This window comes from Solanum lycopersicum, chromosome 8, assembly GCF_036512215.1.
Source record: "Solanum lycopersicum chromosome 8, SLM_r2.1".
Taxonomy (NCBI): Eukaryota; Viridiplantae; Streptophyta; class Magnoliopsida; order Solanales; family Solanaceae; genus Solanum; species Solanum lycopersicum.
In genome coordinates this window covers 44,524,250-44,596,338 of record NC_090807.1, presented here as the reverse complement: position 1 = coordinate 44,596,338, position 72,089 = coordinate 44,524,250, and the positions used below count along the sequence as shown (strand labels likewise).

The window sequence follows — 72,089 nt, the reverse complement described above, 5'->3', positions numbered from 1 at the left end:
AAATATCGAATATTATGATTAATTGTAACGACCTGTTAGTAGTTTTGATAGTGGAGTTTATTTCTGGTAATAACTGTCTGAGTCGACGGATCCCACGACGGACCGTCATGGGCACGACAGACCGTCGAGGGTGTCTCGTTCCAAAACACTTAGAATTCTGAAAAATTGGGTACTGAGATCGACTCTCAGAATATCACGACGAAATGGCAGGACGGACCGTTGAGGGCTCGACGGACCGTCACAAATCCTTCCGCAGAATTAACTCTCTGAACTTCGTGACAGAAGCAGCAGGACGAACCGTCGCAGGCACGACGGCCCGTCACAGACTGCATAACCCTGACTGCGTCGGATTTTTGTTAAATATTTTTAAAGGGCGTTTTGGACTATTCCTGCTTATAATTATAAAGTTAGGGGTTTAATGTTAATAATTCAATTAATTGGGGGTTAAAGGAGATAACCTTGGATTAATTAGTGGGTTACTTTTACCATCTTTTATACTTAATTATATGCTAATTAGGGTAAAATAAAAAGGGTTGGAATAAGAAAAATAGAAAGAACAGAGAGAGGGAGAAACGATCGATCAAGAGGAGAGAATGAAGAGGAAAGCAAAGCTTTGGGAAAGTAGATTGCTTGGTTGCAATTCTTCGGTGTAGGTAGGTTAAGGTTTATGTTGTTTCATAGTAAACTCTTAATAGCGAATGATATGTATTGGGTAGTATTGTAAGCCTTTCTATATGCTTAATTTTGTGCTTGCATGATGTGATTATATAATTGTGATAAAATAAGTATGATGAGGCTATTGAATCCTAAACTTTGAAACCTCTCTGTTAATGATGATGCCTTGGTATAAAAGAAGGCCTGATGAACTAAAATAATGAGGTTAATGGATTAGGTGTCACGAACTGACACGTAGTATTAATTGATCGGGTGTCACGAACCGACACGTAGTACTAATGGATCGGGTGTCACGAACCAACACGTAGTATTAGGGGATCGGGTGTCACGAACCTACACGCAGTATTAGGGGATCGGGTGTCACAAACCGACAGGTAGTATTAAGGGATCGGAGTGTCAAGTTCTGACACAAGAGGAATAAAGAGAATGAATCTTGAATTATCTTAATATACTCAAATTTAATGAACCTCTTTCCCAAATGAGTATGGTATGGAGGCTTGAGTCCTCATGGGTGTACTTGGCATTATTATCAATGATCCTTGTACTTGTTGTTGTTACCTATTGAGTAGTGTAGTTGATTTTACGACATCATCTGATATATATTGCGTTTTATTTTGAGTTGGCCGATGATATCTACTCAGTACTTGTGTTTTGTGCTAACCCCTACTTGTATGTTTTCTTTTTGATAATTGTGGAGTGCAACAAACGTACCGTCTTCTTCAACTCAACCGCAACTCTAGCCAGTCTTCATCACGTCAAATTTCAGGGTGAGCTATTGTTCCTAGCTTTGACTGGATCTTCTTCTTCACGTCTTGATGCCTTGAAGTTCTGGCATGGACTAGATGTTTAGTTGTTTTAGCTTCTTAGATACTCTTAGATTTAGTAAGTTGAGGATAGATGTTCTTGTGATGATGACTTCCAGATTTTGGGGATAATGATAAGTATTGAGTTTTCAGAAGTTATTTAATCGATTTTCATTAATGAGTTTAAGTCTTCCGCATTATATTATGTTATTTATGGTTAAAATGTTGGGGTTTAGATTGGTTGGTTCGCTCACATAGTAGGATAAGTGTAGGTGCCACTCGCGACCCATTTTGGGTCGTGACAAACTTGGTATCAGAGCATTAGGTTCGTTGGTCCATCATAAAAGAACGAGTCTAGTAGAGTCTTAAGGAATGGTAGGGGGACGCCTTTACTTTTCTTTGAGAGGCTATAAGACTTTAGGAAAATTCCATTCTTTCTTTCTTTCATGCTATTACTAGGGTCCAATTGGTATCTATGTGATACAAATTGGTATCTGACCATCTTCACTCTATTTCGCAGATGGTTAAAACTAGAGCAACAACCACGCCAACACCAGCACCGGCAAGACAAGAGGCGTCTGAGCCATCCTCTGAGACTGTAGCTCGAAGAGGAGCAGTGGCAAGAGGCCGTGGTAGAGGTCGCGGGAGGACGTCCTCTAGAGGAAGAGGACAAACACCTGGCCCATCTAGTACTAGGGCAGTGACTCCTCCACCGACTGAGGAAGTAGTAAGAGAGGGGGAGGAAGGGGAGAATGAGCAAGTGCAGAATGAGGAATTACCACCCAACCTACCCCAGAGATGATTAATCAGGTTCTTGCTTACCTTAGTGGGTTATCTGATCAGGGCCAGACACCTCCAGTGTTTTCTGCACCAGCGCCTTAGGTTCCGAGAGAACAACATGCAGCTGTTGTGGCTCCCCGCATGGTGCCTCATTGGAAATAGGCACGTTTCCTCGGTTGACTACAAGGCCTATAATGACAAGTGATCAGCATGAACTCTTCAGTAAATTCTTGAAATTGAAACCTCCAGTCTTCAAGGGTGCTGAATATGAGGATGCTTATGATTTTCTGGTTGATTGTCATGAGCTACTACATAATATGGGTATAGTAGAACGATTTGGCGTAGAGTTTGTGACCTATCAAATTCAAGGAAATGCCAAAATGTGGTGGCGGTCACATGTTGAGTGTCAACCCGCACAAGCACCACCCATGACTTGGGCGTCATTCTCAAGCTTATTTATGGAGAAGTTTATCCCCCGGACCTTGAGGGATAAGAGGAGAGATGAGTTCTTGAGCCTAGAGCAAGGCAAGATGTCGGTGACTACGTATGAGGCTAAGTTCCGTGCATTATCCAGGTATGCCACCCTGCTTTGCTTCAGTCCACAAGAGCGGATTCACCGTTTTGTGAAGGAGTTGAGGTCAGATTTTTGGATTTCAGCCTTACAGGTAGCGGCTACAGCGAAATCCTTTCAGGAAGTGGTAGACTCCGTGATAGAGGTGGAGGGAGTGAAGCTAGATGACTTCACCATGGAATCGACATCTAAAAGGTTTCGTAAGGGAGGTGAGTTTAATGGTTCTTACTCTAGAGGGCAGAGTTCAGGAGGGTATCCAGCCCGCCCTATTCATTCTTCACTACATACTGTAGCTGGGGGTCCACCGCAGACCGGTCAACACTTCTCTGAGTTTGGAGGTTATCCCCAGACTCCGTCGTTCTCACAGAGACCTATGCATGAATCTAGAGAATGTTATGGATGTGGAGAGACTGAACATATTAGGAGGAATTGTCCAAAACCGAGTTATAGACCCCCAACAATCAAAGGTAGAGGTGGTCATGGAAGAGGCCGCTACTCTGGAGGACGAGGTGGCCGAGGTAATGGTGGACACCAAAACGGCCGGGTGACGGGCAAACAGGAAATACTATAGCGCAAAATGGTAGGGGCAGCGGACAGACCGGTGATAGGGCCCATTGTTATGCTTTCCCTAGGAGATCTGAAGCGGAGACATCTGATGCTGTCATCACAGGTAATCTTTTGGTTTGTGATTGCATGGCTTTTGTATTATTTGATCTTGGATCCACATTTTCATATGTATCTTCCTCATTTTCCACTGGTCTTAATTTACATTGTGAATTGCTTGACATGCCTATTTGTGTTTCTACTCCGGTGGGTGAGTCTGTGATAGTTGAAAAGGTGTATAGGTCTTGTCCTGTGACTTTTATGGAGATCAATACTCATGTAGACTTGGTTATCTTAGAAATGGTTGATTTCGATGTAATTTTGGGTATGACTTGGCTTTCTCCAAACTTTGGAATCTTAGATTGTAATGCCAAAACTGTGACATTGGCCAAGCCTGGGATAGATCCGTTAATGTGGGAGGGTGACTACACTTCCACTCCAGTTCGTATCATCTCCTTTCTTCGTGCTATGAGAATGGTTAGAAAGGGTTGTTTAGCTTTCTTGGCACACCTCAGGGATGATACTACCTAAGTACCTTCGATTGAGTCGGTTTCAATAGTCCGTGAGTTTCTGGATGTGTTTCCTGCAGACCTTCCTAGTATGCCACCGGATAGGGATATCGACTTTTGTATTGATCTGGAGCCGGGTACTCGCCCCATTTCCATACCCCCTTATAGGATGGCTCCCGCTGAGTTAAGAGAGTTAAAGGCCCAACTTTAAGAGTTGCTAGGGAAAGGCTTTATTAGACCAAGTGCATCCCCTTGGGGTGCTCCTGTTTTGTTTGTTAAGAAGAAGGAAGGAAGTTTTCGAATGTGCATTGACTACAAACAAATGAATAAGGAAACTGTTAAGAACAAGTATCCTCTTCCTCGCATCGATGATTTTTTCGATCAGTTACAAGGTGCTTGTGCTTTCTCAAAAATCGATTTATGATCTGGTTATCATCAATTGAAAATACGAGCAACGGATGTGCCCAAGACTGCTTTTCGGACAAGGTATGGGCATTATGAGTTCTTAGTAATGTCTTTTGGGCTTACGAATGCCCCTGCTGCTTTCATGAGCTTGATGAATGGGATTTTCAAGCCATATCTGGATCTCTTTGTCATTGTATTCATTGATGAAATACTGGTATACTCGAAGAGCAAGAAAGAACATGAAGAGCACTTTAGAATGGTATTGGAAATGTTGAGGGAGAAAAAGCTTTATGAAAAATTCTCCAAGTGTGAGTTTTGGCTAGATTCAGTGTCCTTTTTGGGGCACGTGGTTTCTAAGGATGGAGTGATGGTGGATCCTTCTAAGATTGAAACGGTGAGAAATTGGGTTAGGCCTACTAATGTTACAGAGGTAAGGAGCTTCGTTGGTTTAGCTAGCTACTACCATCGATTTGTCAAGGAATTTTCTTCTATTGCTTCCCAACTGACAAATTTGACTAAGCAGAGTGTTCCATTTGTATGGTGGGATGAATGTGAAGAAAGTTTTCAGAAACTCAAGACTTTGTTGACTACTGCACCAATTTTCACGTTACCAGTAGAAGGAAAGAACTTCGTTGTTTATTGTGATGCATCCTATTCTGGTTTGGGTGCAGTGCTAATGCAAGAGAAGAATGTAATTGCTTATGCTTCGAGGCAATTAAAGGTGCATGAACGTAAATATCCGACCTATGATTTGGAATTGGCCGCAGTTGTGTTTGCATTGAAGCAATGGAGACATTATCTATATGGGGTCAAGTGTGAAGTCTATACGGATCATCGTAGCCTACAATATGTCTTTACTCAGAGGGATTTGAATTTGAGACAGAGGAGGTGGATGGAACTACTGAAGGATTATGATGTTACCATCTTGTATCACCCAGGAAAGGCTAATGTTGTGGCAGACGCCTTAAGTAGAAAAGTAGGGAGCATGGGTAGTTTAGCCCACTTACAAGTTTCTAGACTCCCATTGGCTAGAGTGGTTCAGACTCTGACTAACGACTTTATGAGGTTAGAAGTAAATGAGAAGGGAGGATTTTTGGCCAGTGTGGAGGCGAGATCTTCTTTTCTTGACAAGATCAAGGGAAAACAGTTTGATGATGAGAAACTAAGCCGAATTCGGGATATGGTGTTGCGAGGATAGGCTAAAGAAGCAATAATGGATAAGGAAGGTGTTTTGAGAATTAAGGGAAGGGTATGTGTGCCCCGTGTTGATGATTTGATCCACACTATTCTTACAGAGGCTCATAGCTCTGGATATTCTATACATCCTGGTGCATCCAAGATGTACCGTGACCTAAAGCAACACTTTTGGTGCAGTAGAATGAAGCGCGACATTGTTGATTTTGTTGCCAAATGTCCAAATTGTCAGCAAGAAAAGTATGAACACCAGAGTCCCGGAGGAACACTTCAGAGAATGCCCATTCCTGAATGGAAGTGGGAGAGAATTGCAATGGACTTCGTGGTTTGTCTTCCAAAGACATTGGGGAAATTTGACTCTATTTGGGTAATTGTGGACAGATTAACTAAGTCTGCTCACTTCATTCCGGTCAAGGTGACCTACAATGCAGAGAAGTTAGCCAGACTCTACATCTCAGAAATTGTTCGATTGCATGAAGTTCCACTTTCCATCATATCAGATAGAGGTACGCAATTTACTTCTAAGTTTTGGAGAACATTTCATGCTGAATTAGGTACTAGGTTGGACCTTAGTGCTGCATTTCACCCTCAGACCGATGGTTAGTCTGAGCGAACAGTTCAGGTGTTGGAAGATATGCTTCGTGCATGTGTGATAGAATTTGGAGGTCATTGGGATAACTTCTTACCCTTAGCGGAGTTTTCATACAATAACAGCTATCACTCAAGTATTGATATGGCTCCTTCCGAAGCATTGTATGGGAGGAGATGTAGGTCTCCCATTGGATGGTTTGATGCATTTGAGGTTAGACCTTGGGGTACTGATCTTCTGAGGGAATCGTTAGATAAAGTGAAATGCATTCAAGAAAATCTTTTAGCAGCTCAAAGTAGGCGGAAGGAATATGCAGATCGAAAGGTTAGAGACATGGAGTTTATGGAGGGCGAGCAAGTTTTGCTGAAGGTTTCACCCATGAAAGGGGTGACGCGATTTGGTAAGCAAGATAAGCTTAGTCCGAGGTACATAGGTCCATTTGTAGTTCTGAAGCGCGTGGGGGAGGTGGATTATAAATAAGCCTTGCCCCCAGCACTCTCACGAGTGCACCTGGTCTTTCATGTGTCTATGCTGAAAAGATACCATGGTGATGGAAACTACATCATTCGTTGAGATTCAGTTCTTCTTGATAAGAATTTGTCTTATGAGGAGGAGACTGTTGCTATCTTAGATAGGGAAGTCTGCAAGTTGAGGTCAAGGGAGATTGCATCTGTCAAAGTTCAATGGAAGAATCGGCCAGCCGAAGAGTCCACTTGGGAGAAGGAGGCCGATATGCAAGAAAGATATCCACACCTTTTTACAGACTCAGGTACTCCTTTTCGTCCTTGTTTTCTTATTGTGATCGTTCGGGGACGAACAATGGGTAAATTGGTATCTATTGTAACGACCTGTTAGTCATTTTGAGCAGTAGAGTTTATTTCTGGTAATAACTGTCTGAGTCGACGGATCCCACGACGGACCGTCATGGGCACGACGGACCATCGAGGGTGTCTCGTTCCAAAACACTTAGAATTCTGAAAAATTGGGTAATGAGATCGACTCTCTGAACTTCACGATGAAATGGCAGGACGGACCGTTGAGGGCTTGACGGACCGTCACAAATCCTTTCGCAGAATTAACTCTCTGAACTTCATGACAGAAGCAGCATGACGGACCGTCGTAGGCACGACGGCCCGTCACAGACTGCGTAACCCTGACTGGGTCGGATTTCTGTTAAATATTTTGAAGGGGCGTTTTGGACTATTCGTGCTTATAATTATAAAGTTAGGGGTTTAATGTTAATAATTCAATTACTTGGGGGTTAAAGGATATAACCTTAGATTAATTAGCGGGTTACTTTTACCATCTTTTATACTTAATTATATGCTAATTAGGGTAAAAGAAAAAGGGTTGGAATAAGAAAAATAGAAAGAACAGAGAGAGGGAGAAACGATCGATCAAGAGGAGAGAACGAAGAGGAAAGCAAAGCTTTGGGAAAGTAGATTGCTTGGTCGCAATTCTTCGGTGTAGGTAGGTTATGGTATATGCTGTTTCATAGTAAACTCTTAATAGTTAATGACATGTATTGGGTAGTATTGTAAACCCTTCTATATGCTTAATTGTGTGCTTGCATAATGTGATCATATAATTGTGATAAAATAAGTATGAGGCTATTGAATCCTAAACTTTGAAACCTCTCTGTTAATGATGATGCCTTGGTATAAAAGAAGGCCTGATGAACTAAAGAATGAGGTTAATGGATCGGGTGTCACGAACCGACACGTCTTATTAATGAATCGGGTGTCACGAACCGACACGTAGTATTAATAGATCGGGTGTCACTAACCGACACGTAGTATTAGGGGGATCGAGTGTCACAAACCGACACGTAGTATTAGGGGATCGGGTGTCACGAACCGACACACAGTATTAGGGGATCGGATGTCACGAACCGACACGTAGTATTAGGGGATCGGAGTGTCACGTTCCAACACAAGAGGAATAAAGAGAATGAATCTTGAATTATCTTAATATACTCAAATTTAATGAACCTATTTCCCAAATGAGTATGGTATGGAGGCTTGAGTCCTCATGGGTGTACTTGGCGTTATTATCAATGATCCTTGTACTTGTTGTTGTTACCTGTTGAGTATTGTAGTTGATTTTATGATATCATCTGATTTATATTTCTTTCTATTTTGAGTTGGCCGACGATATCTACTTAGTACTTGTGTTTTGTACTGACCCCTACTTGTATGTTTTCTTTTTGTTAATTGTGGAGTGCAGCAAACGTACCGTCGTCTTCAACTCAACCGCAACTCTAGCCAGTCTTCATCACGTCAGATTTCAGGGTGAGCTATTGTTCCTAGCTTGGACTGGATCTTCTTCTTCACGTCTTGATGCCTTCAAGTTCTGGCATGGACTAGCTGTTTAGTTATTTTAGCTTCTTAGATACTCTTAGATTTAGTAAGTTGAGGATAGATGTTCCTGCGATGATGACTTCCAGATTTTGGGGATAATGATAAGTATTGAGTTTTCAGAAGTTATTTAATCGATTGTCATTAATGAGTTTAAGGCTTCCGTATTATATTATGTTATTTATGGTTGAAATGTTGGGGTTTAGATGGTTGGTTCGCTCACATAGTAGGATAAGTGTGGGTGCCACTCGTGACCCGTTTTGGGTCGTGACATTAATATGAGATAAAGATAAGGTTTAGTAAAACAATACACATAGCCAAACCAAGGTGAGGAGTGATATTCTCTAGATGTTGGACCAAGGATTTAGAGATACCTAACTTATCACTTTGCATGCAAGATACTAGGAAAGAATTGTTACTACTAGAATTACCGAGTTAGGAGCCCTTGGGGAACACTTACGCCCTAGTTACTCTCATTACTTGATTAAACTCCAATACTTGAACCTGTTACTTGTTTACTTTAATTTAGCTAATTGATTTTAATAATCAAAACCCCCTTTATTTTTTTTCAAAAATAAATGATTAAATGGAAGTAATAATAGAATAAAGTTAAGTCTAAACCATTTTCCTCGTGGGAACGATCCCAACCTCACTAGTTGGGTTCTTTACTTGATGCTACCATTTTTACTTCTTATCGAGAAGTAAATTTGAGCATATAATTATACCCAATATTTTCAAGCAATTTAAAAGGTTCGTCTCGTGTTGGAATAAACATGTTTTTCATTTTGATTGGAGATCTTTCCTTCATAAAATGATCCCATAGCCAATCACCAGGTGCGAAAGTTACTCTTTTTAATCCCTTGTTGGTTCTTTTGATTGTGTTATTGTTGGACTTCTCAATTTGCATTCTTAATTTCTCAAGGATGATATTCATAGCTTTTTGCGAGTCCACAGCCAAATATGTCACTTTTTCCTTCAAAAGGCATAAATGGCCTAGAAAAAAATAACCAAAAGGGGCAAATCACTCCCTGAGGATCGACATCCTTGCACAAAATTAACCCTGTTAATTAAGAGATTGAGAATACAAACAAACTTGAATAATCTTATTCAATCGTAATATCTACTTAAATACAAGGAAAATATAACTGACTAAGTAATTATAAGGGACTACTATAACAACTTATTATGTAACTAAGTTGACTAAATCTAAAGAAGTACATTAATAACATAATGTAAAACTACTCTAACCACTTGATAAGAATTGATAATGAACTAGTGAGTGTCTCAAAACCCCCTGATGTTAGGTGTGGTTCAACAATGCCTATCTTGGATAAACACCGAACGTAGGCAGGATTGGGAAGCGTCTTTGTGAGGATGTTTGCAATTTGATCCACAGAAAAAAGATATTAGACTATCCCCCTTCCTGAGTTCACACTGTTGTGGAGATAATGAGAGTCTGCTGCAATGTGCTTCATCTTAGTGTGGAAGACTGGGTTCTTGCTGAGATATGAAATACCAATGTTTTTAAAAGAAATGCCTGGCGTTTACGAGACTTGATATTGTAAGTTATTGAACTGGTTGTGGACCTAAGAAATTTCAAAGAGCGCATTAGCTACCAATTTTATTCTGCTTCAGTAAAAGACCGAGCAACTGATTGTTTCTTCTTAGAGAAATGAAAGATAGGATTTGGACCAAAGAAGAGTATGTATCCAGATGTGAATATTCTATCATTGGGATCACCCATCCAATCAACATCGGCGTACATATAAAGATTACTATCAAAGTGGCAAGAGATTTGCAGATAGGATGTTGACGATGCATTGATATATCGAAGAACCATTTTTACTGCTTTCCAATGCTCTAGACTCGGGGATCGCAGAAACTATGATAATTTGTTAACTTCAAATGCAACATCAAGTGCGTGAATGATAAGCATTGCAACTTACCAAGAGTGCGTCTCTACAGGGTTGCATCAGCAACTGGTGAACCATCGTCGCTTTGGGCGGTGAGCTTGAGATAACGGGTTTCATAACTCTTTTATAGTCGGCCATATCCACATATTAGATAATCTCAAGTATGTATTTGTATTGTGATAAGAGAATCCCATTTGGAAAATGTGTGACTTTGATTCCCAAAAAATAGTTGAGTTCACCAAGGTTCTTTAGATAAAACTTGTAAGCCAGAGAGTTGATTACATGTGTGACAAGGGTTGCATAATTCCTAGTAATGATGATATCATCAACATACACTATATTATACATCATGACAACCTCCGATGTGAAAATAAAGAGAGAACCATTTGATTCAGAATTAACAAACCCTTTGTTTGTTATGTGAGATTTCAAAAAATCATACCAGGAATGTGGATTTTGTTTTAGGCCATAAATTTTCTTTTTGAGATGACATACATGATTGGTAAAATAAAAGTTTACATAGCCTTTTGGCTGAGCCATGAATTCTTACTTTTGTAAGATACCTTGAAAAAATGCAATATTCACGATAAGCTGGTGAATTTTACATTTATTTTGAATTGCAATGGAAAGAACAATTTTGATTGTGGTTGGTTTGACAACCAGGCTGAAAGTTTCATGAAATTTCAATATTGGACATTGTTTGAAAGCTTTTTCTACTAATCGGGCCTTTTACCTATTAATAGAACCACTAAATTTCCTTTTAGTGATAATAACCACTTACAGTCAACAACATTGTTCATTGGGTCCCGAGGTACTAGTTACCAAGTTTTGTTTCTCATTAAGGCTTCATATTCCTGACCCATGGCATTCTACCATTCGATGTGTTTAACGACTTGCTTAAAAGTATTTGGAGTGGGAGAAAGGTGAGCCAAGAAGTTGATTTTTTTTTGGTTTGAAGGTACTATTTTTTGATCTTGTGATTACACCGGAGGATGGAGGGGGGGGGGGTGCAGCGGCAGGTGGCATAGTTTCTGGAGGATTCGGTGCCTGCTTGTTCAATGTTGGTGGTGGAGAACTTGAATCAGTTAATGGAGGAGAGGTTTTGTGGGCTGCATCTTTATGGGCTGCATCTTTAAATAGTTAAGGAGGTTGAAAAGCAATAGGAATCATACATGATGAAGTGAAGACTGTTGGTAGTTGTGTTTCAATTTTGGACTCTAGAGTGTTTAAATGAGAGGGAATTTTTGTTTTTTTTGGGGGGAGGGGGTATGTATTAGTGGTGAAAGAGTTGGAACGAGAACGGCGTCCAAGTTGTATTGGACTTCTGGATGCCTATCCTTACGAACTTTTAACTCTATGATTTCCCATTTTAATGTGAAATACTTATTTTTCAAGTGTGAGAACATTTGAGTAAAAGGAAAAGTATCTTTACAAAATTGAACCTCACGACTAACAAATATTTTTGAGTGCACTGCATAAAAATAGAGGTGTGTATGATGAACTATATAAACTCATAAGTAGACACATAGTGTAGATCTAGGCAAAAATTTATGTTGTGTATATGGTTTAAGCGATGGATAACAAACACAACTAAAATTTTTAGCGAAGAGTATTTGGAGGTTAGCCAAATAATATTTTATAAGGAGAATCACTATTTAGGCCAGGTGTGGGGAGTCTATTTATAATATAGACAACATGGTGACAGGCAAATGACCATGTTTATCTGGTAGTGAGTTTTCATTAAGAAGAGTTTGAGTTGTTTTTACAATGTGACGATGTCGTCGTTCAGCGATAGAAACTCGTTTGGGTGTGTAGGGCGGGGAGAATAAATTTTCAATTCCATGGCATTGTAGGTAGTGTTTAAGACATCTGTTCACCCCCTCAATCAGTACAATGTGAGACAATTTTTTGTTTTAAAAAAATTTCCAATAAAGAATGAAATTGCACAAAATTTAAGTGACTTCAGTTTTGTTTTTTATTGTAAAAAACTAAGTATATTTGGTGTAATGATCTATAAAAATGCAGTAATACAACTTTTTGTTATCAATGGATAAAAGGGGTGATGGACCCCATAAATTATAAATAAAGTTTTAAGTGGGAAATTACTATTTAAAGCGAGTCTTTTAAATGGCAAACGATGAGCTTTATTTGATGAGTAAGAATTATAAACTGAAACTTTTCTTTTGTGAAAAAGAGAACTGAAAATTTTTCACTACTAAGTTTAGAATTTTAAGATGAGGGTGAACCAAGTGGTGGTTCCACAGTTTAAAGGAAACTTTGGTGGAGGTGAAATTTGAGAAAGCTTACATATGATCCCTCTAGGGCCACTTGTAGATTCTTCGTTTATTCTTGCCTTGCACTAGCAGTCTCTGAGTTTTGAGATCCTTGAGTGTGGAAAAACATCAATTGAGGTTAGATTGTCAGTGCAAAACTTAGAAACATAAATAATGTTCTTTTTTATACCCAATGCATAAAGAGTGTTAAAGAGCATGAAATTGGAGTTAGAAGCCTTAATCTGAGTTAAACAACTGTGAGGAATGGGAATAGTTTTACCGCCACCCATGGATACTTCCTCAGTGCAAGTGTACTATTCAAGATTACCTGACTTGGTTGTGTCATGATGAGTTGCTCCAGAATCAAGGATCCAAGGATTTACATCTGGCTGACGAATCGACACAAATTTGACCATAACTTCAAAGTGGTTGTGCCATTTTGAGAGACACGCATCAGCTGTGTGATCGATTTTTTTGGATAAGATTGCATTTCACCGCTTTCCTAGATTTTATCCCATTTTGTTGATTTCCAAAGATCGCCTGTCATGGAGCTTGTGGTTTTGAAAATTGATTGGGGAAGCGACGATTATTCTTATGATGTTGGGGTTGAAAGTTGGTCCTTTGTGCAACTGCAGCAGTGATGATGGAGGATAACCTGTCAATATCTTGATGTTTGAGAAAGAGTTCATGGTCCATGAGTTTACGGAAAAACTCCTCAAAGTGTAGGGCTGTTTTGCCCGCTTTTATTGAGTCAGTGATTTTACGGTACTCATGACCTAGGCCAGTCAAGATCTTTACTTCCAGTACATCATCACCCACCGGAGAGCCTGCTACTTTGGGAGCATCCGCAATTGGTCTGATATCATGAAGGTAAGTAGCAACTGTTTTGAGGCCTTTTTAAAGTTTTGTGACTGCTCTTGCAAGCTGAAGATATGAGTGGGACTCCTATTTGCATAAGTTGTATGAAGGATATCTCAAACTATTTTTGCCGAAGAGGAAGTTGTAACAGTGGGAGAAATGGTGGGTTCATCAGATGTCATCATTGCTTGTTGAACTAGTTGGTCTTAGAAAAATTAGATCAAATATTCAGGATTTGATATGATACTATCAGTTTGTGTAATAGTTGTTGGCAGAGAAGATTTGGCATCACTGAGTTGCCCAAGGAGTTTGTGTCCAAAGTTGAGGTTACCTTGCAGTTTGATAGGTAATTGGGCAATTGGATTGAACTGTACCACATGAGTGGTAATTGGAACTGCAACATCACTGTCACTGGAGATAGCAGGAACAACCACGTCTGGACGTAAAGAGAGAAAATTTTTTTTTAGAACATAGTCGTGAGTTTTAGCGGGGCTCTGAAACCATAAAGAGATAGAGAATCAAATCAAACTTGAATTATCTTATTCAATCGTAACATCAACTTAAATACAAGGAAAATATAACTAAAGTGATTAATTTTACGGGACTACTTTAACAACTTAATATGTAAGTAAATTAACTTAATATAAGGAACTATATTAATAACTTAATCCAAATATACTCTAACAACTTGATAAAAATTGATAACGAACTAGTGAGTATGTCAATAGTTCACTTCGTTAAAAAGAAAATGTTAAGGAAATCGCTAACCCAACATTAATTTCTTGTTCGTTTTTTGAAAAATCTAAATCACTCTTGGAGCAAGTATTTTCAAGATAAATTTAGTTTATAAAAAACAAAAACGTTGCTACATCAACGTTATTTATAAACAGAAACTAAAAATTCACAGTAGGGGCAACGACTTCTCAAATTTCTTATTTTTTTCATCTTTTAATAAGAATTGCTGATTGTTATTTTTTTAAAAAAAAGTCATTGATATCATATGTGTAAAATGGCTAAACTTTAATTTTTTTTATTCAAAACAAAAAGGATGATAATAATTTTATTTTTTTTAAAAAAAATTTAAATTGGATAAGCCAAAATTCAATTTTTTAAAAAATAATCGAAATTGTAGGTGTAATGACTTTTTAAATTTCTTTTCTTCGATAAATCGCTGTCCTAGAAGTAAAAATTTCTTTCTCTTTTTTTTTTATAAAAAAATAATATTTATCTCAAAAATTCTTTCCTCCAACAATTTTTGACGAATTCTTTTGATGAAGTTTACGGGGTTAATTATGTTGCTTCTGGCGGAGCTATTTGCTCCTTTTAAAAAAAATTGATAAGCCGTTTATGTTTTTTTGAAGGAAAACCTTCACACTTTTGGCTCCGTATTAATCTTTTGGCTCAACTTTTTCATTTATGTCACATATGTGGGTAAAGGAGTTAAATCTACTTGACTCAAGGGAATAAATCCATAACCACATTCAAAAGGGCTTATGTAAATAGATATATGAATGGTTCGATTATCTTAAAACATATTTAATGGCAATTGATACTCCCAAGAAGTTAACTTCCCTTTAACCATAGCCGTAATAATGTTACATAAGGATGGATTAACTACCTCGATATGACCATCTTTAAGAGGATGACAAGAGGTAGAAAATAGCAACTTAGTACAAAATTTTTCCCTCAAAACCTCCAAAAATCCCTTAGAAACTTTGAATCTCTATCACTAACAATTGTTCGGGAACAACATGAAATTTCATCACATTAAGAAAAATAATGTAGAAACATGAGATGCATTATCACTTTTATGACAAGCAATAAAAAGAGACCCTTGGAAAAGGTGTTAATCTTAACATTCCTAGTTCTATGAAGACTAACAATCCATGGAAAAATATTGAAAAGGGCCCCTTGGAAAAAGCAAAAGGGTATACAACCCATGGGGTTAGGTACAGGATTTCGCATGCTTAAAATCTAAACAACTAGCGCAAGTTCTCTCCACATATATTTTCATCATAGGATAAAAAATATTCACCCAGAATAGCAATGATTCTTGACACTGAAAATGACCAATCAAACCTCTATTGTGTGCCTGTTTCACTAACAACTCTCTCCATGAAGACAAAGGTACACAAATCTTTCCATTCCTGGGAAAATAGAATCCTACAAATCATACATGTGAGTTCTAGCTTCATTACCATTCTTAATAACTTGTACACACCTATTTAATCTACTTGAATCTCCCCCAAAAACTTCTCCAAAATCATCAGTTCAAGGTATAATTCCTTAAAACTCTCAAAACCCACAATTCTAGAATTCAAGGTATTCAACGATGCATATCTTATAGAAAAAGCATCCGCCACAAATAAAACATATGAGTTCTAGTTTCATCACCCTTCTTAAGAACTTGTACTCACCTATTCAAGATCACTCAACACTCCCGAAATACTTTTCCCAAAATATCATCATTATATAATAACTCAGTCATACTCTCAAAATCCATCAATGTAAAATTCAAGGTATTCATCAACACATGTCTTCTAGATAAAAAATCCACCACAATATCCTTCAACTAAAACATATGAGTTCTAGCTTTATTATCCTTATTAACAAGTTAACACACATATTGAATCTCACGTACACTCCCTAAATACTTCTCCAAAATAATAATCATTAGATAATAACTCTTTCACATTCTGAAAAGCCATCAATCTTGAATTTGAGGTGCTCCTCAATGCATGTCTTCTAGATAAATCATCCGCCACGATATTATCTTTTCCTTTCTTATAATCAATAAATTAATAAAAAAAACTTCATAAATTATATACATTTTGCATGCTTTTTATTAAGATTATATTGAACCTTATTATGCTTCAAAGCCTCTTGATCGGTTCTAATCACAAATTCCTTATGCCACAAAAAGTGTTTCTGATTTTTTAAAGCTCTCACTAGGGCATAGAGTTCCTTATTATTTGTATAATATTGAAATAAAGATCCTCTTAATATCTCACTGAACTAAGCATAGCTTTCCCTTCTTGCATAAAGTCCGCAACTATTCCTACTCAACTAGAATGACACTAAATTTCAAACATCTTTTCAAAATTGAAAGATTGAAGTAAAGAAGTGGAACTAATTACTTTCTCCTTTTAAAATTTTAAAGGTTTCCTCCTTTTTTATACCCAAAATGAAAGACTTCACCTTATTTATGACCTCGATTAAAGGAGTATTATCCCCTCATAAACCTCTTCTAAGAACTTTCCAACCCATGGAAGCTTCTAACATCACTAATGATTAAGGGGTTGGAAAACTCCTAATAGCCTCTACCTTCTCATCACCCGTTCATCTCCTCTTGAATGTACATAGAAAAAGGAAAACAACATTGTCAACATAAAAGAATACTATTTTAAAATTCACAACTTTTGTTTTCTCAACACATAAAAATCAACCTCAAGTGTTGCACATGATCATCCACGAACTTGTTATAGACAAAAATATCATCAAAATAAATCACAACAAAACAATTAATAAACGATTTAAGTACATGATTCATTATATAAATAAAAGTTTCTGGTGTATTGGTTAGCCCAAAATGCATCACCATCCAATCATATAATTAATATTTAGTTTTGTAAGCAATTTTTCATTCATTTCTGTATTTTATTCGAACTTGATGGTATCTGTTTCGCAAATATTCTTATAGAATAAGGTAGAATCATACAATTCATCCATAATATCATCATGTTTAGGAATAAGATGTCTATATTTTACAATAATTCTAATAATGGCATGAAAATATACACACAAGCTCCATAAACCATCCTTCTTGTGTACAAGAATCACGGTCAACGCACATGGACATAAGCTTTCTCTTATCAATCCTTTTCCAAAAATTTCCTTAAGTACTTGTCTTTGTAATTCATTAGTGTATTGAGGGTTTCTCCTATAATTGGTTTTGTTTAGTAGTTTAGATCTGGTAAGAAGTCAATTAAATTCTCCTTTCTCCTTATAGGAAATATTACACTAGGCTTTTTTTTCTATCCTCTTAAAATTGCAACAAACATGAAAAAACAATTGAAAAAGATAAAGAGGTTAGTTAATTATTAGAAATCAAAGAATATCCTTTAGGTTTAGTAAGAATGACTTGAGTATCATCCTCAATGTTTAGCTCTTCTATGATCTCTCTTATTCCTTATCTTGAATATCATTTTCACTCCTTTACTCTCTTTCTCTTTTTTCTCAAGTTTTTCGTTGAACTCTCTAATATTCTATATTCCTCTCTCACTTGGAAAGGATAAAGAGGGTTAATAATGTACTTTTAGCCATCCTTAATAAATGCATACTTATTGGATGTTCCATCATGTTTTAACCCTAAATCATATTTCCATGTGCTTTCCAACAATAGATACAAACTTGCGTTGGTACAACATCACAGAATACTTCATCATGGTAACTTCCAATTTCGAACATTATAAATATTTTCTTGGTCACCTTGATTTCACCACATTCATTGAGACATTGGAATATATAACGTTTTTGATGCCTTTTTGTTGGAAATTTCAATTGTTTTAACATATATACAATAGTAACATTTGCACAATTTACAATATCAATGATAAAGTAGCATAATTACTCATGAACCCTGCACTAATTATGAAACAATTCCCCTTGAACAAGATATTTCCCACTAGAGCACTTACACTCCTTCTTACAATAAGAACAAGATTTCCACCATCATTTGTTTTTATTTATCCCATTCTCCCATAAATTCATCATTACTATCATCTTCTGTATGGTAATCCTAGATTTAACTTTTGTTTGATATTTACAATCATTCAATGCAACGATAGTTCTTCTATAAGAACATTTATTTCCTTTATGTCTTATCCCTTGTATTTAAAGAACTTTATTTTAGATGGACTTTCAAGTTTAGATTTTTTTTATAAATACTTCTAGTCCAACATCGGTTTACCATTTTTCAAATTGGACTTGAAGTATTGCATTTCACCTTTGGATTTGTCCGAATTATGAAATGATTTCCAAACTTCTTTATTAGTTCCCCATGAAGAAGAAGAATATTTCACTCTTTCTTTGTTTTTCTTTTGATATCTACCACCTGAGTGCCAGTTGATAAGTTTCATATAAAGTACGAAGACGATGAAACTCTAATGGTTGCCTTAACTCTTTATAGAAGCTAAATATAGTTCTTGCTACATGATTTATCTCTCCATCACTAATATTAGCTTGAAGACTAGTATTCTCTAGCTCTGCATAATACACTTTCACCCTTTTTCTTTCTTCTTGAAGATTGTAATATTTCTGGAGTGTATCTTTTTTATAATTTTGACCTAAACTATATCTCTCATGTATCTTTTTATGTAATTCTAAATGTAAAAATAAAATTATATTCACAAAAGATCCATTTCAATTTTCTCACTCCACGTCGAAGAAAAACCTAAAGGTGGCTTACAATATAATTCTTTATTTTTAGCATCACTCACATAGTTGAGATTATATTGCCTTTCAATCTTCAGTATCCACTCAAAGTATTTATTTGGGTCACTATATTTGAATAACTCAATTCTAATGTTGATGTTGTTTGATCCTTGATCTTCATCATCATTCCTTTGATTGTACTCTCTACCATCAACCAGAGACCAACCTCCAATTCCTCATCTTTATGTTGTCCCACCTTAACTCTCTTATTAAGCTTTATTATCTGTTCTATTGCCATAATTATAACCATCAATATAATCATGCTCCGCAAGGTTATCTTGTGTTCTAAATTAAGATATAATAGCTTGTGGTTGAAGATTTGCTTGTTGATCTCCTCTTTTTAGAATTTGTGACTGACTGCAAGACTTTTTTGGTAATGTAGCATTAGAAGATATAATATATTGCACAATTAAGTGTGATGAATTTGTATCAAGAGGGGTCTTATGTTATCCCTCATCATGTTGACAAATAGGATTGAAAATCTCAAGCGGTTGCTTTGAGATTTCTTGAGTTCTGACCCTCCTAACCATATGTTACAATTTTCCCATCACTTCCTTCATTTCTTCCCATAGTTGTTGAATAAACATTTCCATTTTGCTAAAGGTTTATTCCTCCAATTGAGCTATTATACCTACAAAAAAATTACTAAGTAGAAAGATTTCTTCACCAGTCACTCACTTAATGTGTTCTTATATTTTCACTTACATTCCCATATCACTCTAGGGACAAAGGCTTTTAAGGCCACCCTCTAATGAACTTACTTAACTCTTGCCTTTTACCACTCTGGAACAACCCAAGGTTAAGAGTCAACACTGTCAAATAATTCAATGTGGTACTACTTCTTGGGGGCGGAGTGGAATTTAGTAAATCAAGAAAGGAAAAGGAAACATATAAACATTCAATCTAATAAAAAAATAATTTGACATTAAGTAGAACTAGTTTAACATTAAGCATAGACTAATACTCAAACTAAACTAGCTAGAGTTGCAACAAAAGTAGAGAAATTATTGTTGACAAATGTGGCCAACTTAGTAATTGTGGCGAATTATTGCTATATTAAAAGTTTCATATTCAACTTCTATTACAAGAAGAGAGTCAATTTTTTCAACCAGTCATATTCAGTACTACACCAAATAAACTAAAATTTGAGATGTCAATTCTCCATAACTATATCAACTGGTCTTGACCCCTAATTCCATCAAACAAATAAAAAATTAGCAAAACCCATTTTTAAGTTTCTTCTTCAAAAACCTCATAAATCCTAACAATGACTTCAATTCAAGAAGAATGAAAATGAAATAGAAACAAAAAAATTGGTAAAAGAGATATAAACACAATTAAGCACAAACAACTGAAATATGTAATGTGGACATAAATCAAAACACCACTTAATTGATAAAAAACTCACCTAATCTATTAGATTGCTCAAGAAAGTAACAACCTTACTTGAACATTCTAGGGCAAGACGTAGATGTTAAACAAAGGTTTTCCAAGCTCACTCAGAAGAGGCACAATTCAACATATCACTACTTATGAAACCCTAATATCTAATACTCATACTAAAGGCAAAAAATAGCGAAGAAAGACCAAATTGACCAAAGTTTAATTAGGATGTAATTAAAATGGTAAATCACTCAATATATTGAATGTTTTCAATTCTTCCATTTTGGAACCTTCCAAAATTTCCATTTCATCCAGAAAGCTTATAAATGCTTGAAGGTACTTTGCCGAACTTAAATTGAAGTAACTACATACTTTGGAGTTATATTTATATAAACCCATGAATTCCCCATGAGTTCAAGAGGATGAGAACATGATTAAGCTTAATGATTTAAGGTTGCTTTCTGAGTAATGTATTCATCATGTTATTGTGAAAGGCTGTTCTCATATAAATAATTTAGATTGTTAAAATATTTTCTCACCTAATTTTGAATCAAGATTTAAGAGTTATTCTTAATGAACTATATTTTGTATTGTTTACTTAATTCTGTATTTTTATGTATATTAAGATGACTATGATTAACGACTATTTTGTGGGATTTATGCTTTACACCAACAAGATATTTAGATGAAAACTCTCTCCTTAGTACAGGTCTGTTTCTAGTAGCAATCTATCTATACTATATCTATGTGACACCATAGATTTTCATGGATAGTCATTATCTAGTGGATCTAATTTATCTCAAGTTTATTGTTCTCACCTTCAAAATTAAGGACATCTATTTTCAATGTGGGATAGACACCGAATTCAAAGTTGTAGTTCACATGGTCTATGTCGGTTAATGACAAACTTTCAGCAATGAAAGACTAAGGTTACTTTCTTAAGTAGCATCGCGAAAAATAAACCCTAGATCCTTCCTCTCTATCCATTCCTTTTTCATAATCATAAAGGATGGAAATGCTTAGCTTGCATTGACCATGATTATGACTTATATTATTTAAGATGTTATCTTACGACTTAGCTTGGTCATTGCATATCATATAATGTCCTTTTTACCATGATTTTTATAACTCCTATGCATTGATATCATACTTAGTGCATTCCATATACTAATGCATACTGGTTATTTTTTTTTTACTAATAAAGGGCCTCATGCTCCAACCTCCCATACTCAAGGCTAGTTGATCCTTTTTGGATTTTGAAAATTTGTGAGTCCTTCGAGGACCAAGAGTTGGAGACATATGTTAGACTTTGAGACCTATGCTAGACTAACACTTTTTTCAAACTCTTTATGAATATATAGTACTGTATTTTGAATTCTTTTAATTCTATTACCTTGCATGATGTCTTTGTATAGGGCCTCTTGGGGTCTAAATGCCATGTTACACTTAAACTATAATTTAAATCATGACAAGCAATTTACCATAACATTTTTTAAACATAACTTCTTCATATGCTCCTCAACTTCAATGGACTTTGAAATGACTCAAAAAGAGCTATATGTGTGTAATGATATTTGTCTTTTATGAAAATTTAATAATCCCTCAAACACATTTTGAGACTTAAAATATTCTGAAATATAGTTATTTGTTAATCACTGATCTGATTGATAAAGCTACCCTTTCTTACTTCTTGTTGTTATATTAAATGGAACAACCTTTCCCTATACTTCTTTTTGCTTTCTTTTAGATTTTTATTATCATAGGTGAAAAATCTCCTAATACAACAATGTCAACAATGTTGTTCCCTATATCCTCATTTTCTTCTTGCCCCTTCAATTTCTTCATGTCATTTATTACAAAATGGAGGGCCTAAAATATCTTTATATTACTGGAAAAGGTAAAAAACTAATCTCCATCCACCTATTGGATCCAAAATACCCTTTTCATCCACCTATTGGCTCCAAAATACCCTTCTCATCCACCTTTAGGTTTAAAATTGACCACTTATTTAATGGTTTTAAATTTAAACTATATAGAAATTTTTTTAAATGCTTGGAGCTCAACAGTTGATTATAATTTAATTTTATTATTATCATTTATAAAGAAACCCACTATCCAGCCATTACTTATTGAATCCACCCAATTAATAAACCAATTATAATATCAAAATTGCTCTAAACACTATTAAGACACGACAAAATCACAGATTCTTGAAAATGTCATCTAGAATTGTTTGAGCCCAAATTGAATCCCCAATGAAATTTAGGTTTAGCCTCTTATTTATGAGGATAATTTTAATAGGATTCTCACTTAAGTTTGAATTCAAAATTTATGAATAAAGATAAAGAAGTAGTACATTCCCGAATTAATTTGTGCACCTTTTTAATATAGTTCTATTAACAATTAGTATTTATTTTAAATATTAAAACTGTAATATATTATTGTTTGAAAGGTTACTCGTCTATTAAGTAACATCACATAATTGTAATGAAGAAATAATTAAAATAAACATAGTGAGACTTTTAAGTTAATTTATAAGTATTATTTAGACACTTGAATTATAATATGTTTTAATTGAGAACTTGAATGTATGATAATATACTTCTGTAGACATTTTCGCCTCAAAATTTTATAAACACTCATTGACAGTAGATTTATCGTTGTTGCATTAGTAATGGGTGGGTAGTAGATTGATTTATAAATTAATTTAATAAGATAACTTACAAAAATAGTTGTTCACCACGTATCTAAAAAATATTTAAATTGTTAAAATTTAAAAACGTTAAATAAGTGGTCAAGTTTGAACCAAAAGGTGGATGAGAAGGTTATTTTGGTGCTAATAGATTGGTGAGGAGGGTGTTTTCAAGAAAATAGGTGGATGAAGGTTAATTTTGTACCATTTCTAATACTTCATTGATTTATAATTGCTATGGTTGAGGACCATTTGTCAATACTGTTGTTGCCAACTCATCACCCCCACCTCGTCTTCCAATGTTTCTTTAACCTTACTTCTACCAGCTTTACTTTTGTATTATCTACAGTATTCTAACATTCTTCCAAATCCACCTTTTCTTCTTAAATGGTTTGGGATTCTTCTCTCTTTTCCTTGTTTACCGTTTTTCTTAAAAAATCTATTTGTTCCATTTTCTCATTTTGTTTATGATTATCATCATGGAAATCACCTTAATTAAGTTTCCTCACCGTGTCTTCTCCTTTGTTGTCTGATACCTCCTTCATCGTTTCATCTTCCTTTTCTATTTTCAATGCATTCAATTTTTTTTCACTCTTGTTTTTGAATGTTTTGTGGATTCCATTTTTGGTTCCTTTCTACCCTTGTTATAGTGACTTTCCCTTCCGAGACCTTTGTACCCTTTTCCCCTAAAATCTTCATTATTATCATGTTTCTCAACAATATCTCTCCCCTATATGTTCACATCCCATTGTCTCTTATCTATCTTAATTTTTTTGTCCTGGTCGTTCCTTTCCTTATACTTTTTAAGTTTTCTACTCTAGATATAACTCTGAGAGTAATATCTAACTGGAATCCATTTCTCCAAGACCTCTCTGGCTTCTCTCTTAATACCACATTAATTCTCATTTTGTAATTTACCTAAATAATTCACTTTCACCTTGCCGCTAGCAAAGCTAAGTTTGATCTTTTTTTTGAGTCACCATGCCAACCTAAAAATGTTTTCCTACAATCACAATTAGTGAAGAAAATGCTTCCTTCCCAGAAAAGGTTGGGTGGTAGTGTAGGGAATAAAATCCAATAACCTATTGTGGTGTCTTCCTCCTAATCGAATACGAGATACAAATTTAATGTTCTCATGGGATATGAACATTACTTGTTTGTGATATAGAATTGTGGTTTTGATTGAAGAGTCACATAATCCCCATATCAGTGCTCATATCAGAACATATCTATTTTTGGAAATAGTCAAATCTGAAAGAGCTAAATTTGTATGAACTAAATTGGAAATAGTAAAATCTAAAATTATGCAAGTTATGTTTATATTCTAAGTTTTGGGTCAACCTCAAACGATCATATATTTGTGTACAAGATGAGTTACGTGACCCATAGGAAATCAGATGAGATGTTTTGGTATCCTCATTCCAACACCGTCGAGATTGATAATATTTTAACATTTAGGAGGGAGAATGTCCATTGTAAGTCAGTCTATCTAATTAAGGAATTTTACCCGAATTAAAGAAGGTATTTTGGTCTTTTTCTTAACCCAAGAACCTTAAACAATTTGAATAATATATTAGGGGTAAAATCTTATTAAAATCAATTTACACCTAAGTCTAAGCATTCAAGAAAGCCACGACAAAAATTGAAGAGGAGAAAAGAGAAGTTTCAAGAAGTTCCTCAAAATTTCGGAGAAATCACCAAGAACATGGTTCTTTTGGGGTACATGACGTTTCTCATGGTGATGGATATGTTCATTCTTATGCAAAACGTGTATTCTATCGGTAAATCATCCATTAAATAGTTATGTATATTTTCTTGAGAAGTTCCTAAACTGAGGGTTTTGTGGATCAGTTTTGTTCTTGGTGTAAATTGAGGGATTCTCGAATAAACTTTGTTGGGTTTATGAACCTAAATGAGTTTAAAAATGAATAAATTAATTTCAAGAGCGTTAGTCCATGAATTGAACAATAAAAACTCGTCAAAATTCTAAGTTTGGGATGGAGCATTGCTCCCCTAAGAAGCTAAAAGGATGCCCAATAAGACCTCCGTAACCTGGGGCTTAGCGCGGCGCGCTAGAAGGATTCCCAATTAGAACCCCAGAAAATAAAGGCCCTAGCGCGACGCGCCAGTAGGATGTCCAAGTAGATCCCTATTTATAGCACCCCAAATTCAAAAATGAGAAGAAAACAATTTACAAAATTTGAAGGTGCCAACCTACTCTGGCCCCCACGACCGATAGATGGGACCATGGACCGTATGTGTGGTCCGTGTTTGAAAACTTTTCCACTGCCTTAAAGGGTTAGAACTATGGCAGTACCAACAGACTGTTAAATTGAACCAAGGTCTTTGGTCCAATACACATAGGTTGGGTTTCGGAAAATGAACGATGGACGTGCAGGAAGGCGCGTAGTCCTAACAACGGTCAATCATCAATAGTCCATTGTTGGGATATTGGAAATTATTTTTAGGGGCAAGTGGGTCTTTTCCATATAAATTAGTTCATATGTTACGTTGTTTTACCCTTAACTAAGACCCTGATATATGTAGTTTCAACCCCTAAATTAGTCTATTCACTTTATTCTTCCAAATGCACAAAAGAAGATAAATTTTCTCTAAAAAAATATTTCTCTCTTTAGAAACATGAAATATAAGAATGATTAAAGCTAGGATTTCAAGTCAAGGTATCAATTCCTCCATTCAATGCTAGAATTTGTAATCAAGGTATGAGTCTTCATCCATCGATTCCATCCATTCATGGCGTTCCCAGGTTTCCCTTTTTCAAAAGGTAGAATTCCCCAATTGAGTTAGTGTTTTCTTGAATTATCATGGATTCTTTACATTATTGAATTCAATGATTGAATTATAATTTCTTTAACACAAATTTATGAAATATGATTATTTTAGAAAGATTTCCCCATGAACCCATGAAATATCTTGGATTTGAAGTTATGAATCACATGATGTGAGACGTTGAGTATAAATTAAGAGTTTTACGAAATTAAGCATGTATTGAATGATTTACATGTATTCTGATGAAATTCTTATCTAGATCATATTTTTTTGATGTATTGATGATCGAAAGTGAATTTTGAACCTCAAGAGGTGAAATACGGAGTTATGAAATTTTTTATGATAATCTATGCAAATGTTGTAAGGGTACTTCGAGTAAAGCACCAATGATCGTGATATGGTATTGAAAGAATTTTCTCATGCACATGCAAGAGCAAGATATGAAGTGTTTGGTCAAACACAAATGACTATTATGTTGAAAGTCTTTCTCAACTAATTGAATCCATGATAAGGACATATCCTAATGAAACCAGGTTGGATTTGTTATCCTTTGATGCCTTTCAATGGACAATAAGGTCAAGTAAGAAAATGACTACTTTATTGGATTTATGCTTAGCACTAAGAGAATATTTAGATGGAGGATCTCCCGTTAGTAGAGGTTGGGGATTTAGAAGAAATAGACTTATCCCTTTTATATGTTCCTCATACGATGATTGTGTGAAAAAACATTAGCTAGTGTATCCACATAAGATAGAAGTTCATGGTTCTACCTAGGCAAATAGGACAACCATTTCAATATGGGAGACATCGAGGGATCATGTTATAGTTCACATGGTATCTATGTTGGTTAAGTCTAATTCCCCAAATTAATAATGAGCTCTGATCACTTCTTGAAGTATCACAAATGAGTTCAAAGGTCTTAACTATAATTTTAGCTTGCATTGGTCGTGGTTTTATGACTTACGTATTCTAAATATTATATATCATGTTCTAGCTTATTTTATTGCATTTTATTAAATAATATTTAACTTTTAGCATTATTTAAATGTTTTATGCATGGCTATCATACTTGTTACATCGTTTTCTACTAACACATACTCTTTCCTTCATTTTCCCAAATGTAGGGTCTGATAGTCAGTATCATCAGTTTCATGGCTAGAGGTTGACTTGAGAAATTCTGATTCGGTGACTTCTCATGCTTAGCGGAGAAACATTTGTTTATTTTAGTTTCCTTCATGCATTTCACTTTTGGACATGATAAATGGGCTAGGCCCAATTTAATTGTGTTAAATGTCTATGATAAGATAAGTGTTTTAGAGTTCCACTTTTCTTTTGTTAAATGTTTTTGAATTGGAATTATTTTTACTATTGTTTTTCTATTTCTTATGTTATGAGAGCTAAGTGGCTTGTGTTAAGTCCTATGGGGTTCAATACACCATTTTACATCTAAGGGGGTTACATGTAACGTCCCTAATATGAACTCGGTTGAACTAGAGCTTCACATGTGTCTCATGAGTTAATTTTGCACTAAAATGGTTAATAATGATGTTTTGAGGCAGTTTCTAGAGTTATATGATGTTTGGAGGTCAAACTTAAAGCAACATCCATGACGTTAGAAAGATGTGCCTTGGAAAGTGCTTCTGTGTCCCTATGTGTTTTGGAAAGTTTAATGTGTTTGTTTAAGTTGAAATTTATGGTGGGAGTTCCTAAGACCTAGTTTACCATGTTTAGTGGTTTAACGTTTGGGTACGACTCCACATAGGACCCACGAGGGTCCCTTGAAGAGGACGCCATCCCTTTGGCAGGGTGCTGCCAGACAATGACCAACGACGGCCACAAGTGATGGACCATAGGGAAAATGATAGCCCATCGACCTTGAGCGTCGATTGTCCCTGCAAGGTATGCAAGTCGTGCACAAGGTGGAGCTTCATGAAAAAACTACGGAACTCATCTAAGGGGCGTCAACTAGACGACAACATTCATTTGTGGTTCGTAGATGCTGCTTGCAAAAGCGACTGTGATGCAGCTTGGCTTGGGGTGTTTTAGTAAATTCAAGCCAAGTATTTTATGAAACATGGACGTTTGTTTTAGGGTCTTAGGGGCATTTTAAGTTAGTTCATACTCCTATACCTATTTTATACTTTATTTTTTCAAAATCCCAAAACCCCTCCATCAAGAAAGACTCTCTCAAACTCCCTAGAAGCTAGAACTCAAGGAAGAGCTTGGAGGGCTAGTTTTGGTTGATTTCTTCGTCAAATATTATTGGTTTTCTTCTCATTGAGTTATGTTAGTAATTCTTCAACTCCCTTTCATTGAAGGTGCCACTTCTAAATGATTTCAAAAAGGGTTTCAAACTTCAAACTTCTTTATTCCTTGACTCTAAGTATGGGTCATTGTATGAAAATGTTTTAATGATTAAAATGAGTTGTTCTTAGTGTTATATGATGATTTTAATTTCAAAAATCATGTTTATGATTTTTATCAACTTTGGCTTTATGAAATGGGTTTAATGGGCATGATTAGAGAATGTTAGACATGTTTTTTATGGTTATAATGTGTTTTAGCTACTGCCTTAAGGGATATTTTATAATGAATTATTTGATAAATTGCAAATAGGTGGTGAAAGCATGGATTTGAATGGTAAGTGAGTTATCTTGTCTAGTTCTTATTATGAAATGTTCTTGACTGGTATGGTCCACCTTTGGTGGTGGTGTTTATTTGAAATATATGAATATGATTATACATATGCATTGTGAATGAGGCCATGAAGGCATATTACGTGAAGTAATATGATAATGATGTTGCTCTTGTTAATGTGCTTTATGACGATTGTTATGTGAAGTATGCTAGATATTATGTCTAACTGAACGATATGTATACTTGAAGCATGTTAAAGTGTGTAATATGATGAATGAAGATGTAAGCATGGTTAGAAGTCAATGTTATGAAAATTAATATTATGTGAAAGGTGTGATCACATGTACACACACACTCACACTTTGAATGAATGAAGAATCTAAAGAATGTGAATGAAAAAGGGACTCTTGGGTTGGACACTCTTCGTGATTGAGATGAAATGTTTAGTAGTAACCTCACTATCTCCAAAGAGATTTCTAAGACAAGTTGAGGGATGTATACCCTTCGTGAGTTGAGATGTGGTATCTAATAAGTTATTCCTTAATCTATAGTAATGAAATTTCAAAAATCTGTGGAGAGTTATGCTTAGCACCGAGAGGATTTGAAAAAGGGGTGACTACACATTGTGAGTAGAGATGTTTTACCCAATGAACCTCATGAGATGAGTAATCCTCGTTAGTAGAGAATGAGGTACTTAGAACCAATGTCCTTATCTCTTAACTATGCGCCCGCATAGGTGAAGCTATTGTCAATCCATGTAAAGGCCAACAGAATGACCCTACCCTAGGCAAGTGAGGATCTCTCATCCGATAGGGGTTAATATCGGGATTCCATGTCTCTGTCTCATGGTCTATGTCGGTTAAATCCATTCCCCACAAAATAATGTAATGAAGTAAGTCTCTTAAATATTGTACTACTTAGGGTAGTGGTGGTGTGGGATGATATTTATCCATTGCACAAGTAGACACTTGAAAGGGGAGTCTTGGTGTTTCTCTATCTTGAATATATGAATGTGTTATTATGTAATGAAAATTAAATTATGTGACTTAATATCTAATGTTAAGAAAGCATGTTACAGTTATGTTTTGCTTTATGAAGTTTACGAAAGGTGAATGTGGTGTACCTTACCTCATGGAATCCTCAAGGAGAACAAAGTCGGAGTAGAAGTATAATGAAGTTTATGAATGGTAAATGTGGTCTGTCTAACCTCATGGAATACTCAAAGAGCAAAAATTGGGAGTAGTAGTAAAGGATACTATTCCCATATTGCACTTTGTGTAACTTGCAAGTCCATTTGGGAAAGGACACCTATGTGAAGTTCTAAATTCAAGTGTGTTCTCTAATGTTTAGTTATAGAAGTGTTGACTTGTAACCCGTGCGAAGTAAGCCTGCAATGGTAGCCTTGAGAATCAATTAAGTGAGGATTGAAGGAATTGTATGGACGGTTCCTTCATGTTTACCTTTGTGAGTCTTAGGAAAACCTAGTTTCGAGAAACTTCTAAGGAAATGAGTTCACTGTGAGTTGAAGTAATGTAAGTTCGCTGGAACGTTGAGCTCATTATGATATTTTAGAGTTTACTATAAAGTGTTCTTTTATGCTAAAATTAGGGATGTCTTTTCTTATGTACTAAATGTTGATCTATATACTATTTCACTTCAATATTCATGAAGTTTTACTTATTTGGCATGAAGCTTGTTTCTACGAAAACGTCCCTTTTTGCATGTTTTACATATGCCATACTTAGTACATTGTTTGTACTAACCCATACTTTTCTATAATTTATAAGTATAGGTTGGAGGCAAGTTTAATACTAGAAGGCAAGCTTGGGAATCTACTCTCTCAAGTATAAGTATGTCCTCATATATTCAAGGGCATAGTTCTTTTTTTTAGTTTCTACGATTAAGACTCATTATGTATTTTAAATCAACGTAAAGTACCGTGTCCCTACGATATTTAAGTTGTGTCTTTAGGATGACTAGTAACAACGAGACTACTCTTTAGTAATTATAAAATATATTCCCTTTATAAATGTCATGAACAATTTTAATTTCGCACTATAATACCCTTAAACAAACTAAATTGAACTAGATCTTCGAATATGATTCATGATTTAGTTTTGAGTTAAAATGATTTATAATGATGTTCTTAGGCATTTTGTGAAGTTTGGTAACATTTAGAGGTAAAACGTCAACAAACGTCCATGACGTTCGGAAGGTGTGCCTTAGAAGTAGCGTGTGTGTCTTCATGTGTTTTAGAGCGTTATGCGTGTTCGTTTTAATTGAAATTGATGTGGGATGTTCCTAAGACGTAGAAGACTATGTTAGGGGTTTAACATATTTGTACTACCCCAGCTAGGACCCACAAGGGGCTCAAGAAGAGGACCCCAATCCTTTGGCAGGATGCTGCCAAACAGTGAGCAACGACTTCCACATTGGACGGATCGTTAATCAACCAACGGTCCTTCGACCTTGGGATTTGACTTGCCCTGCAAGGCTATTATATCCTGAACATGATAGATCCTCAGTCCCAATCGACAGACTCCATCTAAGGGGCGTCGATTGGGCGACAGTCCGTCTGTGAAGGGCGTTTGTTTGTGCCTGCAAAAGGTATCACGAAATCTGCCTTGACTTGGGCTGTTTTGTAAATTTACCCCACGTCATTTATGGACCTAGGATGATATTATTAGGGATTTTCAAGTATAGTAAATTAGTTTTAATTCCTAAACCTAGAAAAGGCCCCCACTTCAAATATTCAAACTATCTCTCTAAAGAAAAACTCTCTCAAGTCACTATTGGAGCTAAGACTCAAGGATGAGCTAGGAGGGATGGTTGGGAACGTTTATTCATAAAAAATAGTGTTTTTTCTTCTCATTGAGGTATGGTAGTCATCCTTGAACTCTCTTCCATTCAAGGAGTCATTTCTAAAAGATTTCACAAAGCGTTTCCAAACTCTATCTTCTTCTATCTCTTACACTAAGCATGGGTGTTCATATAAATATGTTTTAATTATTCAAATATGTTTTTTATAGTATTAATTGATGATTTTTGTATCAAAAGCCTAATGAACTCATGCTTATGAATTTCCAATTTTTAGCTTAAGAAATGGGTTAAATGAACACGTTTGTGTAGGGTATGAACTTTGGTTTTCTTATGTTGTTATTATTGTTTAGATACTAAACTAAGGGCCATATTATTTTGAAATATTGAATAATTGGTCATAGGTGGTGAAATCTTGGTTAATTGATGAGTTGGTTATATTGTATAACTCTTATTATGAAATGTTCTTGAGTCGTCTGGTCGTCCTTCTTGGTGGCACTATTTATTTGATGTATTTAGATATATATTTGCATGTGTTGTGAGTTTGGATTTGAAGTCATAAGGTGTGAAATCAAGTGATAATAATAAGGTTCATGTTGATATGCATTATAAAGCTTGAATTGTATGTCTTTCTTAGATTATGCATAAATGAAGCATGTGTATATGTTGAGCATGCTGGTGTGTTAGAAATAATGAATGAAGGGGTAAGCATGTCTAGAATTCAATGTTAATAAAAATGGTGATTATGTTCAAGGTATGATCACATGTACACACACTCACACTTGAATGAATGAATGAAGTTAATGAATATTAATAAGATAGTGTTGGAGTGAACACTCATTGTGAGTTGAGATAAAGTATTTAGTAGCAACCTCACTACCTCCCAAGAGCTTTCTAATGTAAGTTGGAGGATGGATACCCATTGTGAGTTTATATGGGGTGTCCAAAAGTTATCCTTGATCTTTATTAATGAATGTTTAAGACTCCGTGAGGGAGTTATGCTTAGAACGAGAGTATTTGAAAAAGGGATGGTTGCACATTGTGAGTAGAGATGTTGTACCCGATGTACCTCTTGAGATGAGTACTCCTCGTGAGTACAGAGTGAGTAACTTAGAATCAATCTCCTTATCCCTTAACTATGTGCCCGAATAGGTGTAGCTATTGGACAAGCAATGTACAAGCTAAGAGAATGACCCTCCCTAGGCAAGTGGGGATACATCATCCGACAAGGGCAGTATCGGGATTCCATGCCTAGCTCTCATGGTCTATGTCAGCTAAGGCTATTTCCCCACAAAAGAATGAATGAACTAAGTCTCCTAAACGAATGTACTACTTAGGGTAGGTGGTGGTATTGGACATTATCTATCCATTGCACTAAGTAGACCTTCTGAAAGGGGAGTCTTAGTATGTTTTATATGATGTGTATGAACTAATTTTGCTAAAGAATGTACTACTTAGGGTTAATGGTGGTATGATACGCTATCTATCCATTACACTAAGTAGACATTTCGAAAGGGGAGTCTTGGTGTGTTTTATATGAAGTATATGAACGAGTTATCATGTGTTGTAAATAATGTTAGATGACTTAAGGTCTAATGTTAAGGAAACAAGTTATCGTTAAGTTTTATGTAATGAATTTATGAATGACTAATGTAGAGTGATTAATCCAAGGGAATCCTCAAGGAGCACTAAGTAGGATTAGTAGTATGGGATGCTACTCTCACATTCCACTTTGTATAAATAAAAAGTCCAATTGGATAAGGGTACTTACATCAAGTCCTTAATGTATGAATGTCCTTCAAATGTCTAGCCAAGAGTATGAACTTTTTTCCCCTTGCGTGGTTAGCCTATGGTTGGTAGTTTTAAGGATTACTTTGGTATGTACTGAATGGGGGTGTATGGGAGGTTCCTTAATGTCGTACCTTAGGGATTCTTAAGATAACTTTGTTAAGGAAACCTCAAAGGAAATGAGTTCACTATGCTTGGGATGATTTGCTCACTGTAATGTTTCACCATTTCACTGTGAAGTTTGTCAGTTTAATGTAAGTATCTTTTGGTTCTAATATTATAAGATTTCTATTTTATGTGATAAATGATGATGATTATACTATTTTAACTCTAAAATCATGAAGGTTTTACTCTTTGGCATGGAAGCTTATTTTACTAAAGCATCCCTTTTTGCATATTTTTGCATATGCCATACTTAATACATTGTTTTGTACTAACCTCATACTTTTATATAAACTATAATTATAGGTTGGAGGCAAGGAAAAATTCTAGAATACAAAGCTTTGGAATCGACTCTCTCAAGACTATGTATGTCCTCTTCTATTCAAGGGCATAGTTCTATTTCTTAGATTCTAGCATTAAGATATGTTATGTACATTCAATTATTGTAAAGGGTCGTGTCACAAAGATATTTATGTCGTGTGTTTAATATGAATTGTGAAGATGAGATCACTCCTAAAATTTTATAAAAGATGTTTCCTTTATTATTTTATTCGTGAAAAGATTTAGTTTGGCACTACTTTTCATGTATTATGTAATGAATGATAGCTAAGGATTGTACAAGACCTCCAAAAGGTCAAGTAGCAACTATTCCGACTTATGAGTGCTCCCTTATTCTAAGAGGTACTTTCGAATTGTTGCACACACTAATTTTCATGTCTCATGCAATGAATGATAGCAAATGGATAGTACAAGACCTTCGGAAGGTCAAGTACTCAATTGTCCAATGTAAGGGTTACCCTATCTCCTAAGGGGCACTTTCCGGTCATGGCAGTACCCTTGGTTATGACAAACTTTGTTAATAGAAAACATGGTTTAGAATTATTCTAGGATGCCTCATAACGCACATTCTGTAGTGTCTTTTTCATGAGTGTGAAACAACTACATTTTTAATTGAGAGGCTACAAGATTATTAGGAAACTCCACTTCTTTTGTTACACTAAAGTCGTGCGATAGAGTTTAACTATATCAGGTGTCTCTCCTAATCTTTATTGAACTATATACATTATATGGCTTCATGAATAGCTTATACCATAAGGAATACGAAAGATAATGCTGAGCAACATGCTCCTCCCCAAGATCTTCAAGTTTTCGTCGATCCTTTGGATGAGCAAGCGACCAATATAGAGTTTAGGGCTTATTTTCATGTGTTATCTCAATCAAGTAAGGCCAAATGCTATAGGGAGGTTGTGGTTACCTGAACCGAAATGTAAGATGTCACGACTGGGATTAACCCCTAGATGCAACTGGGGTCTTCTCCCTAGAAGAGGCCTTAGACCATTCCTTAACATACATGATTGCATATCATAGGAAGAGAAGATACGGAAAATTTAAAAATATTACATATGAAGTATACTTAGACTTGTCGTTTATCCATATATGAAGGTTACATAGACTTCACATTTAACAACATAATCAATTCATTTAAGTAGTCTAATATTTTCTCACACATAACCATCTATTATAGAAGTATAAGGCTTGGGCATAGCCCTTACACTACTACAATATGCATCATATTAGACTTCCAACAAAGTCTCAAAAGACAAAAAAATGAACATTGTCTTAGACATAGTAAATTAGTAAAGCTAGAATAGTGGCATCATCCTTAGATATGAGGACCAACCAACAACTTGGGAACTATCCAAGTCTTCCTTGAGAATGGACTTGAAGCTCTTCATTGCCCGAACAAAAATTATTATAGAAATAGAAAGCATATGGGTTAGTACAAATCACATTTACTAAGTATGGAAACATATGAAATTAAAACCTTTGAAGACATGCAAAAAGGAACATTTTCTTTAAAAACATGCTAAGTCACTTTGAAAGCCTTTATGCAAATAAAATAGCATATAAAGTCAATAATCACAACATCATTAAGGCATGTTCATATTCATATGCAAGCCAACTAGTGCAATGCCCATCTGAAGCCCTATAACCCCACATAAAGCAAGTAAACTAGTAAAGATACTATAAGCAATGCCTTTTCCTCAGATAATATCATATCATGTATAGTCATCATTTACATAAAAATTTAGACCAATATCGATGTTCATCAACTGTAACCAACATCATATAATATTAACATTACATAGGACCAACATAATGTATTCCATTCATTACATAAATACCCCCAAAGACTACTTGTGTAATGCACAGATAAAGTCACATACCCTTACCTACACATAGTAGTACCTCTTAAGTCAACATAGTTAGGTGTCCATCTTTATACTTTCATTCAGTCATTTTACTTTCGGGAACATTCTCCATAACATAAAAAAGACCATGTGAGATAAACATGGAATACGGTGTCATGAGATCCTATACCGAAAGAAGGTGCTCTACTTGCCAAGGTAGAACCATACATGAACAAAACATTCTAGGTAGATACACTAGCTAGTTTTTATATGGGGGCACATAATTAAAGAACTAGGAGATGTGCTACTAACTCGTTTATGAACATTTGCATTGTAGTCTCCATCTAATGAGAACAATCATGAATCTAACTTCCCTCTTGGGAAGGGAATCCTCTCATATTTAGTTCACTCATTGCTAAACTAATTCCCTTTATGGAATCCTAGAAAAGTATGGCCTTTGATAAATGTCCACACTTTTTTACATTAAGCCACACTATTATAGAGGAGGCCCGAAGCAGCATAACCTTAGATTTTAGGCAACACTTGTAACTTATCAACTACACTCAAAAGTGTATCCAAAAGGAAAAAAGGTGACACTTTGTAGCCATGCTTAATAGTGTTGCCTTATTAGCTACACTTTCAAGTGTAGCCTTAAAAGAAAAAGCCCACGCTTAAAAGTGTTGCCTTATCATCTACATTTTGAAGAACAGCCTAAAGGCAAAAAGGCCACGCTTTGCAGCTACGTTTAAAAGTATTGCCTTATCAGCTACACTTTCAAGCGTGGCCTTTTATATCATATTGCCCACAGTTATCAAGTGTTGCCTTTTCTATCTTCTGTAAGAAAACCATTTGAAGTGTAGTTATTGTCCATGCGCATACAAAATTTAAAATCCTATGGCAACACTTTTAAGTGGTGTAATATTCTTTTGGCTAGAAGATATTAAATGACACAATTTCTAATTAAAATAATTCAGTATTGTTTTGCGATAAATGATCTCAAGCGCTAATAAGTAATTCCAAATTTATAGATTTTCTATAAATTTCAAAAGATAATATGTTTTGTGTACGTACGCATACTTACAAAGCAATATTCAAAATGTGTACACAATAGTTCAAAAAGTACTGCTATAGTTCAATATATTTTCACAATGAATATATTTCACAAAACAATATATAATATATTCAAACTTTACCATAGTATAAAAACTCTTCATCATCCACTTCAAATTTGAATGCCTCCATTTCCATACAAAAATAAGATTGCGGCAGTTATAGAAGAGGCACGAAGTTCCAGATTGCAACAATATAGAAGAGGCAAGAAGTCCAGATTGTAGATTGCAACAACACAACATTTATAGAAAATCAAAGTGCAGAATGCAGCAGCAGTTACAAAAAACAACAAATATGCAGATTGCTACAGAAGTTATAGAAAACAACAAATTTTCAAATAGTAGATTCCAAATTGTAGCTGGAATATACTGAAGGCTCTTCAATCATTGATTATTCAAGACCACATTGAACAACACTCAAATGATAATTTATGGATCCATTGAAAAATACGCAATGAATCAAGGTGAAAAAAATGAAGCATATGACGTGGAGTATTAAACAATATAATAACACAGATTCAATGTATTCAAGGAGGAGGGTCAGCAAAGAAGATACAAAAAAACACACTCGAATAGATTATTAGACAATCACCAACTTGAAATACAGAACAAACAAAGGACTTAATCTGACACTAAGGTAACTCATGAAATCATCTAATTACAGATGTATCACATTAAACCACCATTTCAAATCTTAATCATGAACTCCCAGAACATAATAAAAATTGGAAACTAAATCTCACATAGCAAAATCTAGACTCAAACCATACCAAACAAGCAAGATGAACAATGAAACAACATAAGGAAAACCTCAGCTCAATTCAAACCAACGCCAATAACAACAAGTAAAGAGAGAAAAGTCAGCCACATTTGGAGTGTTTCGCCAACATTCAACAATATTCAAAAACATATTGAGAATATGTAACAAGTTCAGAATTACATAATACACATCACAGAGAGGCAAAGATTAACAAAATTTTAATTGAGATCTTTATACATGCAAGATAATGCACTTATTTCAAGTATCTAGAGAGGAACGTAACTCATAGGGATATAACTTTGTAGCACTCAACTAATCACATATTATTGTAGCTTGAATTTCTTGAAAGATCTCTTTTTCTACGTTGAAGCGGGTTTCATATCATTTCAGGATATCTGTCAGATTAGAATATATTTATAACATCAAATATGACTGCTGGTGGGAAAGTAGCTAAGTAGAAGGAAGCTGTTATGAGTTGATCAATTTGTGTCGGTTTAAACTAGAGTGTTTCAGAAAATTGTTAACATATTTTATGATGTCCAATCTATATTTGGGAATTAAACACTAAACCATTGAAAATACTTTTGCATGGATTCCAAAAGGGAAGCCCCATTTAGTTTCGTAGGATCATAAGTCTGTGATAGTTTAGTATGATTATCAGTCACTTCCATTAGTTTAGAAGGATAATCAATTAGATAATTCAAAATGTGTTGAAACTCAAAATATATATAGACATGGTCTCCCTAATGGGATGTACATATCAGTAGTCCCTACATTCTGCAATGACAAAAGCATCAGAATGTAGGACATGACTTAAAGCTTAACCTCCAGTTCACATTAAATGGTGATAGAATATAAAATTAAGAATATCTAAGAGCTAGTGACAAAGAATTTAAATATTTTTAGAAATAAATTGGTGCAAGAAAACAATCCAAGACTATAGATGAATAATCTCATATAGTATTAGAAGTGTTTTTGATATTCAATGTAGTCTAGAGAATAGTAACTGTACCATCACTTTGCTTATTAAATAAGAGAAGTAAGAGAAAAATAGGGTCACGTTCTGAATGGAAAGTAAAAGTCTATTTAAAAGTCAAATATACTCTAAAATGCAATTTGTCACGACCAGGGAGCACCCCTAGATGTAACTTGCATCGTCGTCCTCGTAGAGGACTTAGACAAACCCTTAGAGTTCGTCATAACATTTCATATGCCGAGAATACGAAAAAATTAAAAATTTATGCATATTGAGGTATACAGACCTCTCACTTACTTTATATGGAGTTTTCTTATACTCCTCGCATAGGTATATTACATAAGCGTCTGGTTTAGTAAACATAATCAATACGTTAGAATTCAGCCTAATAATGTCGTTTCATAATAAACCATCTATAACGAAGTAGAACATTCGGGCATAGCCGTTAATACAAATTCATAATGCCACATTGGGCTTACAACAATATCTTTAAGAATAGGAAAGAAGTTAGTGTCTTTAGACAATATCAAAGCTACTAAGCTAGAACACGTGGAACCATCCTTTGAACTAGAAGACCTACCAAAATAGGTGAAATCCAAGTAGTTTTGCAAATGGCCTTCTAAATTTCAACGACAGCAACCTACATAATAGTATAAATATAAATAATATAGGTTAGTACATCCACTTGTACTAAGTATCGAAATATATGCACATATAATCTTTTAAATCATGCTTAAAGGGACATTCTTTTCAAAGTCATGGTAATTCACTTTTGAAAGCCTTCATGCACAACTAAGAACAAATACAAGCCAATGAACAAATTTTCATTAATACAAGTCCATATTCAACATAAGACCAGCATCCTCATAAAGTCATGTCAACATGGATATTATCAACATAAGGTCATATAAACATGAATCACTTCATATTAAGATCATATAAACAAAACAACACCAACATAATGCCATAACAACAAAGCATGTACAAGAGTTCATATCATCATATATTATAAGATCCTTACAAAAGTCGCTTCCTAATCATACTAGTGCAATGATCATGTGAAGTCCCATAACCCCACGTAATAATGTAAACCAAGAAAAGAGATCATAAGTAATTCATTACATCGTATAATATAGCATAATGAGTAGTCATCCCAAATCTCGCAATATAGAGCAATAACATGTTTATAAGTGAAACTAACATCCTATAGGATCATCAACATATAAGGTCAACATATACATATAATTTACTTTATAAAAGCATAAGAACAACTAATTAGGACTTCCTAATAGGTCAAGTAGTGCAATATATAGGTAGAGTCCCATACCCCTACCTACACTAAGAAAAAACCCTTAAGTTACCCTAGATAGAGTTAATTTTATTCATTTGATTTATTAATTTTACTTCCGGGAACAATCACCTAACCGAAAACAGACCATGTGAGCTAAACATTGAATCTAGTGTCATGAAGTGCTACATTTAAAGAAGGTGTTTTACTTTAAAAGGTAGGACTAAAACATGAACATAGCATTCGAGGTAGATCCACTAGTTAGTAATCTATTGGGGAAACATAGTTCAAGAACTAGAAGACATGTGTTGGACTGTGCTTATGCACAATTGTATTATAGTAACTATCTCATGAGAACCCTTGGTAAATCTCCCCTCAATGGGGAGTCAACACCTCTCATTGTCATGTTCACTCGGTGCTAAGCTATAGTCCATTTTTGAAATTCCATTAAGTGATTCTTGATCAATAATATATATATATATATGTGTGTGTTATACCAGACTAACCCTTATATAGAATGTAATTCAGCTTATTAGGAATAGGATGAGAACTTCCTTTCAGCACAAACCATCATTAGTGAGATCACATATCTTAGTCGTTAACACATAAGACACACTAGAGGATCATCTTCAACCTTTCACCCTTACAACCTTACCATAATATCACATTCAATACAATAATATCATGTCATCATATTCATTACATCATATCTTCCTAAATCTAATCACATTTAATACTTTAATTGCACAACATCATCACCAAATACAATCCATCATTATTGAAGTAAAGAGTTCAAGATCACAAAGTCTTACAAATTGGCCTCTATGGCCTTCATCAGGAATCTCAGACTCAATTAATCACAATTATCCAATAAACCACTCATCATCATCATAACATTGTGAATTAATAAATAACATAACCAATTCCAACAACCCTAATCATCTACAAGTCCAATTTATAACTAGGGTTACGATAAGAGATTCAATTAAAAGATTCTAACATAGAATTATGTCTAAGACTATGCAATACAATAATTAACCTATCAACAATAATAAATATATAATTAATGATCAAAAGAAATTAACATCATAACCAATTTAAAGACAAATCACGAATTTGGATTGAAACCCATGTTTTTGACAACTTTGTGAAATAAATTTGAAGGAACCTCTTGGGAAAAGGGGTCCCAAGAGTGAAGTGTTTCTATACTATAAAAATCCTTGAACATTGGTGGAGAAAAGTTTTAAACCTTGGACCCCTAGTGATCTTGAATCTTGGTTTGCAGTGGAGCCTTTGGGATTAGAGAGAGAAAGTAGAAAGAAATTGGAGAGAATTAGGTTTGCAAAATATGGGGTGTTAGGGTAGGTTCATGAGGTTTAGGTCTTTTATAGCCCCTTAACTAAATTAAATTGACACCCCTTAACACTTAATTAAATAACCAACCAACTAACTCATTAATTCCGTAACGGACCCCAAATGACAAACCTTCGACCTACAAACCGTCACCTCATCAACGACCCCATACTGTACAACCGTTGTTTGCGACAAAGAGGTATTTTTAACCAATTTAATGATTTGGCTAAGGCTGGACCTATGAGCACACTGACTACTCGTTCTTTTGTTCGTTGTTTGGCCACAGCCAATTTGACAATTTTAGGTCAATTGCAATGGTCCTCGTAGGGTTGTCCTGTGGGAGTTGTACCAGGACGTTTCAACCATAATAACATACTTCTATATATTTAACACCTTCTTACAAACTTTCACTAATTTACGACTCCTAAAACCCAATGAAACATGCTAAGGCACACTAGTGCACATTTCACACTTCATCGAACTTCATGATCGTTTCTTAACTCTTTGATTCTATTACTTCATAACTAGTTTAAATACATTATGTTAGGCCTATAAAAAGTTTAATAAGTCTTAGTCCTTCATGTAAGGTTCTAGCTTAGGTCATGCACTTTCAGAGTGTTACACAATTGCACTATATTTATGAGTTAACTACAAACACTTACTCGATTTATCAGCTGTCATATCTCCAACTGCATCTCAATCACAATGAAAATGAAAAATATTTTAGCACTACGTACATATAAAAGTTAGGATTCATAAAAAACATGAAGTGAACCCAGTCTAATCAAATTGACTAATACATCAAATCATGAAATTCTAACAAAAAAACATATCCAAATCACAAAATAATAAAAACATTGATATACAACTTAATCTTCATAAGTTTTATAGAAACGATAGATATAAGAATCTAAAACAGCTGATTCAAGGACCTCAATGAACTTAGACTTTTGCATAGAGAAATCAAAATTTAAATGTTTCTCCATATAAATTCCATACCAGTCATACAAAAACTAACGCTACTTTGAATGATTCAAACATGAAGTTAGAAAGCATGCAAGTTAAATACATCAATAAGCCTTCTACCACAAAAAAGACTTCCCGAGAAACTGAGTGGAATAGTTTGAAAAAGTACTAAATACCTTTTGAAGATCGAATCATGAGTTGACCCAGAAGATTGTAGTGGATTTTGGCCTTTCATAGCTTGTGCACTACCCCATAAATAGATGAAGCATTGTTAGATCCAACACACCCTAGCATACCTCGAATATTCAATATAGGGTTGTATAAAAGCAATGGACTAAAAAAATGTTGCGTTTCTTCTCTCATTTCATTCATTTCTTGTTTTAGAGAAGTCATTTCATTGCCATATTTATATTTAATCTTCTTATCTTCCACATTTATTCAAAGAACATGTTGTCACTAATCTACCATAGCACCTAAGTGGACCAAGCTGCTCCCTTCAAAACAGTGCAATAAAAGCATTATCTACAGTTTCCCCTGAATTTTGGCGATTATGAAGTTCAGCCTATTGAATAAAATTGACATCCATATTAAATGCAAGTACTTCTAATTTCTTTCCAGCTGAAATGAGTTTATGGTTCATTAGGTTAACTTTAATTGACATCCCTTTCAAACAAATTGTGCAACGGTTCAAGCATATTAAAATAAAATTATAGACCTCCCAAAAATATAAAAATTTTAACCTGAATTAAATTAATCATTAATCCACTTTAAAAAACTTACTATTGCAACTTCAATATCAGTCCAAATTTCCTTTCTCTTCTTTGTACAAGTGACAATAAGAATTTCAAACATTGATGGTTTTTCATTGTTTTATTTCATTGCACACTACAAACTATATGAAAAGAAACATAAAAATACATAATAAAGTGCATACACAAAGAATATATATCATAAGTACTTAACTACTGGTACCACCATCAACCACAACTAACATCTCATTGACAATATATAGTTTGATCTATTTGTGGAGGAATTTTCTTGATCTCTTTTCCAAGTTCTTGTTCAATTCTTTACCTCATAGTTAGAGAAATACAATCAGTATCATCAGAAACAAGCACATAGAAACTTAATAATCTAGTATAAAAGAAAGGAACATAATTAATGCATACAGAGTGAACATAATTAATGCATACATGTGGTGCTGATCGTCTATCCTACAAAAGAAATTACCAATGAGAAAATAGCAAAAACAAATATATAAGTCAATAAGCAAGATCAAAGATCTGTTGTGCATACCTTGTGCAAATACATTTATGCGTTCTTAGGGAAATTCTAATTGATAACAATGTTAACTGCTTGAATATTTATTCCTCTAGCAAACAAATCTGTTCCATTAAGAAAGAACACCAAATTAAGAAATTAAATCATTAACAAAATAGATATTATATCACCAGAACACATCTTGATCCTCATAACAGAAAAAGAATCAATGAGATTAGTTATGTATCATGAAAGGTAAAGTAAAAGTTCATCAATGAAGAACTATGCGAGATTCACTCATCAACAAAGACTATCACAACATGGAATAGATATTAATAAAGCCACACATTGAAGAAGGGAAATTCATAAACTTTAAGTATCATCTAGTTTAGTGCCAAGGTATTGTAGGATTTGGACCTAACTGTCCAAGATAAATTTACATAGTATTGTCCTCTTTGGACCTAGCTTAAAGTTGAATTCCTGACTCCATATTTTATGATCACTAAACTTTAGATCACGTTTGAATGTGGGATTTGTCAAGAGTGCACATTACCTTGGTCGTTAGCACTATTTGTAGTACTTGTACTTTTGTGGTTTCACTCTGTTTTCGACATAACCAAACCTACAGGCAGAGGCTAACTACTATAGTCTTCTTAAAAATGAAAATCTACTGGGGTCAATTGGATATTGAACAGAGATTGATAACAGACTTCATTTTTTATGAAGTAATGTCAAAAGGACGTTTGGATGGTTGATTATTAACGTCTTCCAATTTTTGACATGTTAGCATTATGGGAATGTCAGTGGCCATAAAAATCAAATCCATATCGTCAAATTTACCTATATGAAACTCTAGAAATCATTAAAGCCTAAATCATATGACACCTTTTACACTAAAGGTACAACAACAAAATTGTAAGTCACAACATAGAAATGAGGATTTGCAATTTGCATATTTTCAAATACATAACACAATACGAATTTGCAGATTTATAGCACATTTTTTAGATATATCCTACTTCAAGTCCACCTTAGGCTAAAGACCAAGGTAAAAAAGAGAAATATCCAAAGACACTCTAATTCATAAATGTAAATCAGATAGTAGTCACACCAAACAAAGCATGGAAAGTCACACCAAATAATGCAATGACTCTCTAGTTAGATCTCTATCTATGTAGAACAAAATGATATGTAATCTAACTTCATTAAGCTACCACATCACAAAATTTGCATAAAATAAGATATAATTAACAAAGCAACGTTATGAAGTTAAGATATATAAGTTAAATGTGAAAATTCAAACACTAAAAGAAACCATAAAATTCTTTCCTCACAAGGTCATTACACAAGAAAATGCCTGTAAGGCCAGGGGAAATGAAACCTGTCTTTCCATGTCGCTCCGCCACATACACAAGGAGTATACGGAAATCATTATGCACTACTTCAGCATTAAAACTACTCATATAGTGAAAAGATACTTAAAAAGCTATCTATAAGAGTAGCTCTAAATGTTTTTCAACAAATTAACAATTGGATAACTTCTTGAGGAATCTACCATATGTATTTGTACATTGACTTATTTACTTAAGAAAAGAGAGTATTAACAAATCACTAATGTTTCTTATAGACTTCTTTATGATTTCTCAACAAAGGAGAGATCCACTAGTATGCCCTACATTCTGTTCTCATTTGCTCTTTTTGAAAATGTTAATATTCAACTATTTCCATCCTTACTAGAATACCTGAAGATACGAATTGCTTGACTAGCATTATTATGAGATGTAAGGGAAGAACAAAATAATGGTGGGAGAAGGCTTTCATAGGATTAGAAGTCGGCCTCCATCCATTTCAAATTCTGGAAAGATGATAATCAATTGGATTGGTAGAAAATTGGAAATCTATTGTAAAACTATGTTTGATGAAGATTATGGCAGTGTATATATTTCTCCTTAGAACTTGCTTCTATGCTCAAATTTTATAAACTGTAATGTTTTGTGCAGCTGAGCCTACAGAGTTATAATGGTGGCTTCTTCGCATTACTATAGTCTTGAAAACTACAAAGCTGAATAGTGTGATTCAAAATTTATATTATTAACGAAAACAAAGATAGACACTAAATCATAAAAATCAATCTATCTATATTATGGTTAAGCATTAAGTATCAGAAATAGATCCAATAGAAAGCTCTATCCACAAATTAAATGTTAGGTATTTATCACAAGTATCAGAAGTGGGTCCACATACCTAAAGAGAACCAAATGATATACAAAACTTTGATCTCCCATTGTTTCTTTGACTGGACCTCATCTAGTTAACCTAAGAAATATGCATACCATATAAAGGCACATATATCTACTAAACTACCCACAAACACCATAAACTACTTATAATACTAACTACATACAAAGGTTTCCAATCATAAAAATTGTCTCAGAAAGAGAGATAGAAAGTCTAAAAATTATCACAGACTGTAACACATTAGCCGCTACTATGCATCTCAAATGATTTACGTTACGTTATAATCTAGAAGCCTCATTGCCAAAAACCATAAATAACATAATCTTGTTGAGGAATCATAGTTAAACATACTATCTACTTGAAACATATCATATGCATAATACTCATTAAAAATATTTTCCAACCATTTTCTACGGAGAACAATATAACCAATCTGATGATTCTGTCATTGAGGAATGTGCAGAAGTGTCCATTCCAACGCATAGATAGAGAGGTACTAGCATATAAACCATCCGGCATAATTCAAGTACATCTCCTACTATTTCAACAACATACATAATAACTTCTCTAAAATATAATGGTCTACTCAATATTCCTAGGTCTAACTACGCTTGATATTCAGATTTTTAGTTCTTTCTTTCCCTACTTTGAATTTTCAGATCTAAGAACCCCAAAATAATCAATTCTTTCTAAACACAAAACAAATTTCAACCAATTGACTGTTTGCAAATTTGTAGATTTGCATATTAGTAATGAATAAAATGGAATCTCGGATGTACGGAATCAGTAATTACCTTTACAATATTAGTATAGGAGAATTAAAAGGTATCTTAACACTTCATTTCTTTTGCTTCCAATTTTCAATTCTTTTATCTTCAATTCTTTGATCCCAAGTTCTTTATCTTCAGTTCTTCACATTTTAGAGAAATTCGACTTCTGTAGAAGAGAATCTTTAGTTCAGATCTTTAGTTCTTCAGCTTCCTCTCTTCAATCTTTAGTTCAGGAGTAAAAGATCTCAAGAGTAAAGTGTATGTTCTAGTTCTAGCAAAAGAAAAGTAAAGTGTATTTCAGATAGAAAAGATGAGAAACATAATTTTTTATTAATTATTTTTTAGTATTTTTTTGGCCAATAAAAATGGAAGGGAGAGTAGAAAATGTTGGAGGGAATATAATATTTTAGCTAAAAATTTTAGGCCACACTTTAATGTGTTGCTTTTAAAATTATAAAAATAGGATACTTTAAATGTGTAGACACATATGTAAATTGTTGTTGCTATTTATTTCATACTATCACAGGCTTATTAAGTGTAACCTATAACATTAAAGGATACACTTTACCTGTGTTGCGAATATCAATTCCAAAAGTTAAAAATATAGACTACATTATAAAAGCGTTCCCAAAAATATTTTAGGTAACAGTTTACAACCGTTGCTCAGATTTAGTGTGGTTGTAGGCCTAAAATGTTGTAGTGGTCATTCGCCCTCGTGGTTGTACACCGCCATTTGACAATTTTTGGGGCTAAATATTGGGTGCGGCTCAAGGACCCTTAGGGTGGTCCCTGGAGAATCGTACCCGGACATTTTAATCTTCAAAACACTATAATATGTAATCTAAACCTTTTCACCAAATTTGACCTTTTTACAACTCCTAAAACCTCTTGAAACACACGAAGGCACAGTAGGTCATTTTTTACAAATCTCCGAACGTCATGGTCGTTCGTCGGCGTTTAGCATCTAACACATCATAATTAAGTTCATTATCTTTGTTCAATCTTTGAAACTTTGTTGTAAGGCATAAAGCATCAAATGAGGCTATAGACTAGCTCATGGAACTTCCAGGGTGTTACATGGGTACAATGGCTTCAGGAGTAGGGATTTCTCTAACATGAATCCTCTAAAGTTTAATAGTTCTAAGATTGAGGAAGATCCTCAATTTTGTAAAGTATATAAGGTTTTGATAATCATGAGAGTTACACCGGTGGAAAGGGGGGAGTTTTCTTATCAACTAAAAGGTATAGCTCAAATATGTTATAACGAGGGGAATGAAGAGAGAGAATAATATGTGGGTCCTCTTTATTGGGAGAAATTGAAGGCCACATTTCTTGATAGGTTGTTTCCCTTGATATTAGGGAAGCTAGTCTGCTTGAGTTCGTTAACCTTTGACAACAAAGTATGAGTGTTAGGGAATATGCTCTAAAGTTCACAGAATTGTATGCGTCTTCTGCATTTACGATTACCAATTCAAGGGTTGACATGAGTATGTTTTTTCAGTTATGTCAAATATTGTTGTTAAAGAGTGTCAAACCACCATGATTATTAATAAAATGGACATCTCTCACAAATTGAGGAGGATAAACTTAAGGAAAAGTCCAGAGAGGTAAAAAGGTCTAACACCGTTGATGGAATATCTCACAAGAAAATTCAGATGGATATGGTCGGCCTAGATTTAAGCAATGGTTTTCTGGTCAAGATACATTTAATGCTCCTCATAAGTTCAACAAAGATAGGGTGTCTAACCAAAGCGTCAAGGAGGTAATTGTAGTGGATCTTCATTGCCTATGTTTAGTTGTATAAAATGCGAAAGGAAGCACGACGGTAAGTGCCTAGTCGGCATAGATGATTGTTTTTCTTGTACTAAGAATTTTATCAAAATGAAGGATTACCCGATGCTTCAGCCTAAAGTAAGAGAGGACAAACAAGTTCTTCTTAGTGGTTTTGGTTCTAATGCTCCTAAGAAAAATTTATTCTATGAACTTAAGACTTATGGTGAAGAAGAGGATTCTCTTGATCTGGTTTTCAGTATGTTGAATGTTTTCTAATTTGATTTTTATGCTTTAATTGATCCAAGTGCTATCTTGTCTTTTGTGACACTATATGTGGCTATATGGTTTGATGTTTTTCCAGATATGTTGTTAGAACCTTGGATTGTCTCTACTTCTGTAGGTGATTCTATTATTCTAAAATGGTCTATAGAAAATTTCTCATTTCCTTGTCCCATAGAATTACTATTGTTAAATTCGTAGAGCTTTTTATGTTAAATTTTGATGTTATCTTGTGTATGGATTGGCTGTACTCACAATACACTTCTATTGAATGTAGAACTCGTTTAGTCATGTTCAGTTCCCAAATGAGCCTATCCTAGAGTGGAAGGGGAAATATTATATTATTTAGGGTCAGATTGTTTCTTACTTAAAGATAGAAAGAGTATTTCTAACGGTGGAATATAACATCAAGTAAGGGTAAGGGATGTAGATTCTTAAACCCCTACTCTCTAGTTGATCCGCGTTGTTAACCAGTTTCTCAATGTATTTCAAGATGATTTGCTCGGTATTCATATTAAGTGGAAATAAACTTTGTTATTGACCTTCATAAGATACACAACCTATCTATAACCCTATTTATTGACTGGCTCCGTTAAATGTAAGGAGTTGAAAGAACAATTAACAGACTTTTGATAAGGGTTTTATCTTACCTAGTATCACTCCATGGGGTGCTTCAATTTCATTTATGAGAAGCAAAGATTGTTGTTTTCATATGTGTATTTACTATCTTTAGTTGAACAAGGTGACTATTACGAATAAGTATACTCTCACAAGGATAAATTATTTATTTGACCAATTTAAGAAGCAAGTTATTTCTCTAAGATTGACCTTTGATTAGGTTATCACAAATCAAGGGTGAAGGAAGATGAAATTCTGAAGAGAAATATTTGGAGTCGGTATGGTCATTATGAGTTTTTGCTAATCTCATTTGGGTTGACTAATGCTCCAGTGACATTTATAAATTATATGAATAGGGTGTTTAGACAATGCCTTGACATGTTTGTGATTTTATGCATTGATGATATATTGATCAATTCAAGGAGTAAGAATGATCATATTGTTCTTTTTAGAATTGTGTTGTAATTCGTAAGAAAAAAAACATTTTTCAAAGTTTAGCAAATGTGAATTTTCGTTAAGGTCTGTTACTTTCCTTGGTCAAATTTTTCAAGTAAGGGTATTGAGTAGATTCTTAGAAGACGGATGGTTCAAAATTTGTCTTATACCTCTAACTCCTTAAGATATTTGAATTTTAGTGGGTTTAGCTTGTTATTACAGAAGGATTCTTGAAGGTTTCTCTTTGATTGACTGCCCTTTGACAACTTTGACTCAAAGAAAGGCTAAGTTCATGTGGTGTGAATGTTGTGAAAAGAGTTTTCAAGACTTGATGATTGATTTACTTTTTCTCAGGTATTGACCTTATAGGAGGGACAAATGATTTTCTAGTTTATTGAAGCCTTGAGAATTGGGCTAGGTGTGTGTATCTGCAAAATGGGAAAGTTATTGCCTATTTCTCAAGGCAACTTAATGTCACCACCCGCACCTATACCCTAGAAGTTAGGGAATTCTTAGGTCGTGGCACGGTGTACTTGACCTCTCAGAGGTCTTGTGCAAGGCTTTTCATATCGTTCATCGCATATACAAAAATGAAAAGTAGTGTAGAATTATAACTTTTCACAACATTCAAACAGTCTTTCAAAATATCTTTATATAAACACCATTGGAAATACTAAGTCACATATCAAATCTTAGACATAAGAATATGTAGGACACAACCCATACACCAAAGTATAGTACTACTAAGTCTATTACAATGCTTCAAAATAAGAAATCAAGAGACATCTATGCCCTCGAGTAAAATGAAGACATACTTCAAACTTCCTAGAAAGATCCTATAACAAAAGCTTTGCTCCCAAAATCACCTTCATCTATGAATCACTTTAGATATAGATAAAAGTATGGAACTAGTACAAATACATGTACTAAGTATGTCATAATGCATAAAATTATGATAATGGACATTTATTGGAAATATGCTCTTTTTGATTGAAATATTATAGTATAAGCACAAGAACAACATTTAACACCTTAGAAATATATAATATATCACATAAGACTTTTATCACTTTTTAAGAAATGTTATAGTGAACCATGCTAAGTTACAGTGAATTAATTCAAGCTTCATAGTGAACTAAACCAGTGTTATAGTGAATTACTTCAACATTAAAGTAAACCCTTTGTAGCATGCAATCCTCGCACTAAAGGTTATTCTAAGACTCGCTTAAGTAAGACAAAAAGTGACCAGCCATAAACCCTCTATAAGCACACCTAAATGATCCTTAAGACTACCTACAATGACATAAATACACTTACAATACACCAAACACACTACATGAGATCCTTTAGACTATCTATAGTAAGATCATTCTCACTTCATACAATAGCATACATATAATATGAAATTCTTCTCACAAAGATTATCAAAAATACTTAATTAAGTAATTCAAGAACAGAACACCCATATACCTTCTCCAAGATTACCTAAACAATCCTTAAGTCTTCCAAAGTATATATTATGTCTACTTAATCAACCAACTTTCCTATCTAGAGTCATTCTAAAAAATTACCTAGATAGGACATGAAGTGACCATTTATATGCCCCCTTCACACCTTAACTAGACTACCCTTTAACTACTCTAGGTAGTACTTATTCATTTACATACTTTCCAACTTAAGTCATTATCTTCATTATTTCATTTAAGAGTCATTCATCAAATATAAGGAGATTCATGTAATGGTCTTGGAGAAAACCTAGTGACTCACTCACCAACATCTTCAAAGCGTATTGTGCAATGTCCAGATAGCGTCTCATACCACCACCTAAACTTCATAGAACTTCCAACACTAGTGGCTATCCGATATGATGAGAATAGGCAATAAACGACATAACCCATGGTAGAAATACGTGAAATCCGGAGTTGTAACCTACTCTGATGGAGGGTGTTCTACTTGCCAATGGTAAAATTCAGACACATCCCATGTAGGCACATTGTTATGGAATATCAAAAGGCTTATTTGTACTCTATCTTCATCCTTAAATAGATATACTTACCAAACCATACTTAGTCGGTGCTAGACTTTGTTCTCATAGAGTAATTTACATAAAGGATCACATGAAGAGGTTTCATATATTGTTCATAACCCAATCATATTTCACATTACCCAAAGAGGTCCGATATGGTTACCTTTCAATTGTTAAGAGGATAGCTTAATGATTTTTCTAAGGATGATTTCATGCCATTCAAGAAATCAAGCCTTAAGTCCACCATTCACACAAGAAGGATACCACTACGATTTTCGAATTCAAGGATATCATAACCTCTCAGCTCGGTTGAGGGCTCCAAAAAATTAGACCTTCTGACTATGTTACAGGCCACATGTCATTCATACATACAAGACTAAGAGGATATAGCATCCTAAGTCAGGAATCTCATATTCACAATGGGCATGTATCAAGTAAGGGACACAAGTCTACCAAGACAAGACACATATATTTTCACATATAACATATCATTCTAGAAGCACATAGGAATAACAAACATCATCTTTAGATCACCCTATTAACTACTACAATATCATCCATATACTAAACATAAGATTCATATAACTAATTAGGAAGAATCATGCGTTAACTTTAAGACTACACACATAAAGACATAGTCATAGTCTAACATGATCACCTAACAACATCAATAGAAGAACACATACAATCACCTTAATCACAAGTAGATGGATATGATCGTACTTCATATAAATTAACTACACCAAACATTATAATATGTCAAGTAGTGATGACAAGGACATGATCATCATAATGTATAAAGTAACACCGACAAGGCCACATCATTTACAATTATAACACATAACACCTCCACCATAAGTGGACCATACAAATCACAACATAATTCAAGACCAACATTACATAAAATAAATAGAATAAGGGCAACGTACTACAATTCCATTCTCACCACTTCAATCCACAACTAAATCATCCAATACAATACCAAAACGTACTTACCCATTGTCATGATCATCATTTCAATACAAAGATAATAATACTCAATGAATATAGATCAGTTAAATATATATTTATCAATATAATACAGCCTATACATCAATCAAATACAATTCTTAAATCATTCGATAGTCCAAAGGAAACTACACTAGAATTCATAAGCATTAAGACATGATCACAACAACCACAAAGTAGTAAAAAACTAGGATTCATGAATTACATATTTTCATCATTAATTAGGTTAAAATCATCTAATTAACATCATTTCAATCAATATATAATGATTCAAAATGTTTTATGCAAGAACCCATACATAGAGATCGAAATTAGATATTTTCATCTCCGAAAAACATTGGAAATCACTTTGAACTTTGGCTCCTTGAAGAAAAGATTTTGAAGGATGAAAACCATACCTTAACTGATGTTAATCCATGAAAATTGAGAGAAACTGGTGGACAAATCAACCTTCAAGTTTCAATCTCCCTTCAAGCTTCCACGAAGTTGTAGAGAGTTTTTCTTTTTAGAGAACTTGGGTTTTGATTTTAGAAAAATTAATTGATATAGGTAGTTAGGACTTATAAACCCACTAAAATAGATATAATACCCTTAGTAAACCTCCGATTTGATTTTTTGGACATAGGGTGAATTTACCAATTCACCCTTGTATTTAATAGTAAAGTTGCGAAATTGTAGACTTCACCTACACCTGGCCATCGACGAGCTGTTTGTCCACCCACGGGCTTTCCTGGCTGGCCTTCGTTTGGTTAAGAACTGGACTTTGGGACCTAGGCTAAGTGTTAACCCACGCCCACCATCAAAGGGGCGTCGATTAGCCTACTGCCGTCGATTGCCTCAGTCATTTGGGCTGGTCTAGACAGCCTTTGGCTCAATGATGTGTCTTTCTTTAAGGACCCTTGGTTGGTCCATGCCAAATTTTTCCGAGACGTTTCCTACTTGAATATGATCGTGTACGAGTTTAAGACCTCTCAAAAAAAATTTCATCCAAAATGAACACGTAAAACGCAACGAAACATGTTTATATACAGAAAGTTATTTTAAGGCAAAACTTTCGAACATTATGGAAGTTCTTGGTCGTTTGACCTCCGAACTACATGAAACTTAACACACTGTCTATAAAAACTATTATTACTCATATAAGGCCCTCATAAGCTTATGAAACACACATATGAGTTCATAAAACATAAGAGGCATATAGGTTACTAGTCGTTGAACATCTTGGTCGTCCCTAGACGTTTAACTTCCAATTCACCTAATACTTTAGACACTGCCTCATTACCACATAATAAACAATTTTAATACCTTAGACACTCATGACAAACATGTTAGAATTTAGTTTCACCTATGTAATCTTAGATGTATTACATTTTAAATCCATAGAATAATTATCCTACTCACGACTTTTACTTAGAGGTGGTTATTTTGGCCTTAAATATTTGGAGACACTATTTTTATGGAGTAAATGTAGATGTATTTACCAACCACAAGAGTTTGTAATATGTGTTTAATTTTTAAGATATAAATCTTTGCCAAAGAATTTGGCTTGATTATTGAAGGATTGTCACATGAGTATTCCTTATCACCCCGTAAAGCTAATGTGGTAGCGTATGCTCATAGTATATTTATTATCTACTAGTAGTGTTTATCATATTAAAGAAGAAAGAATGATCTGGTTTGAGATGTATGAACATTGTTTAGGTTAGGTGTTTAACTAGTGGACTCCACCATGGGTGGTATTATGGTTCACAATAGTTCTGAATTATCTTCTATAGCAAAGTGAAATCCAATCAAGGTCTTGATGCAATTTCAGTAGATTTGAAAGAAACTCTACTTATTAAATATATTGAGGTTTTATCTCAAGGGGGATATGGACTACTTGGATATCAAGGTAGTTTAGGCATTCCAAATGTGGATTACTAGAGGGAACATATCTAATCAGAATCCCATAATTTGCATTCACCCAAAATCCAGTGGGATGTACCGTAACTTGTAGAATGTCTGTTGGTGGAATTGAACTAAGAAGGATATTGAGGGATAGGTGACTAAGTTTCCAAATTGCAAACAAAAGAAAGTTGAGCAGTAGAAACAAGGAGTTTTATCCCGACATATTAACATTCCTACTTGGATGTGAAAATACTTGATCATGGACTTTATAGTTGGTCTACCTAGCATCATATGACAACATGAATCAATATAGGTAATAGTAGATCAGATAACAAAATCGGCTCATTTCCTTCTATTTAGGTATGTTTTTCATCCCGAAATCTCTTTTCTTGAAGGAGCCAAACATCAAAGTGATTTCCAAAGTCTTTCAAAAGATGAAATTATCCTATTTTAATGTCTAGCCATGGGTTCTTGCATAAAAATTTTTGTATATTGATTGAATTGATGTTAATTTGATGATTTTAATCAAAAATTTCTATGAACCCATGCAATTCATGAAAACCTAGTTTTGACTACTTTGTGGGCGATTTAGTTATGTCTGTATGTTGTTGAATTCTTGTGTAGTTTGATTAAGGCTATTGAATTAGAAAGAATCATTTTAGAATTTTAAGTAGGATTCTCAAAATTGTTGAATGTATGTTGTATTATCTTTGATTCATAGTGTATTGTAATTATTGAATTGAAATGTTTAATATGACTATTTGTAAGAGACTTGGTATATTGAGTTTGTTGAATTGGCTATGGATTGAAGTCGTGAGATTGTATTAATGGTATGGTGACCTAAATTTCTTTATATTGTGTAGTGTAGGTCGTATATTATAATGATGTTTAGTATGGTCCACTAATGGTGGTGCTGCTTATGTGCTATAATTATGAGTAATGTGTCCTTATCGTTATAACTTTATGAATTATTGTTTTATCATGTTATAACTTGATTATGTGAATATTGTGAAGGCCTTGATGACTTATGTGTCTATGTGGAGTCAAAACATGAGTTCTTCTAGTTGATGATATGTGTCTCTAGGAGATTATAGTGTAGTCATTCTATGTATTTGTTGATGTTGAAGTATGATGGTTCTTGATAGATTATATGAGACTTGTGATAACTTAAAGTGATCATTATGTAGTAATGAATAGGATGATATATGGAAAACCTTGGTTATGCCTATATGCTTCTTCAATGATATGTTATGTGTGGTATAATGAACTATGTTGGTGTGTTGTTTTGGTAGAGTTGTCACTTACTTGACATATGTACAATGTAATATGAGTTATTGAATTAGTATGCTAAAGCTTCTTAGAGTTGTATGTGTGATTAACATGAGACTTTTAACATAGTTAAGAAGGTGCTTATGTGGAACCTTCATCTTAGAGGAAAGGTTATGATATTCTTGATGTTGAAAGTCGTAACAGTATCCCTCTTGTGTGAATGGTGGACTTAGGGTTGGTTGTCTTGCACGTCATCAAATCATCATTGGGAAATCATTGATGTATAATCTTGACTATTGTAGGTAGCCTTAGTGAACCATCTTTGGTGAGGTGTACTATGATTGGATTGTGAGCTAGATATTGGACCTCTTCATGTACTCCTTTAATGAAATACTCTGTAAGAACAAAGGCAAGAACCGAGTAAGTATGCTTGGAAAGTTTCTCTTGTTAAGATAACATTAGAGAACAAAGAAATCCTTGATATTCCTTAACCATGTGCCTACATGAGATGTGTCCTAGTTCTACCATTGTAAAGTAGAACACCCTCCATGGAGTAGGTTCATGACTCCAGATTCAATGCATAACTAGTATGATCTATGTAGATTATTGCCTATTCTCATCATATGAGATACCTACTAGTATTGGAGAAGTTCTATGAAGTTTAGGTAGTGGTATGGGCTATCTAGGTATTGCACCATTAGGCTTTAAAGATGTTAGTGAGTGAGTCCCTAGGTCTTCTCCAAGATAATTAATTGAATGTACTTAATTTTTTAATGTCTCCTAAGTGAACTAATGAAGATAATGAGTTAAGTTAGAATTCATGTTAATGAATAAGTACTTATCTAGAGTAGCTTTAACGATTGCCTAGCTAAGGTGTGAAGGGGCCATAGGAATGGTATCTTCAAGTCTTACCTAGCGAAGTCTTAAGAATAACTCTTGATAAGAAAAGTTGATTAATAAAGTGATAATGAACTTGTTTTAGGTAATCTAGGGATTGTGTGGGCGGTCTATTCATAACTCACTCAAATGAGCCTTAGTATCACCTTTGGTAGGAGGATCTCATGTTTATGTGTTTTGATGTACTCTTGATGCTATCTTGTAATATATGATGTTATAGTGAAGTCACTATAATGCTTACTTTAATGTTAATATAATTTGATATAAATAGAATGTAACATGAAATATGTTCTATGTGTGATGTTTATGATTAAATGCGATTATTATACTATCAAAGTGAAACTCTTTCAAGCAAAGTTGGGGTATGTCCTAACTAATTTGAGGACATTACTATCTTTAGACTTCTTTTATTCAGAGTATTGTAGTATACTAATTTTCTATATTTTATATTGTATAGGCCGTGTCCCAAATATTCTTGAGTCTAAGATTGGTATATATTGAGACTTAGTATTTCATATGATTTTGTTATGAAAAATGTTTTAAAATATTTCATGGAAAAAGTTTAAATTCCTCACTACTTTTCATGCATGTATGCGATGAATGATGCCTAAGGGATTGTACAAAAACTACATGAGTTCAAGTATGTCGTCTTGCAATTCCAGAACATCATATCTTCTAGGTTGTACTCTAGGGATGTGACAAACTTTATATCAACGCGCAGGTTATGAAAGTGGTTTTACAAGTCAAAAAAGGCTCATAAAGCCATGTCTATTAAAGTCTTATTCATCGGTATGAGTCGCGACACATCTATGGGCTAGAGGGTATATGACGATAGAGTTCCCATTCTTTCTCTTCTCTTATGTCATGCCGTAGAGTACAAAGTTATGACTGTTCTTCTTAATGATTTCGTTTGTGCTTATAACGATATGATTACCAGAAGGATGTCCACTAGAGTGTTAGAAGAGGGAAGGATGAATAAGGAAATTCCTCCTCATGTTGACCAAGTTCATAAAAAATCTCAAGGTGTTCAAGTACCCATTGGAGGTGAACATAATGAGGTTCCGGTGGTTCCCTCGGACATGATTAATTGGGAGATTATCGAGATTCTACTCGCTTTAGCCCTGTCCATAACTACTCATGTGAATAGGGGTGTTGAACCTATAGTGAATGCTATGGAGAGCATTATGACATCTAGTTTGAGAGACTTTGTGGGGATAAATTCTCCTATCTCTCATGGCTCTAAGAAGGGACAGGATCTCCAAGATTTTCTAGATGGTGTGTATATGGTGTTGAGTGCCATAAGGCGGAATTCTAGGGATAAGGTGGATTTAGCTTCATACCAATTGAGGTAGATCGCTCAAGTGTGGTACACTCAATGGAAATATAATAGGTCGATCGAGTCGGGTCTTATAGAGTGGGAAGAATTGAAGGAGGATTTCTTAGGAAAGTACTTTCCCCGTGAGAGGAGGTAGGTGAAGGTTGACGAGTTCATTAATCTCAAGAAAGGAATATGATTGTTGAGGAGTATTCCTTGAAGTTATTTATGTTCTCTAGCCATGCTTTATCCTTGGTGTGTAACCCTAGGAATGAGAGTAGTAGGTTGTGACTGGTGTTTTCAACCTTGTGAAGGAAGAGTGTCGTATGGCCATGCTCCACAATGACATGAACATTTCTAGACTCAAGGTGTATGATCAATGCTTTAGAAGTCCAAGATTAGTAGGATTTCTAGAGATTTAAAAAGGAGTGGATCAAGTGAGAAAAACCAACCTAGGTTGAAGAAGGCTCCAATTCAAGATGAACCTACGGATCCTAATGTCTAACTTGAGAAGGGTAGTGGTTCTCAAGGTGGTAAGCCTACTTGTACTACTTGTGGGAAGAAGCACTATGTAAAATGTCTAGTTGGTACCTGCAATTTCTTTGGTTGTGGTAAGGATGGACATAAGGTGATGAATTGTCCTACTATTGCGGCTAGACAAAAACAAGACAGGCATATTCCTCCAAGTGTTCTGGATGGTGATGTTTCAATGAGGAATCACTTCTACGCAATGAGGGCTAAAGGAACAGATCGGATGATGATGATGATGTTGGTAAGTAATAGTTTTTATCTTTAGTTGTTATGAGTTCCTTCTAAGTTGGGGAATATGGTGAGTAGTGGAGTTTTGATTTATTGTCTCTTCTATTCTATTCTATTCAAGCTTGAGAGTTAGAATGTCAAAGTAGCATGTTGCATGTTTCATTGTGTTTTGGAGTCATGTTGGAATTGAATTTCATTGATTCCTTGCATTGTGCACTTCATGAATTTTTAGTTATGTTGTAAATTGAGTTTATATGGTTATACCTCTTATATTTGCCTTCATCATAAATTGCTTAAGATGTTTCATTTTTTGAATTTGGAGCATAATTCACTGTGTTTCCTGGCAGTTCACGGTGGAATTTTGGAAAAATGACTAAATTGATATTTCGTTGAAATGGTTGTAATGTGCATAGAATTGATGTATATAAGCATGATAATGTGTGGGCAAGGATTTTTCTCTATTTGAAATAAAAAATGTGAGTCTTATTTGCATCATGAGACGTAGCCTAGTTTTTATCTTCTTGTTGTCTCTTGAGTCTCTTAAAGTATGTGAAATTGGTGTTCCTCCAAATTTCGGTATTATGTATGGTGTGGTATGGTTATGTTCTGCTATTCTTGTGTTTATTATCTCTTGAAAATGCCTAAAATGAAGCAAATGTCTTTCGAGGACGAATGTAGTCCAATTAGGGGAGAATATAACACCTCTAAAATGACTTAGGTGAATCTAGAGCCTAACACTTGTATATTGATGTCTTTAAGTCCTAAAATAGGTTATAATAAGGTTAGGAGGCAGTGTTTAAAGTTTCATGATTTTGGAGGTCAATCATCCAAGAACGTACATGATGTTCGAAAGGTTTGCCTTTATATGTGCTTGTCTGTCTTAGTATATTTCGTCATGTTTTACGTGTTTGTTTTGGACGAAATTGATGTGGAATAGGTCCTAAACCTGTGTACAAACATATCAGGTTTAAATGTCTTGTAAAAGTCTTTGCTAAGGATTTTTAGGTTAACGTACAGGCAAAGCTCCCCAAGGACAAACAAAGGGGTCCTTGAGGAGGACCGGACTTAATTGCCAAGACTGTACAATAAAGTCCCACCTATCGAGGCAATCCACGCCCAATAGGCTGGTCAATGCCCCGTAGGTGGAGGGCGTCCATGGATACATAGCCTAGGGAGAGTAAGTGTAACACTTCGAAACTCTAAGACGTGTTCTAGAGCCAAACACAAGTTTCAAATGGTTTAGACACTATTTCTAAGTCTATTTTAATGTATCTAAGTAATTTAGGAGGTCTTGAAACAAAACGTCGAAGAATGTCTTGAAATTAGGTCAATGAGGTATTAGCGTGCCTTATCATATATGACTAGATTTAAGGAGTTGGAAAATGATGAAAATTTGTGTAAGGGTGTGTAACATGCATTAGAGTTTGTTCGTAGTATAAACGTCAGGGAATGACTCCCCAAGGACAAACCTATGGTCCTTGAGGAGGACTCTTGCATTTTGGCAAGAAGCTGCCAAAAGGCAATGAGAAAAAACGAGTGAAATCAATAAGACGAGTGTCAATCGATGGGGAATAGATGGCCACCATCGCTGAAAACTTAGCAAAATTCATGAAGAACAAGTTTTTCATAAGCTCTGAACTTAACAACGGACCAACAGAAAGTTGGTCCTTGGTCTGTCGATTTAAAAATGGGGCGTGGATCAGGGTTCCGTCTGTTAAGTCTATCTTTTTCTTCACGTTTTAAATTAAGTCATTTAATTAGTTGTTTTTGTTAGGAGGTTAATTAGGTTTTAGGGGAGGTCTAATTAAGTTAATTAAAAACCGATATAAATCCCCAAAGCTAATTAGACTAACCTAAGCTCTCACAATTTCCCAAACCCAAACTCTTTTCCTTCTCTGTTCTTACTCTCTCAAGTTGAAGAACTCCATAGAATACCAAACTAGAAATAGGTCGTAATACTAAAAAAGGTCAATTTTCTCCATCAAACTTCTTCAATTGACAAGGTATGGGATTCCTTTCACCTTTGAGACCTCTTTCCTCAAAGGGTTACATCAAATTGATATCAAAAGTTGAGTTTTCATGTGGTTCTTTTCCAATATAAAAAATGTATCTTGTGAATTGATTTTTTATGATTTATTTTGGATATTAATAATATATTAACATGTATTCTAATTTAATTATGTTATCTCTTGAGGTATTGTTCTAGTTTGTAGAAAATTACCTAGTCCTTTTAACTCTAGATAGTGATGTTAATATAAATTGTGTACTATTGGTGTAATTGAATTGGTTATTGGTTGAATTATTATCCTATGATTTTTTTGTTTCAATCATGAATGATTAGGATTAATTATAGTGCTATTATGCTAGTTCTTGAGAAATTGATCTAGGTTATGAAGTATGATATGAATTTGACCCAAGTCTCTTATCTTAAGCAATGATCTAGTAATAAATTGTAATCTTATTATTCAATTCGCTTTGTTATGTTGGTTATTGATATATGATGAAGTTACAACCTAATTGGGTTGATTTAAGGGTTGATGGTAAGACCATGATGATGGATTATGAAGGATACTTGGAAAGTCTTTAAATCCCTATTTCTTACTTCAATTGTGGTAAATTATGATTAGGTGATGATATTTCATCAAAGTATATATTGTATTAAAATTTATAGGGTTTGTATGATTTTGAATTGAAATGAATTCACCATGGTTTGTAATGTATTTACTAAGATGTAAGTGTTACAAGGATGGTGATGATTTAACAATGTATGTTATTATGAAGTGATATGAAAATATGCTAACCTCACTTATATGAATTAAAACTAAAGGAATATACTCATGCAATTCTGATTGAGCTATGATGATTACGAGTACACAAGGGATATACCCTATGACTTACATTAACCTATAATGATGAATGAAGGCATTAAAGATATTTCAAAAAGGGAATCTAGCTTAGCAACGAGTGAACTAGAGTTAGAAGGGTCCCTTCCCATGTAGGGAAGGTAGGATCACTAATGTATTCTTGACATTGGATACCATAATGCATGTAGGATAAATAGGGTCCCAACTATATCTCCTATTTCTTGAAATATGTTGCTCCCATATGAATCCTAGATAGTGTATCCACATAGTTGCTATGTTCATGTTTTGGTACTACCTTGGCAGTCTACCTTCATTTGTTGTAGGGTTCCATGACACCGGATTCTACATTAGCTCATGAGTTCTATGTTTGTTAGGAAAAGATGTTACCAAAAGGTAAATAAACTAAAAGAATTAACTCTAACTAGGATAACCTAAGGGGTTGACTCTACCTAAACATTGCAGAAGTTACCCTTGAGGGAAGTCTTAGGAGAATGTTCTTATATATGAATATGCTTCTAATTGTATAATATATGTATAGAATGATCTTGCATATTGATAATAGTATATGATGATTAGTTTAACTTATGAATATGTGTTTGGTCTTAAATTCTAAAGTATTATGATATGTACTCTTAAATGATATGCTATGTGAATTTAGATGTTTGTCATGGTTTTTCTTGAGTTTAATTAATTGAGTAAGGTTAGGGAGCTTTGCTTTCTCACTGCACTTATTGACTTAAAAAGGGTCCATGGGTAATTGTCTTGCTTTGGTTATGTTGTAATGAACTCTTATTCATGCTTGTGGATATTATACTTGATGATAGATTTTCTTTGACTATGTGTTTAATTGTGTGACATGGATGTTGAATTGACAAGACTAAGCATTGTTGGTCTTGTGATGTACATGCTTTTGACTTAAGAAATATTTCTTATTGATTGTTATGGTCTTCTTGAATATGCATAAGACTTTCTAAATGAAAAATATCATGTTTAAATGAAATGCCCCTTTTTAGAATAATTTCATAATATATGTGCATATAGTCCTATACTTTGTAGAACTGGTGTACTAAACCCATTTTCTCCCTTTCCCCCCAACATTTTAGGTTCCGGTTGTTGAAGGGCTATGAAACGACATTGAAGGAAGGCTTGGAATTCTTATTCATCCAAGTTGGGTAGGCCTTCACTTTCCTAGACCAATGCCAATATAAAGCTTATGAAGTTGTATAGGTTTAAGAATCTTATGTTCTTTCTTTTTCATTTGGATACTAAACATTGTAAATTCTATATGTGGCTCTATTTCATTGATTCTTAGGAAACTCACACTTTCTTGGAATTCCAATATTATGCCTCTAAAGTTTTGAGTGTACGTGCTTTTAGCATCTAATCATTTTATTTTAATTATAGCCAATGAATACTGGATGGAATGCATCACTAAGACTTGGATAAGATATTGCCAATGCAGGGGCTCCTCCCCGATGCAATCAAGTTCCTCCTCTTTAGGAAGAAGTTAATGACGACCAAGCTCTGGTCAATCTTCCTCCTCCTTTGACAGATGGTGACATAAAGGATGCTCTTCTCCACATGGCCCAAGTCATTAGAACTCGATAACATGTTGTCACTACTCAAGCTCAATCCATAACGACCCAAGTTAATCAGGAGGTTGTACCTCGAGCAAACCAACATGTTGGCACCATGGCCTCCTGATATACTGTGGTTTCACGTTATTATTAATACTTTTGCCTTATGTTTAGTGTGTCCAAAAGCCTTTTTGTGCTAATTTTTTTATAAGTTTCTCCTTATTTCCAAGAAATCTGTCCAAAGATAAATGCGGAGGTTTTTGAGCAAAGAAATGCAGAAGAGACCACCTACGGAGTTTGTGACAGTCCATCATGCTCGTGAAGGTCCGTAGGTGTCAACATAGTGCAGCTGCTGAAGGAAGATGGCGAAGTCTGACCATGTGTGGGGTTATAGAAAGCGTGACAGATTGTCGTATCCATTACTGTCCGTCCTGCAGGTTCGTCATGAAGATCAGAGAAGTAGTCCCAGTACCCATATTCTAATAGTTCAAGTGTTTTGGAACTGAGACCCTCGATGGACCATTGTGCCTCTAACGATCCGTCATACCTGCCGTCGAGGGTAATGAAGAGAGCAGAAGAAGAAATTGCACAAACACGGGACGACGGAAACCATGACAGCCCCTCTAGACACGATGATCCATCGCGAGGTCCGTCGACCTAGCCGCGTTTTGACAGATTTTCAGCAAATAGAGACTTTGTTTAATTAGGTTTTTATTTTCTATAAATAGTTCAAAAAAACTCGTTTTTGAGGTTAGATAGGGAATTATTAGTTAGTCTCGGGAATATTAGGTTAGACTCTGGATTATTTGGTTAGGCCCTTGATTATTGTTAGATTATTGAGTATTTTGAGATTGTTTGAATTGATTGTTGGTTTTTTGATTAATCAAGCAAACTTTCAGATTTTACTCCTTCTCATTGAAGTAAGTACATGAATTCTTTTACCATATATTTGAATATTGTGATTATGACTATGGGTAACTAAACTCCAGAACTAGGGTTGTGGGAACCATAGGAAAATAATGAGGTAAAACCTAACTAAAATAACAATTCTAGAATAGTGTCTTGCATGTATTGATAATTCTTTCGCATAGAAGTATTTTTAACGGATGGTCAACGTTAGAACTCGCCTTAATGCTACTTGCCGGACCAAGGAGGTAGATAATAGGAAAAGAATTATTAACATAGATTTAGTGTATACTATCTAATAGGCTAGTATTGATTGGTACGAGGTAATAACTTAGTCAAATATCGAATACGATGCTTAATATAAGGTAAAGATAAGGGTTAACATAGCAACACACGTAGCCGGACCAAGGTGTGAAGTGAAATTTTCTAGATACCGCACCAAGGATTTATAGTTAGACTTATCATTTTTGAATCTGTGGGGAACACGTAAACCCTAGTTGCTTTGATTTATTAATTAAACTCCAACATTCGAAGCTGTTAGTTGTCTCCTTTTATTTCGCTAGTTATTTTCATTTATTTAGGAATAGAAGCCCCTATTTTTATCATTTAATGCTTTCCACGGAAGTAATTGACTGAAAAATAGTAATAATAGATTGAAGTTAAGTCTAAACTATTTTGCTCGTGGGAACGATCCCGACCTCACTAGTTGGGTTATTTACTTGACACGGCCGCTTTACTTCTTATTTGGGAGGTAAGATTGAACATATCAAATTTTGGCGCCGTTGCCGGGTAAAGTAGATTTTATATTAACTTAAACTTATTACTATAGTTGAGTTGATATTTTCTTTATTTTACTTTGTTTTATTGTGTTTGATTCGTGCAGAACCACCCTCCTTGTATTTCAAATACACAGAGAGGAAGAGAACCCTTGTTTCCCTACAATCACGAATTAGAGCGTACACTACGCAGCATGAATAAAAACATAGGAATTAATGATGATGATCCAAACAAGAACATCCCAACTCCATTTGATGTTCATGGTTAGTTGTTACACGATGCTCCGGCTGAACACCACCAGAGGGAACAAAATCCCGCTCCACGACCACAAGCATACTACAGAGGCTATGACAACATAGAAGACTCCGATGGGCCACTTGTCTTTCCTTCTTTACCACCAAGCCAGAACTTCGTGGTAACTAGTAGCTTGACCTATGAAGTCAACTTATAGGGCCGAGGATTATGAGAAACTCTACATTGATGAGATTGTAAGGTGGCATGGGATTCTTTTGTCAATCATTTCAGAAATAGCATCTCAGTGCACTTTGCATTTCTGGATATCCTTCAAGAAGAGCTTAGACATGCAGGTAAAGCTTAGTACTACCTTCCATTCTCAGATAAATGGGCAGGCAGAGCGCACCATTCTGACATTGGAGGACATATTGAGGGCATGCGTGATCGACTTCTGAGATAGTTGGGATAACAATTTGCTATTGAAAGAGTTCTCATATAATAACATTTATCACTCCAATATTGGGATGGCACTGTTTGAGGCACTGTATTGTAGGAGGTGTAGGTATCCAGTTTGGTGGTTCGAGGTTGGAGAGTCATCAATTTTGGGTCCATAGATCATTCAAGAATCCTTAGAGTAGTTAAGGGTGATTAGGGACAGGTTGACTACTGCTTAGAGTCGTCAAAAGTCTTATAAAGATAACAGGAAGCGGCCCTTAGAGTTTTATGTTGGTGACCAAGTATACTTGAAGATATCACCCATGAAAGGGGTGATGAGTGTCACGACCAGAATCTATACCCCAGACGAGACCGACGTTGTTGACCTCTCAGAGTCCTACATACGTCATTCTTACTTCATCTAGGTTAATTTTAGCGAAAAATTTGAAATTTTTGTTCTCTTATTCCATGCTAAACATTTTAAACTTAACATCATATTCATTCACAAATTAACAATCTAATATAGAGATAATCAAATGAAATAGCAGTTCATAATTGTATTAAATGCATTCTTACCAAAATGGCACCCATACAAAGTCTAAAATGAAAGTGGAAAGAAACACTAGTGGAACATGCTCCACTAGATAAAGCCTAAATCTAAGCTAGATAATAACAGTAGACATCCTCGAAAGCATGAGGTCTTACCAAGTCCGGATGAAAGTTCCACGGACGGATGAAAGTTCCACATCCGGATATCTACAACGTCAACCTGCAAACTCTAGTGTTCACCTGTGCTTGCACCTAAAAATATAGAGTTGTATGGGATTGGTACACACTTGTACTAAGAATGGGTATATTAAATCACACACCAAGGACATGCATAAGTAAAAATAGCTCTTTCGTAACAAGATGATTTATGGAAAGACAATTTAGTAGACTTGCAAAATTTGGATTAGGAAAGTTAGTGGACCTGCCAAATTTGTATTTGGAAAATAAGTGGACTTGGAAAATTGGATTAGGAAAGTCATGCCATGAGAGTAACATGCATCATCATACGTATCATATTGCACACAACACATAAGATCTTACACATAGCACATATCATATTGCATATAGCACATAGAATCTCTCATATAATTCATTCATATGCCATGAGACCTTGGAATCATTGACTTAACATTAAGACTTCCCAAAACTGAGGGCTCAACATATGAGACCTCAACCAGAGATCCTTCTTTAGCAAACACAAATTGTTGCTTCATTCATTCATAAGTATGTCATTTTATTCATTCATAAACTAGTGTAATTACAAGTTATACCTGGAATGTAGTTTAAGACTTTCATCAGATTCACTGTGCAATGATCAAGAATGACCTTGTGTCATTGCTTAGGTCTAGCCCACATCTTGATTATCTTATCCTAACACCTTTGGTATCTTTCATTTCATTGTGTGCATGATTTAAAGCTGGCCTCATTCACTTATTGGGAACTTTAACTTTAGCCGACATAGATCATGTGAGCATCACGAAATCCTAAGTTCCCCCCACACCAAAAAGAGGTGGAATCACCGGCAGACATGCTACCATCAGTGCTCTGTATAAAGTTCCATTACCTTCAACTCATACGTCATGGAAGATGGCTTCTAGTATGAGGACCTCATAGCTCAATAGATGATTTCTCATCTCATCATTAGTATTAAGCATACATTATTCTCAATACTTTCATTATAGTGATTATAGAGACTGGTCTCTTATTTAACTTTACATTCTCATAGGTGAGTACATTTTGGTAACATTGACATAGTATCTTTTGAGATTGGTCTCATCTTTCACATTAGCCTCTTATCATGTTCTCACCACATTAATTGACATTAGCACATTTTATCTTCATAATTACTCACTGCATTTTATGGCAGTGTTTATCTCATCATATTGCAATGCACTTCGCCATTTGTGTGTTTCAAACTCTTACTTAACCCTTCTAGGGTTTTATAATTTCATTACATAATATTCATTTCATCGTATGCCAATGCACTTGGCCATTTAGTGTATTTTACACTAGTGCTTAGCCCTTCTAGTGTTTCATCATTTCATTGCATATGATTCATTTCATCATATGCCAATGCACTTGGCCATTTTAGTGTGTTTTACACTTGTACTTAACTTTTCTAGGGTTACATCATTTTATTACTTACATCTTAGGTTCACTTAATTTTAAACGTATGCTAGACTTTTAAACGTATGCTAGACTTATAGGTCTATACATAAAAATCATGAGTCTTCATTCATAGTTTCATTAAGTGATTCATATCTTCAAATGATTACATGGTACAAGACTTATGCATCTTGTATGTATGCCATGATCTCGATTTCGATCTAAGTAGGCAGCATTACTCTTGAACATTTAATTCATGTATGACTTATGTATCAATACGACATTTGGTCAAGGAAACCCAGTTTTGAATCCCTTGGTCAATACTTACATTTTTCATTTATTTTATTTTTGTTCACACAGAATGAGGACGCAAGATCAAGCCCCAATGCCTTCATTTCCTTTTAATTTCTTTTCTTTAAATTTTCTCTTTCTTGGCCGAGGGGTTGTGGCATCGACCCCCATAGCCCCTTTTATTTTAATTTCTTTTTCCTTGAATTTTTTCGAGTTGACCATGAGGTATGGGTTCGAATCCCCACAGCCTCACTTTATTTTTCTCTTTAATCCCTAAATATTCCTAGAGGTCGTGGGTTCGATTCCCACACGCCTCAGCATTTATTTTTTTTTAATTTCCTTAAGTCTGTCTGAGAGATTGTGGGTTCGAATCCCACTCCTCTCATTTCTTATTTTCATGATTTCATTTTCAAGCCAAAACCACTGTTTGAATCCCCCTAACCATAATACTTTTAACTTACTTATTTTCATGGTTTTTAACATGGTGAGGTCATGGGTTCGACCTTCAGTGACCTCACTTATTTTTCATCATTTTTCTAATATTTTATAACATTTTAACTTGACCGAAACTTATGGATGGGGATTTAGTAATTTTTCAGCATCTTTTTCATCAAGCTACACATTAGTTCTTACACAAATTTCATGGTACGTTTATAACGTTTTAGGTGCATTTTCGTGGATTCATTAAGCCAAGAGTTTCTCACACGATTCATCCACATAAGTCATATATTCGGAAAACATATGCGATAAACCCAAACGCACGTAAGTCATATATTCAGAAAATGTAGATTTTCATTCATACGAGTTCAAACACACATTCATGAACATATTCATCACGAAAACACAATACATGCGTAATATATACCATCAAACATACCCCTTGAACTTATTAATTAAATAATTAATTGTATATTTAGGGTAATTACGATACTACGCTTAGCCTGGAAAAATACCATTTTACCCCTAGACCCTCCATACCTAAGATTTTCCGTTTTTAAGTCCGGTAAAAACTCATTCGAGTAAATATTCGTATTCGAGAGCCCTACATGGATGGACCAAATATTTTCTTGCTCAAATAACTCCCCAAGTTAGTTGGCTTGGCCTTAGCAAGGGTTCAGAGGTATTAGTCTACATGCATCAATCCCTGTAAACCCGGTCTAATCGTAGGAATTGTAGACACATTAAGCATTATTTAGTATAGACATTTTTAGGGTTGTTGCATTATCCTCCCCCCCCCGTAGGAACATTCTTCCCCGAATGACACTACTAATTCTCTAGCTTAATGCCACTCAAAAGATAACATAGATACTATTTACAACCAAGCAATAGCAACAAAGAATGGAGAGATAAGGAAACTTACAATTAAGAATAGGAAGTCTAACCTCAAGGGATGAAAAGATAAGGGTAGCGGGATATCATATCGACCTCGGCCTCCGATGTAGCACCCTTAATAAGATGGTTCCTCCACAATAACTTCACTGTGTCAATCTCCTTGTTCCTCAAGCGCTTGACCTGTGTGCCTAAAATCTCAACAGGTACCTCCTCATAGTACTAAACTTCATCAAACCCCAAGCCTTCAACAGGTAGAATTGATGCTGGGTCACCTAGGCACTTCTTCATCATAGAGACATGAAAGACTGGATAAACAGAAGCTAGCTCCAAAGGTAATGCCAACTCATAGCCCACCTCACCCACACGCTGTATGATCTCATATGGACCAACATACCTCGGACTCAACTTTCTTTTCCTGCCAAACCTTATCAACCCCTTCATAGGTGATATCTTCAAATAGACTGGGTCACCAACATCAAACTCTAAGGGCCGTTTTCTATTGTATTTATAAGACTTCTACCAAGTGTAAGTAGTAGACAACTTGTCCCTAATAACTCTGACCTTCTCTAAGGCCTCATGAATGATTTCAAGACCCAAAATAGATGAATCTTAAAACTCGAACAACCAAACTGGATACCTATATCTCCTACCATACAGTGCCATAAACGGCGTCATCCCAACTACCCTTGAAGTCAATCATACACGCCCTCAACATGTCATCCGATGTCTAAATAGTGCGCTCTTCTTACGTATTAGTCTGAGGATGAAAGGAAAAACTAAGATTCACCTGTGTGCGTAAGCTCTTCTAGAACAATCTCTAGAAATGTGAAGTGAACTAAGCTCTTCTATCTGAAATGTTATACGAAGGAATACCAAGCAATCTCACAATCTCATAAATGTAAAGTTTTGCATAATCCTCAGCTTTGTAAGTAGATGTCACAGTGATAAAGTGGGCAGACTTAGTTATCCTGTCCACAATATCCCATATGGAGTCATGCGGTCTCCTAGTCTTCGGATGACCAACCACGAAGTCTATATTAATGGCCTCCCATTTCAAAATCGGAACATCAATAATCTGAGTAAAACCGCCAGTCTTAAGATGTTCTGCCTTAACGTGTTGACAATTAGGACACTTGGCCACATGATGTGCAATGTCCTTCTTCATGCCATCTTACCGATAGATATGTTTAAGATCATGATACATCTTGGTGGAACCTGGATGTACATAATATCTTGAACTATGGGCCTGTTCAACAATCCTGGTCGAAAAATCATCCACATCTGCTACACACAACCTGTATTGGTACCCAAGTATGTTGTCACCTCCCAAGGCAAAAGACTTATTCATGTTAACCAACACTGAGTCCTTCAGCTCCATCAACACAGGATCAAGATGCTCATCCTTCTTGACTTCAACTACTAAGCATGATACAAAACTAGGATGGACTGCAACACCCCCACTAGTAGAGTAACCTAACCGCACACCCAGTCTGGTCAGTCTGTGTACATATTTAACAAAATCCATCTTCCCATCCTTAAGGTAGGTTGTACTTCCAATGCTCATTCTGCTCAAAGCATCATCTACAACATTAGCCTTACATGGATGGTAATGTATATTCATGTCATAGTCCTTCAAAAGCTCTAACCATCTCCGTTGTTGTAGATTCAACTACCTCTGTGTGAACACGTACTTGAGACTTTTGTGGTCTATGAACACTTCCACATGCCCTACATACAAGTAGTGCCTCCACAATTTTTGTGCAAACACTACAACTTCTTACTCCAAGTCATGAGTTGGATAATTATTTTCATTAACATTGAGTTGTCAGGACGCATAAGATATCACCTTAGCACCCTTCATAAGAACACAACCCTAACAAACCGTAGAGACATCACAATAAATAGTGTAATTCTCGCCACTTGGGCAATGTAAGCACCGAGGCTGAAGTGAGTCTGTCGTTGAGCTCTTGAAAACTCTTCTCATAAGTCTCCGCCCATTAATCCTAGACTCTCTTATTCATCAACGTTGTCAGTGGTGCAACAATGAAAGAGAAACCCTCCATGAACCTGAGCTAATAACCAGCCAATACCAAGAATCTACGAATATGTGTGAGAGTATGAGGTTTTGGCCATTTTTTCACAACCTCAGTCTTCGTGGGATCTACCTCCACACCTTTATCGCACAGATAATGACCCAGGATGCTCACTGATCTAAGTACCTACAAGGTTAGTATCAAATGTTGTTAATGCTCTTCCTTGGTCTTAGATTAGATGAGAATGTCATCAATGAATACTATGATGAATGAGTCAAGGTATTCATGGTAAACTTTGTTCATGATATCCCTAAATAAAGGAGGTGCATTCGTGAGATTAAATGACATTACTAGGAATCCATAGTGTCCATAACGGGTACGAAAGGTTGTCTTTGAGATATCTACATCCCTAACCCTAAGCTTATGATACCCTGAACAAAGATCAATCTTTGGGAACAAACTAGACCATTGTAGTTGGTCGAACAAGTCATCTATTCTGGTAAGTGCATACTTATTCTTAATAGTGACTTTGTTAAGCTATTGATAATCGATACACATTCTAAGGGTTCCATATTTATTTTTCACAAACAACACCGGAGAGCCCCAAGGGGATATGCTCGGCTGAATGAAACCCTTATCAGTGATATCTTTTAACTGCATCTTCAACTCCTTGAGTTCAGCTGGAGCTATTATGTAAGGAGGAATTGAAATTGGTTTAGTATCGGATTCTAAGTCGACACAAGAGTACTTTGGGACACGACCCATACATGATTCACTCAAATTACATCTCCCTAACGAAGTAAAATTGGTTGTATACTCTAACTAAAAAAAAGTTACAGAAGTAAAGCTTTGGTTTTTATCATGTTGTGACAGAAACTAGGGTATAAGTGTTTCCCATAGGTTCATAACGCCGTAATCCTAGATATAATAATTATTCCCTGGTGTTTTGCATGAAATTTAATAAGTTAGGTAGCTCTAAATCCTTGGTCAGACATTTCGAGAATTTCACCCCGTAT

The 72,089-nt window shown here is 35.0% G+C and overlaps 1 protein-coding gene across 1 annotated transcript; it reads right to left on the bottom strand.

Annotated features, from left to right (window-relative positions):
* Positions 1-70,211: 70,211 nt before the first annotated feature.
* Positions 70,212-70,661, bottom strand: LOC138337967 (uncharacterized). The gene has a single exon (XM_069288414.1). The coding sequence runs from the start codon at positions 70,659-70,661 to the stop codon at positions 70,212-70,214; it is 450 nt and encodes a 149-aa protein (XP_069144515.1).
* Between the last annotated feature and the right edge of the window lie 1,428 nt (positions 70,662-72,089).

Coding starts and splice junctions, on each gene's coding strand:
- LOC138337967 (XM_069288414.1), bottom strand. CDS start 70,661: ATGAATATACATTACCATCCATGTAAGGCTAATGTTGTAGATGATGCT.